Here is a 65,303-nt window from a genome sequence, read left to right as displayed (position 1 = left end):
AAGAACTTTTTATAATATAAGAGTTAATCCATCAGGAAGACATATTAGTTATAAGTATACATGCACCTAACAACACAGCCCCCCCCAAAAATGAAGCGAAAGCTTACAGAATTGAAGGGAGAAATACTTATAATAATAGTAGGAGACTTCAATATCTCATGTTCAATAATGGATAGAACAACCAGAAAGAAGATCAACAAGGAAGTATAAGATTCGAAGAACATGGTAACCCCCCCGAGACCTCACAGTCACCTATGCCCAGCCCACCCAACAATGCACACACAGATGCTCTCAAGTTCACATGAAGCATTCTCCAGGACAGGCCATATGTTAGGCCAGAAAGCATCCTCAATAAAAAGAATCAAAATCATACAAAGTATGTGCTCCAGCCACAAGGGAATAACAGAAGAACATTTGGGAAAGTCACAAATATGTAAACATTAAACCACACCCCCCCCCAAATAAATAATGAGTCAAAGAAGAAATCACAAGAAAAAGTAGAAAATATTTTTTTGAAAATATTTTAAAGTGAATGAAAAATGAAAAACAAAAATACCAAAGCTTATGAGATGCAGATAAAGCAATGCTTAGAGAAAAAGTTTATAATTTTAAATGCCTATATTTAAAAAGAAAGATCTCAAATCAATAAACTAAAACTGAAGAGCTAAAAATGAAGAGCCAACTAAACCCAAAGCAAGCAGAAGGAGGAAAATAATAAAGATTAGAATGAAAATAAATGAAATAGAGACTAAGAAGAACAACAGAAAAACAGCAAAACCAAGTTTATTCTTTGAAATGATCAACAAGGTTGACAAACCTCTAGCCAGAGTGACCAAGAGAAAAAGAAAGAGCATACTTAAGCTACTAAAATATGGAATAAAAAAGGCAACATTACTACTAACCTTAAAGAGATAAAAATTATTGTAAGGGGATACTAGGAACAATTGTGTGGCAGCATCTTAGACAACCTAGATAAACTGGACATATTCCTAGAAAGACATAAATATCAAAACTCATACAAGAATAAACAGAAAATCTAAATAGAACTATAACAAGCAAAGAGAATCTATTGATAATACAAAACAAAACACTACATAGTAAAACCAAGGTCCAGATGGCTTCTCTGGTGAATTCTAAAGACGTTACTCCATTTTCATTTTCTTACGGCTTGCATATTTTTTTTGATGAGATGGGAATTTTGCTGCAATTCTTCTCAGTGAGCTTTCTCACCCTCTGGGGCCCATAAGACCCCCTAATAATGACTTTCCTTCTGCCAAGGGTAGAGGTTTTTGTTTTGTTTTGTGTTCTTTTCCCCCAATTTTGATTTTTTTTTTAAACCAGTGCTGTATGGTTGCCCTCAAAACACTGATAAACAGCGTTTGCTGCCCTTCCCAGAGCTGTAAGGATTTTTTTCTATTTGGGAGAAGGATTCTGGCAGGGTTTTGTGCCTCTCTCACACTGGCTACCATCCTCCTCATCCCAGCCTACATCGTGAAGGATGCTTTCTCAAGATTGTCATCTGCGTACTCCATACTTTTTGTGAGCAACTGGTGAGGTTCGTGAAGAACTTGGATGTTGGTGTGAATGTCTCTTTTGTCTGTGGCTCCCAGGAGTTCTATATTTTCTTTCTAGCTTACACTTGCTATTAGCAATTCTTTTTTCTTTTTAATAAATAAATTTACTTATTTTACTTATTTTTGGCTGCCTTGGGTCTTCATTGCTGTGTGTGTGCTTTCTATAGCTGCGGAGAGAATGGGGCTACTCTTTGTTGAGGTGCGCGGGCTTCTCATTGCAGTGGCTTCTCTTGTGGCAAAGCATGGGCTCTAGGCACGAGGGCTTCAGTAGTTGTGGCACATGGGCTCAGTAGTTGCGACTCATGGGCTCTAGAGTGCAGGCTCAGTAGTTGTAGCACAGGACTTAGTAACTTAGTACTTAAGGCTTAGCTGCTCCAAGGCATGTGGGATCTTCCTGGACCAGGGATCGAATCCGCGTCCCCTGCATTGGCAGGCGGATTCTTAACCACTGCGGCAGCCCAGCAATTCTTTATAGACTTGCCTGAACTACCAGCATCTGGTAGAAGCTGCTTTAGGTAAGCAAGTGCTCATGGCCTGTCTTTCTTGGAGGGTCCTGTCTCATCTTAGATTTGGGGATAGGTGGTTGCCCTGTAGCCTCAGCTTTCTGAAGAGTTCAAGAAACTGTGAATATTTGCAGCTCCACTTGCATTTTGGTGTGTGTCTGGTTGCTGTGGGAAGATGACCTTTCCACCTTTCTACATTCTAAACAGAAGCCATCTTTTGCTTAATAATAATAATAAAAACAATGTCTTTAAGAGATATAGAGATACTGAAATTTTCTGCTAATTCTTGTGTCAATTTTGGTAAGTTGAACCTTTGAAGGAATTTTTCTATTTTATGTAAGTTGTTGAATGTTAGGCATACGGTAGTTGGTGATATTTTCTATTATTTTGCTGGAAATGGAAGTCTCACATGTGCAGTCTTTTGACCTCTACTCAGCAATGTGAAATAGGTTCAAGGCTTGGAACACTTCCTTACCAGAGACAAAAAGCCCACACAGCCTGTACTGGGCTTGGAACCTTGCGTGGGAATCTCTATCCCTCTTTCAGCCTCCAGAATGCTCTCCTGTCTTTGCCTGAAGCATGTACATGACACAGCACCTGGCCAACCCCACCGTTACATCTGCCCTCTGATGGGAGGGGACAGGGTCTCTCTGTTCTGGTACAAGTAAGGTGCATGTGGGCAAACTGCCCTGCATTGGCCACTGGGAGAGACCCACAGGCCATGGAGGGACCCACAGACCCACACCCACTGCTGAAGCTGGCCTGACAGCAAGATGCAGTCGGCAGAGTGTTTAGCGTTCTCTCCCAGGACTGGAAGCCAGCGCACAGGACTCTGCTCTTCATGGGTGCACAGTAGCCTGCTCTGACAATTCTCACGTCTGTAGGCTCTGCAGAGTCATTCCTTCCACATACTTGGATGTACCTTGCCCTTATTTTTTCTTAAAGAGGAATTTTAAGTCATGGATGCATACATTTCTCCTTCTCTAAAATAAACACGAGGATCTAAGGTTCTAAGTGCTTCTTTTACTGGATCCCACGGAATTCGGCATATTCCTTTTTCTTTGTATTCAATTTGAAATGTTTTCTAGCTACCCTTATCATTTGTTCTTTGATGCATACACAATCTAGAGTTATGCTGCTTAATTTCCAAATATTTGGAAATTTCCTAAATATCTTATTATTCATAATTTCTAATTTAATCCTCTTGTGGTGATAAACCTGCTTTGTTAAATTTAAATGTTTTGTTTTTTTAAATAAATTTATTTACTTATTTTATTGGCTGTGTTGGGTCTTTTTTGCTGTGTGCAGGCTTTCTTTTAGTTGCGGTGAGTGGGGGCTACTCTTCGTTGCGGTGCACGGGCTCCACATTGCCGTGGCTTCTCCTGCTGTGGAGCACGGGCTCTAGGAGCGTGGGCTTCAGTAGTTACAGCACATGAGTTCAATAGCTGTGGCTCATGGGCTCTAAAGCACAGGCTCAATAGTTGTGGCGCACAGGCTTAGTTGTTCCGTGGCATGTGGGATCTTTCTGCAGCAGGGATCGAACCCGTGTCCCCTGCATTGGCAGGCGGAGTCCCAACCACTGCGCCACCTAGGAAGCCAAAATTTAAATGTTTTTAAGTACATCAATAATTGCTTTATGGTCTAGCATGTGAAGAATGTATCCTATGTACTTTAAAAGAAGGTGTGTTTTGCAATTGTTTTACGTTGTATTCTATAAATATCAATTTATAGACACATGGTGATAGGGTTGTTTACATCATCCATGTTGTCACTATTTGTGTCCTACTGTCTTATCAACTGCTGAGAGAATAGTGTAAAAATCGTCTACTATGATTGTGAAACTATTTCTCCGTCAATTCAACCAGCACATGAACATGTTAATAATTTCTATGTCTTTTTTAAATGAATTAGCTCTATTTTCCTTATGCAACATCCCACCGTCTATCTGATAATACTCTATTTTATCTGAGATTGCCACTCCAGCTTTCTTATTCTTGATATTTTCAGGTTTTTTCCCACCCATTTACTTTCAACCTCTGTGTCTTAATATTTTAAAAGCTTTCCTTAGAATTGTGGTCTAGTTCATTTTCTCATGCCAATTTGTCTTCTTGCTTTGATAATGCACAATTATGGATGACGTCATCATCGGAGTAGGCTCAGTGATGGGTACACAAGACCTCTCTGTACCAGTTTTGCAATTTATTGTGAGTTTATAACTATTCAAAAGAAAAAAATTGCTTGGAGAAACGCTTCCTTTGGACACAGCACATCATTTTGTCTTCCTGCTTAATCCACCTAACCATGAATGCTGCCTTTCGTGAGGCTGTTGGGTCCATTAACAGTTTTACATAATTAATGAACTGTTAGATTTCTGTCAATCAATTTATTACTTTCGGTGTGTTCATCCTCTCTGATTTTACTCCTCTGTTCCCCCCTTCTTCAAATTATTTAAATATTTGTCAAGAACTCCATTATAATTTATGTATGCCCTTCACAACTACCACTGTTTGTACTATAATTACTGTTTTCATAGGAGATGTCAATATACATCTGTAACTTCTTATACCTACTTAGAGTTGGTAGTAACCTACTTTATTTGAAATTTAGAAATCTTGTAGACAGAAATATTTATGGGTGGAAATACTTCTCCCCACTCTCACTGTTCTTTATACTATATTTTTGTGTGTATTACATGTACGTACGTTATAGTTTTTCTTCAAGAAGTATAAATTTCAAATAAAGTAAAAGACAAAGTATTTTTTATAGTTACTCAGATATTTATCATTTCTACTTGAAAATCTGTTTCCATCTGTTTCCTTCTGGCATTTCCCTTCAGCCTTAGAATTTTCTTGAATCTAAAATGTCTTTATTCTATCTTCCTTCTTGAAGGAGGTTTTCCCTGCATATTGAATCTGGGGCTGGCAGTTCTCCATTTGTTCCATTGCTGTTTTGCTTGAGCACTTCAAGGTGCTGCCCCACTGTCTTTAGTTTCTGATGTGAAATCACTGTTGACTCAGTTGTTTCCCTGAACTGAATGTGTTACTTTTCTTTGGATGCTTTCAAGATGTTCTCCCCTGGGGGGATTTCAGAAGTTTGAGTATGATGTGCCTGAGGGTGGTATTTATGCTTTTTTGCAGGTTGCTAAGCTTGCTGGTTTTGTAAACTTGTCTTTTTCACCAAATTTCAGAGTTTTCAGCCACTATTTCCTTGAATTACTTTTTACCCCATATCTTCCTGGAAATGCAATCACTTCTCTACTACAGCTTTTGATGTTGTCCCACAGCCCTTGAATGCCTACTGTTTCTAAGCTTTTTTCTCTCTGGTCTTCAGATAGCATAATTTTTATTGCTGCACTGGCTCTTTACCCTGTCATATTCACTATTCTATCAAATCCATTCAGTTAATTTTTTCAGATATTGTATTTTTTAGTTTCAATATTTCTTTACATTTTCTATTTTTACGGTATGACTTTGCAGTTTGAAATTTTATTTTGAGTATATTTCCTTCACCACTTGGAGCACCTCACAATGGATGCATTCAAGTGCTCATCTGAGCATTTCAACATCTAAGTTAAGTCCTGGACACTATAAATGTTATGCTGAGAATCTGGATTATGTTCTGCTCTATGAAGAATTTAGTTTTTTGCTTTTTTGTTTTTTAACAGGAAAGTAACTGTTAAATTGCAAATATTATCTTGTCTGTGATGGGCAGCAACTCAAATCTCAGTTCCATTTGTTTTTTTGTTTTTTGTGTTTCATTTTTAACCTAAACTAGGCTGCTCTGAGTTAGCCCTGTGCATGTGTGGGTCAGGGATTAGCAAGAGTCACGGCAGACTTCACACACAGAACCTGGCTCCCCTTCTCTGGCTTTTGAATTTCCAGTATTTTCCATAAAATATAAAATATGGCATATGTAATAATAACATTATTGTCCATAATAATAATACCTTACATATGTAAAAACTTTGAACATTTAATAACAGTTCTCATATTAATTGATTATTCATGGATTCCTTAAACTGGACAGCTATCAATTAATAAATCAAATACATACATTTTGAGCCCCTACTGTCACAAAGCACTGTTGTACAGAATGAATGGAAAGAAAAAGATGAGAAGTTATTTTCCTTTATGGAGTTTACAATATAAATGGGGAGATAAAATTGTTTTCATACAGTATAATTTTTTTAAAAAACAACAAATATACCAGGTGCCAATCAGTAATGGCTGAGTGAATCTTTTTTCTTTTTTTAACTTTTTACTTTTGGCCATGCCTCACAGCATGTAGGACCTTAGTTTCCCGACCAGGGATTGAACCAGCACCCCCTGCATTGGAAACACAGAGTCAACCGCTGGACCGCCAGGGAAGTCCCTGAGTGAATCTTATAAAAGTAAGTTCCATATAAACTCTTAGATAAGAAGAAGAGGAATGGTGGTTATGGACCGTATGGAAGGGGCTTGAGATGGGGCTTAGGAAAGACAGGAGAAGTCTAGACAGAGATGCAGAATAGAGCATTCCAGGTAGGAAGACAGAGGAAGACAAGGTACTCTCTCATAAATGTTTATTTAGGTAAAATCTGATCCGTCAGCCCACAGATTACTCAGTGGAGCATGGAAAATAGTTCACTCTTAATGAACATTACAAACCAAAATTGACTTCCCGCTTTCTCAGAGCCTTAGAACTTGTTTTCATCAATTTCCCTTGATAAAAGAGCAAGATTCCTGCTACCTCCTTCATCCTCTGTCCACTGATGCCTGGAGCCATGAAAATCTTTTCCTTAATGTTTGCTGCCATCACTCTTCTTGCTCAGATTTTCTCAGGTAAGAGACAGTCTGTTAACAGACATAAAAGTTCTTAACAGTCTATTTTTTCATGTCTCACTAGCTGGTGCAAATCTGCTAACCTTAGATTATCTTGGACTTTCTTTCTGGCTCTTACGCACTGATGGAAAATTACAGTATTTACAACACTGACGTCTGGATTAGTTTGCTTTGAGTCCCTGAGTCCTTTGAAATGGATTCCCTTTGCTCAACACAGCCAAGACTTCATCCCTGATAAGCTTTTACGTCCATGCCCTCCTCAACTAGCCGTCATTCCTTCTGTTAAGAAGCCTTTCCTCATGGGGTTCTCCATGCATCATGAAGCATCCTGTCTATTCCTTCCTCATGGCTTCTGAATGTCTACACTTATTTACTGCACAATCGGGCCTCAGTAGGGCTAGCTAATCAATAGCTATTGAATGTGTGCTTACCACGTATGAGAAATTGTTCTAGGAACTACAATAAAAGGATGTAAAGTGCAGGTGAACATTAGAGCGTGCTCTTTGCTCTTAATTTACTTACAGTTTATCAGTCTATCATTTCTGGGCTGGTCAAAAATAGGTTGCCCATAATAATAAATAAGCATGCAATAGATTTAAAAGGTATAAAGTGAATGGATGAAACAGGAAGATGCACAAATATCTATGATACAAAACCGTTCTCGTAAGTGCCATAAAGATGACAAGTACAAGAGAAGCCACAGAAGCAGAGCTTGTTTCTAACTGGGGGGATCAGGAAAGGCTTGCTGGGAGGTAGTTATTTACATTGCCCTGTTGAAAACAGGAGGGACTAGAAATAAAGAACAGAGCTGAGGAACATCGCCCTCATGTTTCAGAGCTCCTCTTGTAAAGTCAGTTACTTAACGTCTGCCCTCAGTCTCTTTCCTGTTGGGGTCGGGGGTGGGGGGGGGGGGTCAGCCAATGGATCCAGGCTAAGGAAACACATTTCAGGCTGTCCTCTCCATCTCCTCCCATCAGGACTCTCCAGCGAATTCGAATCAATTGTAGAAGGAGATGCGTAAGCGCTCCTTGTCCCCTAAACTCAGCTCAGATACATTCGATTCTCACTAAGGAGCACAGTTTGGGCACAAATCAGGACCACCACCATCACCACAATCACAGAACCTCAGCGTCCAAGGTGAGGTTAATGATCAACACAGGAGGTGATGAGCACAGACTATTACGCCAAAATACTTGAGACTGATCTCAGTTCCAAACCTCGTAAGACTTATGAACTCTGTTTCAATTTATTTCCTACAAATAGAAATAATAATAGCGCTTTTTTTTAAAGAGTAAGATGTTTATTGTATTAATTAGCGTAGAGGCTAACTGGTTTTTAATTTTAAAAAAACAGAAACAAAAAACTTAAACTAGAGTAACAGAAAAAAGAGAGTTTATTTCTCTCTCCTGTAAAAGTCCCAAAATAGGTAAGTTGAGTAGGTTGGGTAGAAGGCTCTTCTCCATCAAGTAAGTGATGCTGGGACCGGGTGGAAGGTCAACCTAGCCATCCAAACATGTGACTATGTCATTGATTCTAAGATGCTCTAAAAGGAAGGGATAAAAATTGAGTAAAAGACATGATTTAAAAGATTACATAGAAACAGCTCATTTCTCTCAAGTCCTACTTTATTGGTCCAAACTCATTCATGTGGCCATATGGAAACAGAAAGCCAGGAACAGTCGTCTTTAGCTAAGAACCCATGCAGCCAGCTAAAACGCGGAGGTTCTACTGCTAAAAGACTGAAGGGGGAAATGACTGCTCTGAGACAGTCTCTCTTTCTATAAGCTGCTTAAAAGGTGCCAGACACTCGACAGAGTTACTACTGTTGTTTTGTTGTCACTGTCCTTATCATTATTATTGTTCTTCTCTGCCCCAGTTCAGCGTGAACATATAACATGTCAACTGACCGCCCTGACGCCAGATAAATTTCAGCGATCTATCACTCACAACATCCCAAGCTTCGGACTATTGAAAGTGTTTCCCTCTATTTTGAGCAGAAGTCTCGATTTTTTTTCCATTGGCTAGGCCTATCTTGGGCATTAACAAGCCTTCAACAGAGTAACGTCTGAGATGTATGACAGCTTATACGCACGCTTCCCCTCCCCACCCCGAGTTGTTCTTCCCAAGAATAAGCATTATGCCTTTTGAGAATAACTGTCCGTCCTTTCAACTATTTCTCCAGAGAATATAAATCACCTTTTTTTTTTTTCAATCATTCCTCTCTTAAAATATCTTACTCCCTTCAGCTTGGCCTCTTTGTCCTGAATGAACACTCAATGCCTAGGCCACCCTAACCTTGCTGCAGAGCTAAAGACAGTATTCTCTGATGTATTTACAGAGCAGGCTAGTACCATTTTTCTTTTAATCTTTATACCCAAACTGTGAAATTCCACAGCCATATGCCAAAACATATGGTCTGTCACTGGCCCGCCTATAATGTAAATAGCACAATCTTTACCTTTTGTTATTTATCAGAGGCTATTATTTTGGAGACAAGAAAAAATCCTTTATTGGAAAAGACTGTTTATTGGAATTAGAAAGTATATTGTCTCCTCCCAGGAAGAAACATTCTGTTTCTATATGTTCAACAAAGATCATAGCCGAGGGAACTCTTTTTTTGTTTTTCCTAATTGAATACAAAAGAAGAACACTGTTTGTACTGAACCAGGGATTTGAGCTCAGACACAGCTGTTCAGGTCGCATCTGCTTTATCTGATACCTAGATTCACACTCTGTGTCTCCATGAGATATGGTAACGGGGAATTCTAAGTTGGCCTGGATGGTGAAATTTTGCCTTCCAGTAATTAAGCACTGGATAACTGAAGAGTAACTGCTTTCTTCACTTTCTAGCCAGGGGAGGACTTCAAAGACAACTACGCTGTCTGAGGATGGATGGTCGCTGTGAAGTCGAATGCCTCTCCTTTGAAGATAAGATTGGGGGCTGCAGAGCTGAATTGACACCATTTTGTTGCAAAAAAAGAATTAATAATTAAAAGCTAAACAGCAGCTACACAAATGAAAGAGGTGAAGATACTCTGCCTGTGATCTCAGTGCTTTGGACTTTTCTCTGGACTTTCTCTCCTGAACCTCCACATTCTGGACTCTCCCAAGTGGTCAGTCCAGTTTCTGATGCTGCAGGAAATACCCTTTCTAGGTGATGAGCTTCCGGGGGGTGGGGGGGAGACTCTTAGGTCTTGTTTACTTTGCATCCCCTGTTCCTCCTATGGGGCTATTAATTACTTTACCAATGGATAAAGTGAATGAATTAATAAATAAAACAGAAGGGAAAGGTTGGAGTGCGAGTCTGATGAACTGAGCTCTAAGGTTATAGTCCTGGCTTCTAGCAGACGTGTGACCTGGGGCCGTCTCTACCAAGATTCTGCTATCTGTGATGTGAGGAGATTCAACTGTGTAGTAAACGGACCCCCTGCTGGACACCAACTGTGACCTCCTCAGCAGTACCACCATCACACACTCCTCCTCTCTATCTTTTATAGGTCGGAATTGTTCAGAATGTTTCCTGTTCCCTGTCTGATCTAGAACATTGAGATCCACAGAGCTCTGGACCTTGTCCAAATGTCAGTTGGCCACAGACTGAGTAGCATCTTCATTCTGAAGTGAGGATTTGTCAAATCATGGCCTATTCTAGTAGCAAGTTCCTTAGAGATCATCTAACTCAACACCCTCATTACAGATGAGGCAATCCAAGTCCAAGATCATACAGTTACAGGCTATACAGTTACACCTCTATGCAGACTGTTTTGGTCTTGTGTTCTCAGCACATCCACAGAAAACTGTGTTGGATGAGCACAGAACAACAAAGCCAGCCCTAAAGATGGAACGTTTTCTAGCAGCTCAAGAGCAAATCAGATTGAACAAGAAGTTGAAACCAGCTGCAAAAACGTGGACACTTTCCAAAATCCCTCCTGGGATCCCGGGATCCCTGTTCTTTGGAGCAATCTGAGACTTGCCTTTGTCCTGCCTTGCCTAACTCTGCAGCCCAAGCTTTCAGGCAGAGCAAAATGTATCTCCTAGGGCGTTTTCATCCTGGAAGATTGACCTAACACCCTTTTAGAAGAGAAGAAGCAAAATCCCTCAGCTCTGCTCTAGAGAATTTGCTACCCACTGGGTTAAGCTTGCTTCCTATAAAGATGTAAATAAGAAAGAACAATAAAACAAACTTTCCTGGAGCAAGACAGTTTGTAAAAGGCTTTAAAATAAGAAATAAACTTTTTTTTGGAAAATGTTCTGGTATTACTGCGGATCTTTATGGCTCATTTTTTAATATTGAAAACAGCAACGGGTTGAGGAAGTTACCTTTGCAATCAGAGGAACCGCCTCAGGTTCTGTTACCCTAATAACGGCTACTCTATACACCGAGGCCTAATAGAAATACGGAGAGAGATTTTGGAGGAGGAGAGAGATGGCTTTAGTTTTCTTTGCCAGGCAAAGGGAAGACACAGCAGGCTAGCACCTCAAGAACTGTGCCCTCTTCCTTGGGAGTCAGGGAAGATACGTGGGGCTGGCAGTCTGGGGTATGTGATAAGGATCAGGCTGGTGGAGGTCTTGCAATCTTTTTCCTTCGCATTATTCTAAAACAGTCATAGCTGGCATCAGGTCCGCCCCTCCCGGTAACTGGGGTCTGGCAGTTTGTTGATTGTTTGCCTTTGGTTTGTCAGCTGGGGACCTCCTTTCTGAGATGCAAAACAAAGTATAGGAATGATTTTGTTACAATAGCCATATAGGGTCCCAGGAAGTAATAGGGCTAGGGAGTGAGAGACAGGATGTAATTCACACAGTTAAGTATCTGGCAGTTAAGTAAAAATCTAGCAACTACAGATTAGTGACAGCTAAAGTAAAACAAGGAATGATTAACTCTTTCAGGCCAAGTTATCTTCCTCCTCTAGCCTGTTTGACATTCTCTTTGTTTTCCTTGCTCTCAAGAGGAAAAAGAACAATCACTTCTATTTGCATGGCAACAGTTCTGGCTTTCCCAGCAATTCCTCATTAACAGCCTCAGATAAAACTAACTGCCTTTGAAAATCTAAATTTACTTAGACCTTCTCTTTCCCTTTTCTTTCTTTCTCTTTTCTCCCTTTCCTTGCCGAGTGACTTGGTATGTACTGTATGTTTTCTGTCACCCTAGCTGCTTCTCAACCTATAGAAATGTCTTCCGCCTTCACCATACCCCTGGAACTTGTCCATTAAGAGACTAGTGATCTCTTAGACGCTTCTTAGTCACTGTTCTCTTTATAAAGATACCAGGGTTAGGAACTCCCTGGTGGCCTAGTGGTTGGGACCTGGCGCTTTCACTGCAAGGGCACGGGTTCAATCCCTGGTCGGGGAACTAAGATCCCACAAGCCGTGTGGCATGGCCAGAGAGGGAGAGAGAGAGAGAGAGATACCAGGGTCAACTCCAAAGACCTATGACCAGTATTCATGCTGGAGGCCATCTCTGAAGCTCTGTACAACGTGCTGCATCTCCTACTGCATTTCTCTCTCCTTCACCCACAAAGACTTAGGCCTGCTGGCTACTTTTCCTCCTCTTTTTCACTGATTCTCAGCCTCCTTTGTTCCCTCTTTGCTGGGATTGCTCTCACCATGGTTTCTCCCGCTTTCTTATCACATTCGTCATCTCTGAACAATCCTGCCCACTTCCAGGGCTTCAACTGTCATGTGCTGACGTGACAGCACCTATTTTCCAGCTTTTCTGGGCTCCAGGCCCCGCTGTGTACCCCTCTCTGTGATGCCGTGAGGAGTCTGCACACCGCATCTGCCAGACCCCTCAGCTGCCCAGCTTCCTGTTAGTGGCTGTAAGAAAGGGACCCACAGAGGACTAGGAGTCCTCCCAGTGGAGGACAGCCAGTGAGGACAGCTGTTTCCATGGCCAGATCCTGTCCACAGTGCCCGGTAGCAGCAGGTGGTTTGTTCCAGGCTCCAGTTTCTTTGGACTTTCTCAGCAGCCTCTCGAGGATCCCACAAAGGAACCAGCTACATCCAGGCTCTACTCCCTTCGTGGTAAAAGGACCAGATGGGCTGGGACCTGCTAGCGGTGTACCCTGGCCGCCCACACACCTGTCTGGCCACATCTCCTCTCAGAAGTCTGAACAGGAGGCCTCCACCTGACTTGTCTGAGCCCCAGTCAGAGGGCACTCCTTCCTTAAAATGCTAAGCTTCACTCCTGTGGGATGCGCCCAGCACAGGGGGCGGAGCACCAGCTGTGTGGTGTCCACACTCTCAGGTCCAGCCTCGAGCGGCACACAGCCAACCCCAGGACGTCTGGCATTGGCCCCCTGACAGCCCGTCTTCCCTTCTGTTCCTCCAGGCCTGGAGGTGGTAACTGTCCTCTGGTTAGTAGTCTCTGTGTCCTTCCACCTTCTAATTCCTGGGTAACGAATTACTTGCATTAAACCCCCTCCTTTTCAAACACCCAGTGTGGTATCTGTTCACCTGATGGAGCCTGTCTGATAACAGCTCTACACTATGTTTCCAACGCTAACTTCTCGCTACAGTTTATTAGGCTACTGGTCTTCTCTAGATGGATTTCTGATGGGCTCCTCAAAAGTAACTTGCCTTTATTTCAATGTATTACTTTCTTTCCAAAACTGATCTTCATTTAATATTCTAGACCTTGGTCCATACTGTCATCCTTTGCTTAGACACACAGGCTTACTCAGGGGTGCTTACTCTGCCTCGAGCCTCACACTTGGCTCCTCGCATCAATCTGCACAAACTGCTCGTCAGTACCTCAAAACGGTGCTGCAGTCACTGTCCTCCCCTCTCTGCTCACTGGCCTCGTAGTTCAAGGCCTCATCATCTTCAGCCTCCACAGTTTCCTCTGTCAAACTAGCTAATCCTAATTGCCAGTTACCTAAGGTTTTCTTATAAATTTGGGATTGGATTTTGTATGGAATAAGGCATGGTTTCACCTTTCCATGCTGCATGTGTGTGTATGTAAGTACACACAGACACACACCCCATGTGAGTTGTTCAATCACAGAAACTAAGTATAAGATTCACAGTCAGATTGATAAGAATACTTGGAACACTACAACAGTAGCCTTGGAGATCATCTAGGTCAGCGTTTCCAGAACTAAGTTGATTCTAATCACCTAGAATGTGTATAAAATCAAGGCTCTGTGCCCACTCTAATGCTTTCATACTGGGAACTCCTGAGCTAAGATAATGAATTTTTAGAACACGTTTTCCAATCAAGTCTCCTGCCTGATAGTGTCTGAAACGGGTCACCGAACACAGGAGCACCTGAGATGCAAGATGCTCACTGGTCCTGCCCCTCACCCCCAGCGGGTCCCAGAATCAAGATGCACAGCTCAGACCCAGAGTCTTGGCTTCACAGCCACTGGGATCTCACTGTCCTGCACTTTTCCGTTTGAAAAGGAGATGCCGAGAGGAAATGAACGGCTCACCCTCCTGCACAGCTTCAGGGATGGAAGCTCCACGGTGGTGGGAGAGACAGACCCGCATCCAGCAAACTAATATACGTGGTGGCAAGTTCCACAAGCTGACGGGAGACCCGTGGGAGCTCAGAACAGGAGGGGGCTGACGAAGAGTGGAGTTACTGGAATCTCGAGAGCATGCGTAGACAGAAGACCCTGTTACTCCTTATACCAATGGGTTTACCAAACTAGCCAAAATCACTATAACTGAGACTGAGGACTGTTGTGGACAATCCTCCATTCTACTAAATATAACGGCAGCTTATGTTCCCATCTGACAATCATTTCCATTCCAACTGCCCACTCCCATCACTCTGGGGAACAGAGCATCCAAAATAACAAAGACTCTCTGTCCTCCCTTGAAGCCCATTCTGCTCTTTTGGGACACCTGTGTCCCTGGGTATCCTTAACGAGGTATTAAAATGGCTCGTGGTCCAAACAAAGCCATTCCACTGGCCCCAGTGTGCTGCTGACAGACACAAAGCCATCTCTACAAACACCTGCACCGGTGGGAACTTCTCTCATTCCCCTCTGCCATTTTATTCTTATTTGAACCGTGTCTCACCAGATAACAAAACAAATTTATAAAAGCCTTGGTGAGTTCAGAGAGCACGAGAGCTTGAGAGAATCCTGCACCCAAGACAAAATCCCCAAGACCTACACACCGAGCAGGGGCCCCATGGACAGTCACCTGACCCCTGAATCAATGCTTCTGATCCTGTGACCCACATCCCAGTCAGGTAAAGGCTGACTTAGGTGAAGTGCAGTCGGAGGCTTTCCAGGTGTCTGGAAGTCTCTGTCCCATCAATGAAAATGAACGGGATCTGAGTAATAGAAAATGGGACATTTTCCTAATAGTTGTCTCTAAAACTCCTCTGCTTCTGTTCTCCAAGAACTAGTGATTCCAGGATACTGGCAAGAGAGTGTCAAGACAAAGCTCTGTGGCCCCAGGTAAAAGGAAACAATGGGCTTATTGTGAGTCTAAGAAACCGAGCCCAGTACTAATCATCTTTAGGGCTTGACTCTGTCCCTATGGCCTATTGCAGAATTTGCCTCCCTTTTAACCCCTGCTCTTCCAAAATAGAACCTACACACAGGGATTCAAGCTGACCCCAAAACTAAGTGCGCCCTTCTACGTTCAGGGTAGTACCAGGAACTAGAGGTATTAACCACTCTGCCCAGACATGCCTCGCAGCAGCTTACATCAGACTCCCTGCTTTTGGCCTAGGAATGGCAAGAAACATGAAAGAGGAGAGGCCACTATCCAAGACTCCTGGCCAAGTATGTGCCAGGAGGAGTTAGTGATGTTACTGCACTCAGAGCAGGGTATCTGTCTGTCGTCCCGAGGAGCTCATGTCTGCTCATTTCCTTGGTTCAGGGAGTTTGCTGGGCTATGCCTGATTCTCCCCTCTTGGAACCCATCCCAGAACCTCTCCCTGGACAGCAAGCTGGGGCAATTTCAAGGCATCCTTAGTCCACCAGAACCAACATAAAGTTTTCTAAGCATACTTCGCAGCCCAGGTACCACTCTTGCCTCCTGGGAAATGATGGAGAAAGAGTGACCCACTGCTCAAGTGTCCTCAGGAGTTCCTACCTCGGCTCAGACCCTGAGAAGCAACACTGCCAAAAACTGAGATGCAAGCAGGATTCCAGGGACCTGACTCGGCCTCTAATGAAGTTACAAGCCCCCTTTTAGGCCCACATCACTCTTGTGGCGAGCTGGAAGACATAGGGAGTACATCCTTGGATGGCCACAGTCACCAAGATATTTTCTAAGTCTATTTGGGCGCAAGGAACAGCTCTTGTTTTCATGATGAGGTTGGAGAAAAAGCTACTGCCTGCCCGACTGTCCTTAGAATTTTCTACCACGACCCAGAGCCGGGGAACCACCACTGGGCACTTTAGCCAGCCCGAGTCCCTGGAAAGGTTTAAAGGCCCCTTCTTATCCCAGGAAAGGCTGGTGCTGCACAGGAAGACGCGGGATGGCAACCACCAAGTACCCCAGGCACCTCGGCACTTTCTAGGTTCCCCCAAAAGCAGAGAAGGGCTCCTGTGCTATCCTGTGTCGCCCCCTGCTGGTCTGGAGGGGCAAAGGCTGCCTCGTGCCAACAGCCCACCCCTGATGTCCCAGCGAAGATACCTGACCCCCGGGGGTCTGATGGCAGAAGCGCCACCAGGTGCTGAGGGCTGAGCGAATGCTGGGGTGGAGTGGACGTGGCAGGCGAGGCTTCTGAATACACCTTCCTTCACAGCCTGGACCCAGGCCCAACAGTCAGCTGACCAAACTTGTGAAATCCCACAGGTGCTTTGTGATTGGCGGCCCCCATCAGGGTCCTCCTGCCTCCATCCCTCAGCCTCCCCTCCACAAGGGCGTGTGTCTGTGTGTCTGGGTGTGTGTGTGTCTACATGTATGTATCTGTCTGTGTGTGTGTCTGTTTGCATGTGTCTCTGTGTGTCTCTGTGTGTGTCTCTGTGATTGTGTGTCTGTGTGTGTGTGTCTCTGTATGTGTCTTTGTGTGTGCGTCTCTGTGCATCTGTGTATGTCGGTGTGTGCGTGTGCATGTCTGTCTGTGTGTATGTCTGTCTGTGTGTCTGCATGTGTGTGTCTGTGTGTGTGTGTATGTGTCTGTCTGTGTGTGTGTCTGTCTGCGTGTGTCTCTGTGTGTGTCTCTGTCTGCGTGTCTCTGTGTGTGTGTGTCTGTCTGTGTGTCTGTGTGTGTGTCTGCGTGTGTGTCTGTGTGTGTGTCTCTGTGTGTCTGTGTGTGTGTCTGCATGTCTGTCTGTGTGTGTGTCTGCGTGTGTGTCTCCGTGTGTCTCTGTGTGTATGTGTCTGTGTGACTCTGTGTGTGTGTGTGTTAAGGCAGATGTAAATACAAGAGGAAAATGTTGGACAGCAACGTTTCCATGGGTGGACCTATGTAAGTTGGATTTACTGTAGCTTTTCCCTTTATAGCTCCTGCACACGTACATTATTTGCATCTTATCTAAGATTCTGCGAAATTTAGGAAATCACTTCAGAGTCTAAAATCAATTTGATTTAATCAACTGAAAATCTTTCGATTAAAAACTGAAAGATGTCATAAAGGGCATCTTACTTAGGACATTTCAGTTGATTTCCTAAGGTTGCCATAACAAACTACCACAAACTTGGTGATTCAGAAGGAGAGCAGTTTATCCTCTCGCAGTCAGGGAACCAGGGCTCCTCTGCTAGGTTGCTCAGAGGAAAAAGAGGAGTAGCATTTAAAATCTGGCAAAATAGAACACTGGATTTGGGATATGTACGTACTGGGGTGAAATCTTAAGAAACAAAAGTTTTACAAACAAATGCAAAACCAGACACAGGACTTATATTGTTAAAATTTTTAACACTTTGGTTATTATAGGTCATTGTAAATTTGTGTTTTTAAAACTTCTTTCAATGTTAATAAAACTCTCCCACATGTGACATATCCTACAGGCATTTTGATTTATAAACATCTCTGATCTTTATTTTTTTTAATTACTTTCATGGATCCAAGTTTATTCACCAGAGAGGAAAGAGGAGCCTAGTCAGACCTGCAGCCTGTTAGAAACGCAGAGTCTCAGGCACTCCCAGCTCCACTGCAGCAGTCTATGCCTGGTAACTATGTGCCCAACTGACTCGTGCACACGCTGAAGGACGATGAGCCTGGCATAGAGGCGGGGTCTCATTTGGCTCATACTGGGGTCATCTGATGAGTTTCAAAGAAACCTGACATCTAGGTCCTTCTTGCAGATACGAGTTAGTGGGTCTTGTGTGAGGTCAGGCGTAGGGATTGTGAAACACCCTCCAGATAATTCTAATTCTAATGCACAGCAAGGGCTGCGGTGCCAGGCCCCACCCCAACTAACGGACATATTCTCTGGGGTGATGGCATTTCTTTAAACTACCAGGTCACCCCAGTGAGAAGCCAGAATCATTTAGCTAAATACTGCTTCTCAGAATGTAATATACACACAGGTCTCTCAGAGGGCCCAGGCCCAACTCCAGGGAAATGATGATTCTGCAAGTTTGGGTGGGCCTATAATTTTGCATGTTTAACAAGACCCCTGGTGATGCTGATGGTGGTTTCTCCAGATCCCATTTCCAGTAGCACTAAACTTGGGAAAACAAGCCCAGCACACACAGCCCCTGACACCCAACCATCACATCTCAATGCGAGCACAGTTGGTTTCAGTGAAGATCACCCATTATCTCTCCTAAAGATCACATGATCTGTCAACCTTTAGTAAACTGAGGGAAGCACAGAGAAGGCATAGGTCTGAACAAGACAGCACTTTGGAAACAACACGCATTTATTCACTTAAGCAAATTTTAGTGAGCACCTGCTATGGGCTCACACATTTATGAGTGCGTGCTGTGTACGAGGCAGGGTGCTGCAGACTGTAGTGTTTTCTGTGACTTCAGTCTTATCTACTCTGCCGGTCACCAATATGACAGACATCCCACGCAAAGCAAGGGGAGGCGGAAATGGGGGGAGGGGCAAGCGAGGACACAGAGGGGACACGGCAGAGCTGGAGGAATAATGGTTTTATGCTACAAATTCTGCTTGGGAGAGGCTATACTCTGATCTGACTGTTCTTTAGAGAAACAGAACCGATAGGTTCTCTCTATATCTGTATCTACCTTTCTATTTATCTGTCTGTCTGTCTGTCTGTCTGTCTGCCTGTATCAACACCTATGTATCTAAAGAAATGTACTGTGGGAAACTGGCTCATGTGATTATGGAGGCTGCAGAGTCCAGAGACCCCACGGTGGAAACTCCAGTCCAAATCCGAAGGCAGGAGAATACAGATGTCCCAGCTTGAAGACAGAGAGAGAGCAAATGCCTTCTGGCTCAGCCTTTTCTTCTATGCAGGCTTTGATGAGGCCCACCCACAGGGGGTAGGCAAGCTGCTTCCCTCAGTTTACTAATGCAAATGTTAATCTCACCCAGAAATACCCTCACAGACACACCCAGAACAATATTTAACAAAATATCTGAGTACCCTGTGGCCCAAGAATGGTAGGTGACTATTTTAATAAGTAAGGTAACTTACATATGAGGTGTGTCTTGCGTGGCCGCAAGGAGAGTAGATCTCTGCATCCGTCTGCCAGAATCTTAGGCATTTATAGAGAGACCTTAACGGGCCTCAGTCACATACACCATCCAGATGGTCTCAACGTTGGGCTGCTCTCTCAAGGCTGCCTCCTAGAAATGACTCCTAGTGCAGAAACAGGGTAGAGCATACATTTCAAGGACGGGGAGGGGTGAGGAACCTCCGATTGCCTGGGCCAGTTCTTGGCTCAACCAGCGGTTACAACCCATCTCAGTGACCTCCTCCAACACCCCCACAACATCATATTATTCTAATTACCTTCCAGAGACCCCCGTCTCCAAATCCAGCACATTGGGGGGGGATAGAGCTTTAACATATGAAAACTGGGGGAGGGGGGCACAGTGCAGTTCCACTCATGTCACTGGTTGAGTGAAAATTAGTGAAAAACTCATATTGCTGCTGAAGATTCTGGAACTGGGAGAGGAGGGGCTCTCTTTGGAAACCTTTGGGCACATGTGCAGGATTTGAGCTGGAAACGCGAGTCACACAGGTGCTGTTGGGGGTCGGAGTTTGGTTCTGTGAGGCGCACAGGCCAGCTGGTGTCCTGTGCCTGTGCACAGCCAGGTGCCACTGGGCATCACTGGGAGCCTACAAGTCACGTGACGACTTAACCATCAGGCCTTGTTCCTCAGCCATCCCCCCTGCTTCCCACTGCCCCAGGCCAAATCCAGTCTTCACTGCCCACCGGGACCAGAGGAGGTATCAAGGCGTCTTATGAGGAAGTGCAGTGTGACATGAGTGTTTGGGGGAACGGAACCTCCCGTTGACCAGAAAACTGACAGACACGCCAGTAGGTACCATAAAGCTTGACTACATTCTTTAGAATCCTGACCCTCTTGAGACAATTCCAAAGCCAACTAGCATTCCTTCTTCCATCTGCCAAACTCAGACTTCCTCCCTGAATGCTGGACTGAATGATCCCTGACTGAACAGGAAGCACCCTGGCACGGAGGAGTCAACTTCAAGGACTGACTGTGAACTTCCCTCAGGAGTACGCGGACACTCTTATCCCTTATCCAAGGACCCTGATCCCAGATGCGGGCCTCGGGGGCCTCTAAAGCTTGCACCTCAGTCTGGACATCAGGGTTGTCGGCAGTGGATTTGCATCACAAGTTCACCGTGTTTGTGTCCCTCACCCACACCCCAACTTTCTACATGTGGACCGTTGTGTTTTCTTCACTTCCCACACGGCATGCTTGTAGTATTAACATATACATCCAAACATAAGCATATTTTCATCATGGGGAAAAAAATGAGGTACGTGTTGGTGCATGACCATCCTGATGATCCCAACAGAATCCCAGGACAAAAGCCTAACAAACGGTTCGACACTAGGGGACACCATATTCACAGACTTCACGCTTTACCCCCCCTCACATGGTCAACTCCCCACGTAGGGCGATCAGAACCTCCAAGCGCAAGCTCCTTCATTCCTCCATCCTGACCCAAGCACATGCACGAATGGCTTCACTCCACAGGCTTCCCCAGTGTGACTCACAGCAGAGATCTCAGCACATCGCTGCCCTCAGCTGGAGGCTCCCTGAGATGGCAGGACACTCAGGCCAGTTGATGGTCACATGAGAGCATCATCATCCCAGGTTCCCTGTCACACACTGCGTTTCATTCTAGAGGGGCCCCTACCCATCAGGCCACCTGGGGGACCCTCATCAAACCCTCATCCTCCAGCCACTGTGCTTACGTCAGGCTGTGTTTTCTCCTGAAAAAGGACTCAATCTGTAGTGAGGGAGCTCTTCTAAGGGACGCTTGGAAAATATTTTTTCACTGAAATAATGATGATCATAATAACATAATAACGTAAATAGAAGAAATTATAGTTCAATGTGCTCTCACTCCTTTTCACTCAGTTTTCATCAGATCTAATTTCCAGCGGGGTAAACAGAGAGTCCGAGACAAGGAGGACAGATCTCAGTTTACTCAGACCCCATCTTAGCGACTTAGCTTTTCATATGGAACTTCCAAACAATACGCATCCCTTGTGCACCCGAAAGGATCGTTTCCATCGACTTTTCGCCGCCCCAAGCACACACTAGGTATAAGCAGAACACAGACGATTTGATGGAGAAGGTGGGTTGGAGGCTAGATGGTTTACACAAGCAGAACCATATCGCTTGACTCCTAAGTAAAGGGGGGGTGGGGGGTAAAGGAGGAAAACTAAATGCGGGAGGTGCTAAGATACCTGGATTCCTTGACCCCAAATCCTATACAGTCCTGGCTCCTTAAACTGTGTCCAGATCACACAGCCCTGAGAGGATCTCAGGTGATCTCAGTCCAGGAGATTTGGAGGAGCAGTGGGTGGGCGGGGCGCCCCCCCCCCATATGAACCCCAAGGTGTTTACTGTTCCGCTGGCTAAGGAACGTTATCTTCTAGAATTTAAACCCATGAGTCCATACATCTCATATTTTTTTAAAAAACATATTTTTTAAAAGTTGGAGAAACTTGTATTAGTCACGGGGAAATCAGACGGGCTCTTCTAGGGAAATAATCTTTTGAGACATTGCTGCAGCGTGAAGAACCAGAATTCAGTTTTGCCAAATTCCCTCTAGCGCGTGAACTTCATCATTTACAAAGAAGATAGAAGAGATGTAACTCACACACTTCACACTGAAAATATTAACGGTGTAAGCGAGGCAACTGAAATTTGAAAATAGAGTTTTACTATGCTTCCTAACGTGCGTGTGAGAGAAGAGACATTCCAATCAAAGGTACCTGGAAGTAATAGAAAGATTTCTCACTAGTTAAAAGCAAAATCCACACATCTCCTGAAAAGCACATTTTTTACAAGCCTCATTATCCGCGCTTGACATAAAACATTCAGAAACCGAAAATGAACACGTAGATTAAAATCTCATTTTTCAAATTAAAAACACTTTCAGGGCTTCCTAGGTGGCGCAGCGGTTAAGAATCCGCCTGCCAATGCAGGGGACACGGGTTCCATCCCTGCTCCAGGAAGATGCCACATGCTGTGGAGCAACTAAGCCACAAGTCGCCACAACTATTGAGCCTGCGCTTTAGAGCCCGTGAGCCACAACTGCTGACCCCATGGGCGGCAACTCCTGAAGCCCACGCGCCTAGAGCACGTGCTCCACAACCAAGAGAAGCCCCCGCTCACCGCAACTAGAGAAAGCCCGCGCACAGCAACAAAGACCCAACACAGCCAACAAAATAACTAAATAAATTAATTTAAAAAAAAAACACTGTCAAAACAATAAATAAGGATACTTTCAGGTACCTGCGGTCATAAAGAAGAATGTGAACTTACAATATATTAAGACAAATCATTTTCTATTTCTAGAGAAGGAACGATCTCCGCGTCTAACACCAGCGGCCTCACAACTCTAAGCCGTTACCTTAAACCTCCGTCAGCATCTAACCTGAAGGGAGGCGCGCGCAGCGCCGCCCGCCGGACGCCGGACGCCCGACACGCTCCCGCGGGCGCGGAGCCTCAGCGGCCGACCGCAGCGCCCCGGACCGACCGGAAACGCCCTGGGGCGGGGCAGAGGGCACAGGCCACGCCCCCACACAAGCCCCTCCTCCGTGGCCCCGCCCCGGAGAGTGCCATTTCCTGCCGACCCGGAAGCAGATCTCCTGGATTGAAGGCCCGTTTCCTGGAGTGAGTGTCGCGCGTCGGTGTTGTCAGCGCCGCGTCCTCCTCACCCGGAGTCCGGGGCCCCGCGGCCGCCCCCGTCCCCGCCCGCGGGGAGCCCCGCCTAGTCGGGAGGCGCTCTGCCGCCGGGGCCGGACCGCCTCTGTTCCGGTAAAATCGCTGCGCGGCGGGTCCCCGCCCCGACCTTTCTGCCTCGGTTCTTTTCACCGTCTCCCCTCCGCACCCAGCGCCTTGTCAGGTCCCTCTCGGTGTGTTTTCTCCGGCCCTTGAGGGCGGCGTCGGGTCGTCACGCCTCCTCCCGACCCTGGATTCTGCAGACCCCGGTCCTCTCCTGGTCCCCTTCCGCATCCTCGCTGGGTTCTGGGGCCCGGCCCTGCTGCTCCCCGGGCGTCCGCTTCACGGTCCCTCTTCAGAGCGGTCCCTGAGCCCCGTGCTGGGGGCGTTCCCCCGCCCCTGTCCTGGGACACCCCGTGGTCTCGAATCCCATCCCACGGTCGTGCTTGTCGGGGTGCGTTTCCATTCCCGGGGCCCCCCTGGAAAGCGTGCTCTTCCTGTGAATGCGAAGGTGGGACAGGGGGATGACGGGGAAGGAGGGATCAAGGAAGAACCAGGGAGACAGAGTGAGGTAGAAAAATCAGGGGTAAGTCGAGGCTGGGGGAGTGGGTCCCATGGGCTTGGAAAGACACAGTAAGTGAAGGAGAGTGACCTGGGCAGCAGGGGGTTACATAGAAGTAGACAAAAAGAGGATCAGCAGAGAGATGGAAGAGGACAGAATAGGAGGGGGGAGTTATGACCAGCAGTAGCAGCGGGGGCAAAAGCAAGGTAGACCCCAGATGCATCTTCTTCCTCTTGGATGAGCTGTTAACTTGGCTGTGAGCTGAAGTTTCCGGCCAAGTATATATTCCCTTTGCCGTGTCTCTGAAGGTGATCGAGAGTGAGCTGGATGGTCCTCAAGGTTAGCTGGAAGAGAGCCCTTCTGTTCGTGGTGAATAAACTGCTGGGCAGTTTCCACTGCTGACCATTCATGTTCTCCAGGGCTACTGATTAGGTCTTCTTAATATCATATCTTTTGATAGTTTTAATGTGATGTTCTGGAAAAGAGGAGTTAAATACTTGAGATTATTGTGATTCAAATCATGAAAGGAAGCAGCTCTCGCTCAGGAATAGGAAATGTGATTTTTAGGGGCAGGCAGGAGTGAGAAGGGCAGACCCTGCACTCTGTCATCCAGGCCAGGTCACTGCTGGAGGCCAGTGCTGCTTCCTCTGCGCCGGCCTCCCGCTGACCCGCTTGCCTGCTCCAGCACAGGCAGGGAGTCCCAAGGCTGCTCAATAAGGGAGGGCCCAGACTTTTTAAACTAAGTATAGATCAGAAGTCTCTCTCCAGTGAGGAGGGAGAAGGGGGCACTTAACTCTGCAGGGAGCTGGAAGAAAGAACAAGAATGAAGGTCAAGGAACAGGAGGGAGACTGAGACGCTCAGGAGCAGAAGGAGGGGGAACCTCCTCCCACCCTCACCTGCGGTGACCCTGCGCTCAGCAGATACAGGAGGAGACCGTGGGGATCTGTGACCGAGAAGGAAGGTCACCCAGCTCACACACCGCCTGCTGCCACGAACCTGTGGGCTTCTGTAGGATGGGAGGGCATGCTGCAGAAATGGGCAGAAAAACCCACCTGTTAACCTCCTGTTTAATGCTTCAGAACCCCTGTGGTTTCATTGGGCAGCAGGGGACTGTCTTTGCCACTTAGTGAATTCCTTCCCTTGTGTGCTGGTGGCATAGAAGGGGGTATGTTGACTCAAAGCCCTGAAAGGCATGTTCTCCACACTGAGGAGTGATCTCAGGACTGATCTTGCCTGAGGAATAAGCTTTTCATGTGTCTTTTTTAATTCCTTGATTTGACTGTCAAAATGTTTATTTAGTTGATTTCTCTCAAATAATCTGTTTCTTCATTTTATTCTTTAATCTTTTGTGTTTCTTTTAACTTTTACTAATATCTTCTTAATTTGTAACAATTTGACATGTCAGTTTACTCTTGTTTCCTTTTATAAGGATTGGTCTATAAGGTTGAACAACTGGTTTGTTCATTTTCAAGTCCTCTCTGTTTCTATTAAGTGTGTTTAAAGTTAAACATTTTTTCCAGACAACAACCATGGCCCTATTCCAGGTGTTGGTATGTTCATTCTTCATGGTCATGGTGACTGATTGGCAGTGGCCATTCGATTATATTGTAACCCTATTGTTTAAACTATCATTGTCTTTCAGATTGTTTTGTTTGTACTGTCTGATTATTGTTTATTTTCATTTTTATCTTACTGTGGTAAGCATATGCGGCCTATCTGATATATTCTCTTTTGCATTTAGCTAAAATTTTCTCTGAGGCTAATTATAAAGTCAGATTTGATGGTTGCAGTGGGGGTAGTGAAGTCTCAACATTGGGATAAATGGGGATAAAGTCTCTACATTTTGGACGTACACACATATACACACATGTTCGTTTAAGTATGCATGTATGTGTCTTCCAGGGAATCTGGCCTCCGCGGAAGAAGGCCCGACTCAGGGACCATGCCCTGCCCCCCAGCCCTCTGGAGCTCCACCTATTCTGAACACTAAAACAAGAGCACTTTCTCAGCCCAGACTGTCTTGCTGCACTTTTGGCCATCTCCTCCACCCTACAGCCTGGAGGTATGTATCAACACTTTGAGATGTTGCCTCTGATCCTGGGGCTGTTGGTGGGCACCTGAATGGTCCCTCCTTGACCTCCTCTGTGCTTGCAGGACTGTAGAGCAGTGTGAGCAGTTGCCTGGTTCTGGGCACACTTAGAAAATACTGCAAAGCCTACAGGCGGCAGGGACCTTCTCTGTAGCTTTCCACACTTGTTCTCTTGTGTCTATTCCAGGGCCTCTGAGGGGTCTTAGGAAAGTTGTCTTTGGGCCAGGCCCCCATGGACTCCCTCCCCAGGCCTTGCAGGCAGGCTTAAATGGTTGCTGGTCCCCAGGATGACTTAGAATGTTTTCCAGAGGCTCAGGCAGGCCAGAATGTCCTCATCCAATCTCTCCTGTCAAAATGGCCACTCCAGGCCTCCTGAGAGAAACTTGGGAAGTTTGTGGACACTCGTTTCTGGAAAGGGCACTGGGAGTGACTTGAAAGCATCTGTGTATGTATGTATTTTGTGGAACCCTCTGTAGTCCCCTTCAGTAAACTCGATAACCTGCATGGATAGAAAAAGCTGATTCAGTGTTTTTTAACAACAGTAGTAAATCATAATTGTTGTAATAAGTACAGTGATGGTGATTAACATCAATAATAAAGGTCTTTATGATGCGAGCAATAGCAACAGGAAACTGAAGGAGGTGGGAGAATGGACTATAGACCTCAGTGAATGAGTGACCAGATACCCAGGTGGGACTTGGGGGGGATTGAATCAGAATCCTAGATCTGCTCCTTGAGACCTGTCCCCTGAAGGGAAAGAACAAACAGCAAGAGAGAAAAAGAAACACGGGAAGTGGGGCACAGGTGAAAGCGAGGACTCCTAGGAGATCATCTGCAGGCAAGACTTTCCAGGAAGAGAGGAGCCCAGGTCCGGGGCCTCCCTGCTGCTCCGTCCCCATCCCTGGATGTCTGCAGGAGCGGGGCCTCCCAGGAAGGCAGGCCAGGCCCTTGATCCAATCCCTGCTCCCCTACCAGGAACACTAAGCCCAGGCGCTCTCAGCCCTAAGTACTGGCTGCCATCTGCTTCTCCTGGGACCTTCAGCATCTGTCACCCCTGTTCCAGTACCTCTCCCTGGGGCTGCTGGAGGTGTTATCCCCCTCCTCTGGCTGGCGGGAAGCCTGGGGATAAAATACCAGATGAAAAGCGGGCAATAATTATGAACAAATCAGAGGATGGGAAAGATGTTTAATTGTATGAGTGTTTGTAAACTGTAGATACTCAAAAACAGCAATTCAGAGCCAGAGCTGGATCCCATTCTACCTAGAATAGACTTTGTGAAGAATTCTGTGAGATCCTCCATGGTGTAAGGGAAGATGCAGTAACATGTAGCACTCCGTGGACAAGAAAATAAAGCTGAGCCAGAAACTCTTCTTAAAACTGCCATGATGTTTGGTATAACTACATAAAGCAGGAAATTCATAGTAACTTGCTGTAAAAACTCCTCCAAAACAGGCATAGCATATGGACACTCATCACACAAAAGTGCTCAAAGAAATGGATATACCTGTATAGACATGGGAAGGTGCACAGAGACATAGGTATGGATATAGGGGAACAGCTCTCTATATGACATGGGAAGGCAAAGTATTGAAACAACGATATAATAACATAGGAATCCCTTGCTTAATCTCCTCTGATTAACTGGTAAGATTAACCAAAGTGAAAAATCCTGCTTCCTATGATGAAAGAAAAGCGCATTCTCATACGTTGCAGATAGAACAACATATGAGAATATGCTGGGGGTTAGCAACCAGGCAATCTCTGTTCACTTTTAAAATACACATGAGCTCACAACTAGAATGCATCTTCTGCGAATCTCCCTCAGTAATAAACTCGTTGTTAATTAAGAATGCCAGGTAAAGATGTTCAGGTTGACATCACTGTAAGAGGCAGGAGAAACCAACCTCAAATCAAGCAGTGAGCGAATGGTTGATTAATTTGAGGTTCACTTCTGTATTGGAACAATAGAGAAATGTAAGGAACTTGGAGAGCGTTCCAGCTTTTTTTTTTTTTTTCAGTTTTTTTTATTGTGATAAAATACACATAACATAACATTTACCCTCTTAACCATTTTACTATTGTCCAAACTACCACCACCATCTATCTCTAGAACTCTTCATTTTACAAAACTGAAACTAAAACCATGAAACAGTAAATAGCTCCCGGTTCCCTCCTTCCCCGTCTCCTGTCAACCGTCATTCTACGTTCTGTGTCTGCTCTACTACATTGTTTTATGTATTCCTTTTTTTTCTTCTTTTTTGAATTAAATCATAACATTATTTTTGTCACATCATTTCCTTTGTTCTCTTTACCATGTACATGGATTTTATAGGTTGCGGACTTGTCTTTCACAGCTTTCTATTTGTCTCTAGTCCTTTCAGTAGTTTTTACTTAATCCTTACTTACTTAAGTCTTTTATCTTTTGCTCATTTTAAAGCCTGTCATCCACATAAATGATTGACTTTTTAGCACTTGTCTGTTTTCCTCTCTCAGATCTCCCAGTGTGGTCTCTTCTCTTCAATTACTTATTTATTTTTAAATAAATCTTTATTTATTTTACTTTAGGAGTTTTGGAGCTCTGTCAAGTCAGTTTTCCTTCCTCTGTTGTCTTATAACCTCTTACTTTAATTCCTGTAATTATGCTTTGAATTCCTATTAATTAAGGTTTTTAATAGTTTGTAGTCTATCCATCACTAAAATTATTGGATAATTTTTAAATGATGTTCTGCTCCAAGGCAAAGAATATTCTGCTCCTTGAATATTAATTTTCAGTTTCTTTTTCACTCCAACCTCTCTTATGCTTTAGCCTTTTTAATAGTAAGTTTGGTTATTTTTTCCAAGTTGTTTTCATTGAGTTGAGTTCTTCTTAAGCCACATGAATTCATGGTGATAGTTTGGAGAAAAATAGCAGGAACTCTTCTTGGCTCAAAGAAATGACTGCTTAACACAGGACATTTGGAAAGTTTGTGGGACCTAGTTGAGGTTTTCCATAATCTAAGAAAGATCAGCTCCCGAGGGGCTGCTTTTATTTACAGTTCTCATCCTCTCATGACCTTGGATGCCTCCATTTGGAAGCGTGCGCAGAGCACAGTGATGCCCAGGTGCATTCCTTCCCACTCACAGGCTGTTCTGCTTCATGTGCAGAGAGGCTCCCTGGAGATCCCTGTATGTCCTTAGAAGAAAAATCCTAAAGGTAAAAAAATTATTTTACATTTCAATTTAAATCTGCCTTGAAGTCAAAACCTAACATAACCCCATGGACAATGCCTTGTTAGTCTTCTAGATCTGGCTTTCTTCTCCTTGGATTCTCCCACATGCTCTTGATAAGTCAGTAGGTAAACCATGTTCATGGAGTATCCTTGGACATTGTGAACCATCATAGATATTGACTACCTTTCCCCCGTTATCAGATCCTTGCATTAATCTGGGGCTTTTCTTTCAGATCTGATTGAAAGTACTGTCCTCCCTGCTGGGTGACTCACAGAGGAAAAGAAGTGGAAACAGTACCCAGAATCCAGCTATCACCCTCCACCCCCAGACATTTAAATAACCCTGCAGATCCTCAGTCCCCTCAACTCACCCTAGAAGATTCCAGTTCCTCATCAGAGTACAGGCACACAGCAGGCAGAGAGCAAAGCTTGAGAACCACCCTGGCACTACTTGTCTCTGTGATGCTGAAGATATTCTCCTTCCTGTGTGTTACAGAGAAGATTCAAATTTCCAGGTATGGACCAATGTCTGGGGGAGGGGTGTCCTCACTATCCTGAAGAGCAGCTGCCTCAAAGCTTGGGGTAGAGGCAGGTGTTTGAGGGGTGTAGAACATAGGACCCAGTCCAAGTGCACTAAAAGGGAGAATATTGGGATAAGAGCTTAGAGCACAGCTAGAGCAGGGCAGCAACTGCTTTCTGACCTTGTGGTCTCAGAGGAGGACAGCAGGGGCTCGGAGGTGAAACCACAGCCTCACCTCAGTTCCAGAGATGAATGTCCGTTTTCTCCGTCTGCAGAGTCTGTAAGCTTTGGAAGATGCTAGTTGAACATTCCGCATTATGGAGACACGTACTTGACACCTTACAGGGTATGTATGGACTCTATTTGGGAAAATGCTTGCAGGTCTCTGCTGTAAACCTGGCTTGGCAGTTCTTACCCAGAACCATGCTGGGCTCCTTGGAGTGGGTGTATATGGTGACCCATTGGAACTCTGATGTTATCCAGGCGCTTGAATCTCAGTCGTTCCACTCCCTGATTCACGTTGAAGGCAGTTGATTTTGGTCCTTGGATCGTCGGAATGTCGGGGTGTTGCAGGGAGAGGCCCAGTTTTGAGGCGTCTCTTCCAGAGACACATGGGGTCACGGTTCTAGTCACTGAGTGTGGGGCTCTATGTGATCCGAAGCAGAAAGCCTTCTGAATCATTCCAGCTTTAATTAAGGAAGCTGGGAAGAGGTGCCCTCACCAAACTAAACTCTAGTTGCATGTTCTATGCTCGAGGCAATTCCCAATCACCAAACATCCCCAGTCCCCGCAAGTCTGGAACTACACAACTGTGAGATTTCAGAGTCATGGATCTTCGAGGAAAGTGACTTCTCTCCACTACTCTCCCAACACAACCTTGTCCTGGACCCTCTTCTTACCTTCTGTGGCAGGCAGGTGATGAACTTGTCCAGGCTGCAGGCACCAGGGTAGGACTCCAGGTAAAACCTGGATGTGGTGTGTAATTTGTAAGGAATTTGAGCGTTGGAGACAGGCAGAACAAAGTTAAAATTATAGATGTGTCATTTCTAGCTGTGGCTTTGTTATATGATTAAATTTTTTGAACCTCTTCTGTGTGTGTCATTTGTTATATTGGTAAACAAACAAATCGCCAGGTTTATTATAAGGACTAAATGAGTGAATATATGTAAATATCCAAGCACTGAGTCGTGTTTGATACAAGCATATTATCTTCTTTTTCTGGCCCTCAGGTACAAATGGGTAAGTTAATCCTACTTTTGTTTACGATGCGTTATCATCATCTTTCCATGAAATATATTTAGTTACTGTTGGTATTTTAGGGGAGAATTTACACTTTATAAATGCTTTCTCTGTGTGTCTCACACACATTTGTGTGCATATATATGTATATACATGTACATATCCATGTGTGTTGTGTATAATGAAATGCAAGGATATTGCAGCTAATTAAGATTAATGCAGAACAGGATTTCAAGGATTTCAGCTACCCCTTTAGTAAGAAAACAGATGGAGGTAACTAGATTTCCTCCTAAACCCCAGCCATCCTTGACACACAGAATTGAGACATCCTTGACGACAGTAGCTCTATGACTTGTGCACTCCTGCTGCTTTCTTGTGCAGGGGATGTTGAGGACTAGGCTGGCAGGGTGGGTGCCAGGGTTCCTGCAAATGGAGTAAGTTCTTAAATTAACTCCATCCTAAAATTAGACTCCTAGCTTGACTAGAAGGTCTGTGGGGGACAGAACTGAAAGAGTTACGGGAGATCTGGAAGGGCGTGAGGTTCCAGAGGGCTGCCATGAGTGCTGGAGAACCACTGCTTAGTGCCTGAGGATTTCCACAGGGCTTACCTACAGGGGGAAACCAAAGTCCACATGTGCACGAGTCGGGTCACTGTGGTTTGGAGTCAGGGAGAGAATTGGATAACTCTGGATACCAGCGACTAATTAACATAGCAAGTGCAATACTTTTGATGTTCTTGCCCATAAGTTATCTGTATTTCTATGTTTTTTAATTAACAGCTATGAATTCTTCTTACTTTTGGCTCTAGGAGAGGTGTAGAGTCCTCTGTGTTTCCAATAGAGTGTGTACTGCAACAAACTTCCCATAGAGTTTGTTGGTTACACTGGGAGTCACACCCAGGCGAAGGTTTGGGCTTCATGAAAGTGCACACAGGACTGGAGTCTCACAGCCTCTTTCTCCACTCTCAGCTTCGCCTGCTTAGTGCCTGAACTGTCTGTGAGTGAAAACGCAGAGAAAGACTGCTGGCGGCAGAGCTATTGACAATGCAGCCACTGGTGAGTAGGGAATGCCTCTTTCTACTGAAGTTGCACACACTGCTGCTGACAACAGATGGACAGGCCTCTCTTACTTGCATGGATGCTCTAAGTGCAGTAAAGACATACTCAGGGGTCTGAGCTCTGGTGAGATCTTCCCAGGACTATGGCATGGCTGTCATGGGTCAGGAACTCCTCAATAACGAGTATCCTCCCTAACATCACACTCATTTATTCCACCCTCCATTAAGCTTGTGTATTTACAGAAGAGGTGAGAGAAGTTTTCTTTCTCTAATCCGTCCATGGTCTCGTTGGGGAATAGTTCACACGTTAATCATGTTATTGGCTATCATGGTCTAAGGTTGTGGTGAAGAGAGCTGAGGGAGGAGTCCAGCAGGGAGGCCAAGGTCTCATCAGTGCGTTCTTCAGTCCAGCCTTCACAGGTCCTGTGAGGGCTGTGAGCTGTGAAGGCAGCATGAGAGAAGCCAAGGCCGGAGGAGGCGTGAGGAGTCATTCTTTTTTTTTCCAATTTATAAGTTTTGGCAGAATATATTTGTTCTTTTAGGAACTTCTTAAAAAGAAAATTAACCCCTTTTTTTCATATTTGGTAACTGGAACTAATGTATAGGGAGTATTATTTCCTTAACTGTGGCTCTACATTCAGGAGGATTGGGGTAGAGTAAAGTGTAAGACCATGTGGAAAGCTTTGAGGAACTAGATAGACCAAAACCAATCAACAGGCTTCTGTTGCCCTTTAGCAGAGACAAGCTAAAGAAAGGAGACAGGGATGACTGGTGTTTGAGGTGCCAGAGGAAATTGAGAGCGGGGGGTCCTCCAACCAAGGGATGGTCAGGCTGGGTCTGTCCTTCAGGACAGCCACCCCCGAGCCCCCGGCTTGTGCTGCTGAGCCATCTGACCCCACACCTTACTATGAACCCCAAATGCCGCAGCACTCAGCAACGCCACGCCTGTTGATACCAAGTTCTGTATGAAACCTGTTCATTTCTGAAGAATGCTGGAGATGGTTTCAAGGTTCGCAGACATTTTAGTAAGTAATAGGCTAAGGCTTGTATTTAATACACGTTTACTTAAATAGGAAGAACTTCTTCCATTACTTCATTGGCTCTTTGAATACTCTAACAGGTTATTAAACCACTTAATAGATGAAGAGTCTGAAGTTCATTTAGGGGAATGATATAAACATAGTTATGGCTTAAAAGTGGCAAATCATAGTTATTGTTTGTCTTGGGTGTGTCTATAAGTTTTTGGTTTTTTTTTTTTTTTGTGGAAATTAATCAGGAAGAGAGTGCTTTGAATTTTCGAGTGCAACTTTTAATCACATGTCTGAACGCGTAATTACCAGTTTTTTGTTACACGACACTTCATGTGATATTCCTTGATAATAAAGTTTTATTAATTCAGACTGTGTATATCTCTGTGCTGTATTGAAAAGCAGATGCCAGCTCAGCACTGAGAATGAACTGATAGGAACCCCAAACTCTGTTTGATATTTCTGTACACCCAGCTTCTCCGCCCCTTTCCTGGTGCTGCCGTATCCACCCTCCTGCTCTGGACAGTAGTAGGGACAGCTCTGTCTAAACCCCATGTCCATGTTTAGGAATCAGTGACATTCGATGATGTAGCAATAGACTTCACCCAGGAAGAGTGGGCCCTGCTGGACATGTCCCAGAGGACGCTGTTTAGAGACGTGATGCTGGAGAACATGAGTCATCTGGTCTCCGTGGGTGAGTCTGGCGACATGTATGTGTGTGGACAGGCAGGCAGGTATTCATTGATGCAATCAGTAAGTAGAACAGCTTCTGCATCCTCCCTCCACTCTGTCCTGATTCTTCCATAGACCTACATGAAAGAGAGTCGTTTCTTTAATATATTCCTTACATCTAGTTTGTCACCCCACTAAAAAACATAATCTTGACCACATTTTAATGTGTCTTGCTACTCAACCTCTAACACTCAGAACAGACCTGGGAACTCAATGAATATTTTTGAATGCAAAAATAAAGTCAGTAAATATTTTCTAAATATTCTGCTCTAGCCACTATGCTGAGGCTTGACAGCAGACTAGAGAAAACAGCAAAACCTTGATTATTCTTGTGGAACTTATGTTTATTGGCGTCTGTTTGAAAATAATATTCAACCACTGTGGAGACGTTTCATTTCTCCATTCTTGTAAAGAATGAAGAGTCTGTGCTCTGTCTTCAAACGTGGCCATGGACATCACCATCCAGAGGTCTTCACTATTTTGGTTACATGATCTGTACTTCAGTGTTTTCTCTGTTCATGGTTTTGTTGCCTGGGCTGAACTTCAGTGGTCTCCTTATTCTTTCTCAGTAGCCTGTCCTGAACTTGATGATACTGCACTTTTATTAATACAGAACTCAAAGTCCACCTTTTTTCCATGAACAGGGTGTCAGCATTGCAAATCAGATGTGATTTTCCAGTTGCAGCAAGGTGAAGAGCTGTGGATTGAAGGAAGAGGATTTTTCCAAAGCCACAGTCCAGGTATGCAGTGGGGCCCAGTGCTTCAATATGAGGAGGTGCCTAGTCAGTGAGTATGTACTTGGAAACATCAACTGAAGATTTTGTTGGGTGAGTGATATTTTCTGAAATGTAGGTGAAGGACATTGGGGCAAAATTCTTCAGATATTATTACTTACGTATTTCAGTTACATTCATGTGTCCTCTTGCCATTATCTTTTTTTGGCTTTGGGGAGAGTTAAGCTTTCACATAATAACTCTTGTTCTTATCCTCCCCTTTGAAGGTTTTCCCTCTCTCTACCTAGCCAAAATCTCATCTCCATTTTAATATTTTCATATTTCAGTCCTGAAAATCTTTACTAATTGTCAGTGCCCTATAATGTGTTTCTATTTCCTAGCGCATTCCCCATTGAAGTCCCAATTTTTGAAACATACTCATAAAGGTCTTGGACCTTTTCAACATTTTCATTCCCCTAATGCCATTCTAATTTTTTTTTTTCAATTATTTGAGGCAGGGAAAGTGCCCTTAAAGAAGAAATGTTGGCCACACAGCATATCAGCAGGAAGGACACATCTACACTCATCCCAGTGGTAAGTTCCCTGAGTGTTAACCCTGGTCATCCAAACTAAGGACCTAGCAGTGGGATGTTAGCAGTCAAGCACAGTATTAAGCTATTTCTGAGCAGAAAGTTATGGATGGTTTGAATTTAGTGAAGAAATTAACCTGAGCTCAAAACCATAACCTCAGATCTTAAAAAGGGGGGCAACTGCATAAATATTGCTTATATGCTGAGTCTCTGAAGCATATTGCTATCTTCAAAATTAACCTGTAAGCTTGCAGCTGGGATGCTATAAAGAAAAAGTCTTGTGTATGCAGGGAGTAATACATTGTGTGTATGCAGGTAATGTTGGAAAGTTTTTTGTTTTTTGTTTTTTGTTTTTTAAGAGCATAGGCTCAGTAGTTGTGGCGCACAGGCTTAGTTGCTCCGTGGCATGTGGGATCTTCCTGGAGCAGGGATCGAACCCGTGTTCCCTGCATTGGCAGGTGGATTCTCAACCACTGCGCCACCTAGGAAGCCCCTGTTGGAAAGATTTTAAATGGAGACTCTCACTGAATGATTTGTTTTAGATTTGTATGTAGAGAAGGGAATGTATGAATGTATGTGGACGAACCGTTAACAGCCTTCCCTCTCCTTCCCAAAAGCAGACATCATCTCACACTCCAGAGGATCCCTGTGAATGTAATGATTTGGGAGAAGATTTCATTCATAGGTCCACTTTGAGTCAACATTTGTTAACTCACACGGAAAAGACACCCTATATCGGCAAACAGTGTCAGAAATCCCTTAGTGACCAATCGGACCTTAATCAACATAAGCAGATCCACAGTAGAGGTAAATCATGTGAGTGCCACCTGTGTGGGAAAGCCTTTAGTAATTGCTCTAGCCTTAGGAGACATGAGATGACGCACACTGGAGAGAAACCGTATGAATGCCATATCTGTGGGAATGCCTTTATTCAAAGCTCTGACCTTAGAAAACACAATCTAACTCACACTGGAGAGAAACCGTATACATGTCATCTCTGTGGGAAAGCCTTTAGTCAGTCCTCTAACCTCAGACAGCATGAGAGGACGCACACTGGAGAGCAGCCATATGAGTGTCCACTCTGTGGGAAAGCCTTTAGTAAGTGTTCTGCTCTTAGACGACACGAGAGAACTCACACTGGAGAGAAACCGTATGAATGTCACCTCTGTGGTAAATCCTTCAGTCAGTGTTCTGCCCTTAGACGACATGAGGGAACCCACAATGGAGAGAAAATTATGGATGCCTTCAGTAAGTATTCTGACCTTAGATGACGTGGTATTATAAATGTAACGAACGTGGGTGAGACTTCAACCATAGCTTTAACTTTTAAACACACCAGAGGACTCACATCAAAGAAAACCCTGTAATCAATGGGGAAGATCCTTCAGTTTTCCTTACTCAGCTTGACGTGTGCAAATGTATATGGAAGAGTCCATATGTGTGGCATTTATGTGGCAAAACCTTCAGTCAGTGGTATGAACCATAGATGACGTGAGAACTCATGCTGTAAGTGATAACAACAGCTCTAAACTGTAAACACACTAGAGGACTTGCACCAGGGAGAATCCAGGCCTGCAATCAATGTGAAAATGCCTTCATTTGTAATTCATGGTTACGTAACATGAGCAAACTTCACTTGGGAGAGCCCCTAGATCTAATCACTGTGAACAGACATTCAGCCAAGCACAGTCTTGATGTGCATGAGAAAACTCAGTGAAGGAATAACTACTACATCAGGAAGTACGAGGATGAAGGCTCTTGATGAATACCAAGTAATTCATCCTGGAGAAATGATTCAGTGAAAAATCATGAGAAATCCTTTACTCACAGAGCCACAGTTGTGGTACACGTGTGGATCAGACTGTACAGAACACTCTCAGTGTCAGGAAAGAAGGAATGTCTTCAGTAATCTCATTTCATAGTCAACATTAAGGTTCCCACACTGAGGAGACAGCGATCCTACAATCAAAGTGGAGAAAACTTCGTCTATATTTCACATTAGAAAACTAAGTTTAGGGGGTGAAAAACCCTTTAAAAGAGCCTTTTACCTACAATTTAGCAAATAATTCCAGACTTTGAGAGAACTATGGAGAAAAATCTGATATATAAATGCAAGATATTGATAGTAAAGTGATCTGGGAATACTGAATGCACAATTTTGTAAGAAATCAAACTTTTTTTCAATAGATGATTATTTGTAAATATTTAAACAATAAAGTCTGTTGCTGAGAAGTGTAGTCTGTTGGTGAAGCTGCCATGTTCTTCATGCAGCTGCAGATACACAGCCCTGGGTGCATGGTGTGTTGGGGAGACTCAACCCCCCTCTCTGAGTCTCCCCTTCCCAACAGCTCCCTCCACACATCTCAGCTCTACTCATTCCAGCTTCCCAGCAACATGAGCCATCCCCATCCTTGCCCGGGTGGTGACTCAACAGGAACCTTCACCCCACTGGCTGGTTTCTCAGTGTGCCGTGACCCCGGCCTACGGTGCAGACAGAATTGTGGATATCTAGTGTAAACCACTGCGTAGTGCTAGCGTGTCTCTGCCCCTGGGCAGCTCTGTGGGGCCAGAGAGACAGGCAGCTCTGCTGTCCCAGACCAAGAAGACTCCTTGCATTTTTCCAGGAAGCCTCTGATTTGAACTAACTGGGTGCAGGAGTTCATTGTATGGCCCCATCCCACATCATATTCAGGCGCATCCTGAGTTATGCAGCTACTTGCTTCCCAAGCAGAGCCACTGCTTTGCCCTCCACCACCCCTGCCCCTGCCCCCACAGCAGTCTTGAAAAGAAGACCCCAGCGATATAGTATCCCCTAACCTATCAGACACTACATAAGCCCATCTTATCATTAACTTCATGTTCTTTTCTGCAAGCAAAATAAAAGTTGTCTCAAAGGAGGTCTCCCCTGCTTTGCTCCCAGGGCTTGGGAATGTATTGTCCATCAGCGAACTCCAATACTGAACCTAAACCTCAAGGGGAAGTGCTCTCAAGAGATAACTCAGCTGATCTGTGCTCTTTCCAAACTGGCACAAGCCCCAAATCACAGCTGGACAGGCACATCTTGGGGTGAAACTGACACATCATAACTTAAAAACACAAAACAACAGCAACAACAACAAAAACCCTCAACAAGTGATGATTCCATTCAGCTAGGGTGGAAACAGTTGAGTCGTGTACGAGGATGATGAGCCACTAGAACTCAACATCTTGGTGCTCTGGCTGGAGGGGGGTCAGCTGTGATCAGGCAGGGACACGTGGAAGTGTGACCAAGCGGTAAAGGGAACAAACTAGTGAGCAGAAGTTCAGATCTTGGAGACAGACAGACCCCATGGGTTCTTATTGCCACTGTCACAGCCCATGAGACCTTGTTTCTGAACTTTTCTGTGGCTGGTTCCTCAATTCTGAGGTGGAAGTAAGCTTAGTGCCTTTATCTTAAAGTTATAATGAATGCTACTAATGAGTTGATAGTGTATACACCACATTGTTACTGTAGGTAGTAGGCACTTTGTGTTTGCAAATAGAGAATATTTTTTATAAACTGAGATCTGAGTACACCAGTCTTCCTTATCTCATTTTTGTATTGAAATATTTCATATCACTTAAAAATATAATAGATCTGTATTATTACTACACATGGCTAGAGTCTACGACAGCCTGCACAGCAGACAGGCTCTACATGGTTAAAAACCTACTAATTTGAGCTGTGTTTAAAACAATTCAGTATATAAAAATTTAAATTTAGCACTGGTGGACCTTTGAGCTAATGGGCCCGGTCTCCTGTGAAGATGTAAATAACAAGCGCAGTATTCAAGGGCCATCTCTGACTCATTTATAAAACACTGCTTGATCATCTCAACTGCTTTTTTCCCTCATAGTCACTGATTGTTCTGCCTGCTCAGATCTGATGTCGGAACCCCCTATTAGTATTTTATATCACCTAGAGCATATAGATGAAAGCCCATAGTAACTTTTAACTCCAGAATTTCTATTTGACTCCATTTTATAATTTCTCTCTATTGGAAGTCTTGATTTGGTGAAGCAACATTTGCCTGGTTTCCTTTAGTTCTCTGAGCATCACTGCGACACTTGTTTAAAGCCTTTGCCTAGAAAGTCCAATGTCTGCGCTCCGTCAGGGACAGTATCTGTTAATTTTCTTTTTCTTCTCCCTGAGGATAGGGTGTACTTTCTTGTTTCTTTGCATGACTCATAATTTTTTTGTTGAATACTGGATATTTTGAATATTATAGTGTGTCTAGAAATCAGATTCTCCTGCCTTCCTGGGATCTGTTGTTGGCACTTTATGTGGTTTGGGCTTATTTGTTTGTTCACTGATTTTCTGAACCCTTCCCGTAAAAGGTCTTGTCATGAATGCCACTGACGTCTCTGTTCTGTTAGCTTAGTGGTCATCTTGTGATTTGAAAGGTATCTCCTTACAAACTGCAGCCAAAAAAGCCAAAACCAAAAACAAAAACCCCACACACATAAAATACTTTGCCAGTCTTAGCAAATCTTCTCTGCGTTGGTGTTTTCCTTAAAGCTTCGCCAGGAAGTTGACAGCTCTGTCTGACCCCTCACTGGCTGCTTGCTCTTACTGTCTTGCACCACTTACTGTGCTGTATTTGACACGATTTGTGGATAAGTATTGATATGTTATGAACTAGGGTCCACACTTTATTCAGATTTCCCTAGGTCTGCCCTTCCTATTTCAGAATCTATCCTGTATACCACATTGAGTCACTCAGCATGGCTCCCAAAGCTTCTCTTGGCTGTGATATTTCCTCAGACTTTTTTATTTGTGATGACTCGGACGGTCTTCAGAAGTACCAGTCAGCTTTGTCTGACATGAAGATGCTGAAACACAGGCGTACTCATTTTATTACACTTCACTTTATTCGCTTCGCACATACTGAGTTTTTCACAAATTGAAGGTGTGTGACAACCGTGCACTGATCAAGTCTATCAGTGCCATTCTTCCCTCTGTGTCACATTTTGGTAATTCTTGCAATATTTTGAAATGTTTCATTATTGTATTGGTTATTGTGATCTGTGATCAGTGATCAGTGATGTTACTACAAGACTTACTAAAGTCTCAGATGATGTTTAGCATTTTTTAGCAATAAAGCATTTTTAACTAAGGTCTGTACATTTTTTAGACATGATGCTATTGCATAGTTAAGAGGCTACAGCATAGTGTAAACATCACTTTTATATGCACTGGGAAACCAAAAATTTCACGTGACTTGCTTTATTGCAATGTCACTTCTTGCTGTTGTCTGCAGCTGAACCCACAATATCTCCAAGGCAAGCTTGTATCATCTTAAAACATTTTTGAGAGGTAGCAGTTCATGTAACAGCAATAAAACAAATGTCTATCACGATGAATTTGTATGAAGCACTTTATTTCTACGTTTCTGGTCATGTTACTGGGGAGGCCTCTCACTGCTGTTCTCCACACAGGAAATGAAAACCAATACCTCTGTCACCTACCTCTGTGTCCTCAGATGGTGCATGGGAACCAGGATTTTCTACACTCCAATTACACATGAACAATACCTCCCAAATAAGCAAGCAGGTCCTCAACAACTCTGAGAAGTTCCGCCATAAGACATGTGTTAAGACCTGGAGATTCCTAAATTTAAATATGTGAGATATTTAATAAGATGTAGACTGTCTCTAAAACTGGTTCTAGTGTTGCCAAAGCAGAGAAAAGCCATTTGAATACATGGGTCCCCCTTATCCACTGCTCTGTGGTCCTCCTCATCACAGAACCCAGAGCCCCGCCAGTCCTATGAGTAAATCAGCCATAACTACAGCAAGGAGAACTATCACCTGGTTTCTAGTCTTTTCCATATGGGAAAGCAACCCCTGGGTGATAACTGTGCTGTACTTGGAAGATTAATATCACCACTACATTTAATATTCAAAGGTCCCCCTTACTCAGTTTATTAGTTCCTGCAGACAAACTGTACAGCTGTCCTTTGGGGAAAACTAGCCCAGAGAGAAGTGACCAACACACGCATGTGAAGCATTCTGAAAAGCATCTTGGAATTGAATAAGAACTATAGTTAAATTCAAGTTCCACTGCACTTGATAAGGAGAATATTCTTACAGGTTTTCACATTTTAAAACTTGCTTTAATTAAAATGGTTTAGGAATCACATTTGAGGTGAAAACAAAGTTATATTTCTTCCCGCAGCCGCCAGGCAGTGAGAGCCCTCAGAGTTTAGAACAGCAGGATTCGCTGATAGGTGGACTGCAGTCATGTCTGGAATTCAAAAGAAAAACCAATGAGAAGATGTTCAGCAGAAGGGTGAATTTAAATAATAATAATTGCAATACTGACGATATGGTAATTAACAAAAACATGAAGTTATAATGGAATATTTTAATGGTAAACATAAATTTCAATTTCACTAACATTATATAATCTGTGCTTATACTATTAATACTGAATTATGGAGTAATTAAAAGTAATGATACTTTACTATCAAATTATGAAGTACTATTAATATATTCTACTTTACGTTACTAATATGTTAGAATTTGAAAGATATGTGATGTTAATAAAATTTTAATGAAATGCTTTCTAAGAGTCTCAGTAATATTTATATAAAAGTTGTGTGAGGTATTGTTTAGTCAACAAATTAAGTGATGTTTCTCAAAGTGTTGGCGTCTTCTGGTTAACTTTTTATTTTAAGAGAATTTTTTAGAGCAGTTTTAGGTTTACAACAAAATTGAGAAGAAGATACAGAGATGTCCCACTTCCCCCTGCCCCACCCATGCACGGCCTCCTCCTTAGCAACACCACCACCAGAGGGTACCTTTGTTACTAAGGATGAGCCAGAATAGCACATCACCCTCACCCGCTGTCCACAGTTTACACTGGGGTTCACTCTGGGAACTGCACATTCTGTGGGTTTGGACAAACGGATAATGACATGTATCCATCACTATAATGTCACACAGAGTATTTTCACTGCCCTATAAATCCTCTGTGCTGATTAACTTTTTAAAAAGTGTATATTTGCAAAAGAATGGGTTATCTGAAGTTAACAGTTTGTCTCTTAATTTTCCACATAATAAAATTATTATTACCACCTTATATCTATGAAGAATTCCTAGTACTGGTTAATGTTCTCATTTGAAATGTTAAGAGATTCACACTCTAGTATACTTTAAATATATCATTTCCTGGTAAAGAGCACTTTATTTGAATGTTCGTATTACTATTAACTAGACTATCTTAATCTACAATATTTGACACGTACCATAAAAATATTTGTTGGGTTAATACTATTGATTTTAAATTTCATAATAGTTGGTTATATTTCAATGTACATTTTTCACTTTACATAATTTTTTTATTTCGATTGTTTTGGAAGAGTTTCCTCTGTACGTCGATAGTCTGCAGTGTGTGAATGAGCCTAGCAGGAAACGTCGGTAGATGACAGACCCTAAGACAGAATTTAAAAGACATATTTTATCCTTTATATGCCTGGAACATAAAAATCCACATATTATCACACAAATCAGTAATGTAAATCATGCATAAATTTTTAAATAACATATTTATTTTTCCATTCTGCTGGTTCGTTAAAAAACGAGCTGTGATACATTTCTAAAATCAACTTTTGAAGTTTCCTGGTGGTCCAATGGTCAAGACTTGGCGCTTTCACTGCTGTGGCCCAAGTTCAATCCCTGGTCAGGGAATCAAGATCCCGCAAGCTGCGTGGTGCACCCAATAAATAAACTTTTAATATATATTCTAAATATGATATTGCAGATTTAATAGTGACAATAACAAAATAGCATCATGTTCCTGTACTATGTTAGAGAAATCATTCAATAGCATTTAGTAATTATATCTTTCCTTGTTATTCTTCTCCTTAATCAAATTAAAAAGCTAGACATGTTTGGGAAATAGAAAGTGAGTTCACATTCCTGGAAGAGAAAATGACCATTGATCCCCAAAAAGTAGGAGTCAAAGTAGTTCGTGAGGTCAACTGTGAACGCTTGAGGCCAGTTTCCTCCAGGGATTCAGCCCCCTGGGCCCAGGTGAGTGAGTGACACGGCGCCCAGCGTGTGTGGCGTGAACGGGCCCCCGGCACACCTCGCACGTCCACTGCATCCACGTGCAGTGCCATTTCACGGTTCCCTCACGTACAGTTTACACAATAATTTTCAAAGTAAAAGCCAAAGGGGTTTTTTGGTTTGTTTTGTTTTTATTTCAACTAGTTCTTCACTGTCATGAGTACTCCATACAGAATGATTTTTGTGGCAGACATTTCTGTTCCGTACAGGAAGCCACTGTGGCACAGGAATGCAGGTCACTGATCAGCCTCTGCACATCTCATCTGCTCCAGGCTGGCCTCTGGCAGTGAGGGAGGCTCGGCTCTTACCAGCCCCGAATCCTACAGGGCCGGCATTTAAGCCGCTTCCGGGACTGAGCTGGGTGCAGTGGGTATGGGAGTGGGTAGAGCAGAGCTGGGGGGCAGGGAGAAAATTGACATCTGTTCCCGACTCCAGGGAAGGCGAGGGACCAACACCAGGAGAGCCTGGGGAGGGATCAGCCCTGTGGGGAATGAACCAGGGCTCACTGGCCGCCTGGACCCTGGCTCAGCCCTTTGCTGAAGGTCGTTGCCACCACCAGCCCATTCCCTTCCTCCTCCAGTCAGGCTCATTATGGCTCCAATGTTTTCCATCAGGTTTCTACTCCACTTCTGTTTTTTCCTGGACCTAGAGTCCAGAGCAGACGCCCTGAAGGCTCCAGCTCACCTTCTGCCCTAGTCTTCTTTGAACTGTCTGAGGAGAAAGCAGACTTTGTCAGCCATAAGCCAGCCTGGTACCCTCAGCTGGGCCATGGTTGTCCCGGTGAACATACCAAATTCCACACAACGTCAGCATCACTCAAGGCCATTATGTGACAATGATGGATCAAGACAAAAGCAATTCCACCCAGCTGTCATGTCTGGACAAAGACAAAACACCGACATCATCCAAGCCACAAAATAACCACTATTCCCCTCTCTCAGCATATACAAGTGACTGCTGCTTCTTTACAAATTACAGCTGTAGTCTTGCTCTGTTCAGACCTCCCTAGAGAGATTTCATAAGACATTAGTCATAGAATTATCCCTTGTGTGGGTTGTCTTTCAACTTTCATTTTCATTTTGATGAAGTCCAATCTATCAGTTTTTCTTTGGTTGCACGTGGTTTTTGGTGTCATACCTGAGAAACCATCGCCTAATTCAAGGGCACAAATATTTGCGTCTTTGTTTTCAACTATGAGGTTTGTGATGTTAACTCTTGTATTTAGGTATTTTATCTATTTTAGGTTTTTAAAAATATTCTTAGACATGGGTGCAATTTCTTTCCTTTGCATGTAGACGTCCACATAAAAAGACTATTATATCTCCCATTGAACGTTCTTGGCACCACTGTCAAAAATAACCATAAATGTGAGGATTTATTTCTGAACTCTCAATTCTATTCCATTGATCTATACGTCTATTCTTAAGCCAGTATCACAGAGTCTTAATTAAGGAACCTTTGTGGTAAGAACTGACACTGGGAAGTGTGAGGACTCAATTTATTTTTCCGTTTGAGTTTGTTGTGTCTATTCTGGGTCCTTGAATTTCCATGTGGATTTTATGGTCAGCTTGTCAATCTCCTCAAAAATGCCAACTGCGGATCTCGATAAAGATTACATTTAATCTGTAGATCAATTCAGGACTATTGCCATCTAGTACGGAGTCACCCAATCCATAATCACTTTTATTTAGGGCATTTGGGTATTTCCTTTTTTAGGATATCTTAAATGTCTTTCAAAACATTTTGTAGTTTTCGGTGTACAAATCTATTATGATAAACATATTCTTAAGTATTTTGTTATTTTTGGTGCCGGTGTAAATGCTATTTGTTAATTCTCCACTCTCCGGGCTCTAATCCTACATCACACCCTGCTTTCTGCGTGTGCCTGCCCCTAAGGTCACCAAACGCTCCCTTCCATCCATGCTGCTCCAGTGAGCCTCAGATGCCAGCTGTGCAACTTGTGCACCACTGCCCCTCACCCACTTGTACGTTCTCCTTCTGACTGTTTTTTTTTTTTCTTCCTACTCCAACTTGGCCCAACTTGGCCCTGGTCTCCTGTCCTCCCATCCCCTCTCGCTTCTCCTCTGATCTGTTCAAGACAGGAATGATTGTGGCAGGACAGGTGGGAAATGCAGAAAGGTTTGACATTTCAAGAAGAGAAGTATTATATTAACATCAAATTTTATTCACAAACTATGTATATTCTTCCATGTAAGAAAATTTATTCTTAATTTTTACCACATAATACACTTTTAAACACTGATATAATAGTTAAGTTACATTATTTTGTATTATATTTTTCAGTTTACTTAGGTTATTTTATGACTCAACCAAGTCTCTGTAATTACGTTGAAAGCTGCATAAAAATATAAACTGAACAACATACCAAATTTTTGAGGACACTTTTCCTGTGTATATATGATTACAAGTACTATTCCATTACAATAATTTACCCTAATTTTTTATTGCTACAAATTCTTCATTAAACTTTCCCAGATCACAGCACAAGCCTACATTTTCATCTTACGTTGTTTATGAAAGGTCATGTGCCAAAACTCTAAATACTTGGATGAAATGTAGGTTAAAGGATTCTCGACAGATTTTTTTTTTCTGCAGTCTCTGCTCTAGAATTCACCCATGTTGCTTAAAGGATAGATTATAAAGGCATTTCCACATTAACTGCAGACACACAATTTGGCTCTGTGTAAGTTCTCTGGTATATGTAAACATTAACGTTGAGGATGAAGACAGCTCTTCGTTACATTTCTAGTGTGGGTTCTTTCACATCAGCTAAGGTTAGAGGACTATTTGAAGGCTTTTCCATTACACGATTATTTTCTTTAAGGTTAGGACATACACCTGGAATTTTGGCCACATTCATTCCATATATAGGGTTCCTCTCTAGTGTGAACTCTCTCATGCTGTCTAAGGTGACAGTTTTGACCAAAGGATTCCTATGGTTTTTCTCCAGTGTGAATTCTCTTTTGTTGACTAAAGGATGAAGGATGACAAAAAGCTTTTCCACATTTATTATACACAAAGGAATTCTCTCCCATGCGACCCCTTTCATGCGAATCTGAGTTAGCCTTTTGACTGAAGTGTTTCCCACATGCATGACATTTATAGGGTTTCTCTCCAGTGTGTGTTCTTTGGTGTATACAAAGCTGAGTGCTCCGATAGAATTCTTTCCCACATTCCTTACATTTACATGGTTTCTCTCCCATGTGAATCCTTCAGTGTGAGTAAACATGTGCCTTATGTGTTTTTGTTTTTGTTTTTGTTTTTCATGGTGGCCAGAGACACATTTACAGTGTGCATGGGAGGCCCGGCCTGGGCCGCATCCTCAGGCAGGGTCTGACCCGTAATGCCGGGGTCCAGGGGTCCCGATGCCGCTCTGCAGTCAGCCCCGTTGTCTCAGTGTTTGATCTCGAGGCTTCCCAGAACAATATATTTAAACATAATAAAAAGCGCATTAAACTATTAAAAAAGAAAAAGGCCAAAGCGTTCCCACATTCCTTATGTTTATAGGGTTTTTCTCCAGTGTGTGTCTTTTTGTGTATAGAAAGCTGAGTGCTCTGGTGGAATTCTTTCCCACATTCATTACTTCATAGGTTTTTCCCCCACGTGAGTTAGCACATGCTGCATCACTGGGGATCTGTTAGTGGAAACTTCCCCATACTCATTACAGGCATGCTCTCCAGTGTGAAATCTCTGCTCTTCGAAGATGAGAGGTTGTTAAAGAATTTCTCACAGACATCATTAATTCTTTTCTCTACATGACTTCTCGTTTGACCATGCCGTGAATGTCTCCTGTTGAAATCTTCCCCATGTTAATTATATATGCCTTGTGTGTTATTTTCTACAACACAAAGAGATTTCCTGTTCCATAACAACTCAACTGCAGAGCTATCAAATTTGTTAAAGATTTCCTTAGTTTCAAAGACTTCAAGTGTGAACCACATTTATGCAACTGCTCTTTTGTAAGAACTCAGGTTATGGTTTTGAGCACACACTAATTTTTCCCTAAATTGAAGCCACCCAAAACTTTCTGCTGGGACAGCATTTATATCCAACTCAAATAACCATCGTGTCCTGCATTCTAAAGCCTTTCAGTTCCCAAGTCTATAATGTGGAGGAAAGGGTTCACCCCCCTGAAACTTACCACTGACGTGCAATTAGACGGGTCCTTCCTGCAGATATCTTGTATGGATATTATTTCTTGTCTCATAAGGCCACTTTTCCTGTCTAAAATAATGTTAAAAAAAGTTAGTGTGGCAATGGAGGAAGAAAACTGTGGAAAGAATGCAAGGCCTGCATAAGTAGGTTTCAAATACTGACCCTGACACGGAGCAAGAATGTGAAAAGGAGGTAGAGAGTTGAAACATATTTCAGAAAACTGAAAATTAGAAAGTATTTTCAGGATTGAAATATGAGAAAAAATAAAAATAAAAAATACTGGTTGTTGATAAGGTAAAGAGAAGGAAAACTGTCAAAGGGAAGGGAACAGGGCAAAGAACACCATGTGAAACTTTAAGAGGACATGAACAGTCCCTTTCTGAGGCCAAAAAGAAAGTGCAAAAGAGAGTACAGACCCCAGGGGCTCCACCACTTTCCTGAAAACATAATTCACTCAAGAAAATCCACAGGGGACATTTCCTAGCTTCTGCTCTCCCAGGATCAGGATCTTGCTGGTAATGAGCACACCTGATCCTGGAACTCACCTGGACTCAGGCACTGGGGAAATCCTTTTCCTTCCCTCCACAACTCCACTCCCTGCTCCAGCTGGGAAGTCACATCTGATCTGCAGAGTTGACACCCTGTGTGTAGGGGAAAGAAAGATACATTGGTTTCAGATTTGCACTAAGGACCATTCACATTCTTTAATTTCAGGGCAGGATACCAAGGAAGGACAAGATAAATGCTGGAGCAGAGCCCAGGGAAGAGCACCCGTAACACTGAATAACACTGAAAATACTGAGGGTCCTTCACCAGAGCAGGAACAATATCCTGCCACTGTGCCAACACAGGGAGCTCTTCTTGTTGCTGCTGTGCAGGCCCAAGGTCAAAGCCAGGGTGAAGAATCCTCAGTGTTTTCAACAGAGAAATCAAATGTTCCCACAGTAGGATGAACTTTACTTTTTAAAAAAGAATCCGAAACAGAAGCTCCACTGAACAATCTAATTTCTCTTTGGAAATAGATCACTGGCATCACTTTCAACAATGAATTTTTAACCATTAGGTGAGTATATAGAGCAGGATAGTTATTTCATAAATATTTAACACTTTCATTCATTTAAAAATATTCAGTGAATTCCTGATTGTTAAAGACAAAGAAGTGAGAAAGACAGGGAAAAGTGGTCAGGAAAACTATATTCTTTGGAGCTGACAAAACAGGTGTAAGCAAATAAATAAATGAATTAACTTCAAGTAGTTTTGAGAACCATGAAAGAGTGTGAACGAGGGCTGAGAAGGGGGAGGGACGTGTGGAAGCTGTTCTGGATACGTGTTAAAAAAATCTATCAGTGTTGGGCTTCCCTGGTGGCGCAGTGGTTAAGAATGCAAGGGACATGGGGTCGATCCCCAGGCCAGGAAGATCCCACATGCCTCAGAGCAACTAAGCCCGTGCACCACAATTACTGAGCCTGCGCTCTAGAGCCTGTGAGCCACAACTACTGAGCCCACATGCCTAGAGCTCGAGCTCCACAACAAAAGAAGCCACCACAATGAGTAGCCCTCACTCTCCACAACTAGAGAAAGCACACGCACAGCAACAAAGACACAATGCAGCCAATAAATAAAGTAAATAAATTTATTAAATATATATATATATATATATATATATATATCAGTGTTGACAGACTCACCCATGGAGACCAGATGACTGATGCTCTCCAGCATCACATCTCTGAACAGCTTCCTCTGCGAGGCATCCAGCAGGGCCCACTCTTCCTGGGTGAAGTCTATAGCTATATCCTTGAAGGTCACTGATTCCTAAAACATCATGGACACTTTGTGCAGCCAGGGCCCTCCCTACAAAGGGCCACGGGAGGATACTGGACGTGGTAGTGCTGTGGCTGGGTTGCTGCATGAGAGAAAGCTCAACCGTGCCTGGGGTTCCAGTCAAATGTGTCTCTGTGCTGACACATCATGTGTCTTTCACACATACAGAAATATACCCCCACTTTGAAAACGTAACATCATTCTAAACAATTATCTCACGAGTGACATAACTGTGGTGGAAATAACCTAGGCACAGCAATGGCCAAACTCTTGCAGGACTGAACATCCTCCTAGAGGATGTGGACGATCAGGGTGGCCTCTCTTATCTCTACACAACTCACATGTTCACGACAGGGAATAAGACGTACAGTTCAGAAGCAAACCTCAAGGGGCCCTAAGACTGCCATGCAGAAGGCACGTCCTGGCCTGACCCTCTGCGGTGAGGCCTTTGAGCACGTGTTGTCATCATCCTTCCTCCCCGTCACCACCTGTCTATATGCTCACGGGGAACAGAGGCCTCTCAGTTGATCCTGATCTTCCCAGTTCTTCAAAAATTGCTACAGGACTCTAGGTTTATTCTGTTACAATCCTTCTTCTCAACTCACAGCCCAAATTAAGAAAATGATACCAGACATTACTTTCTGTTTTCAAATTTGAACAAAATTTAATTACAAAGAACGAAACTGGGTTGTTGGGGGCAAAAGGGGTAAGGAGAATTTTTTCCCTTTGTAAGTTATTTACATGTTCAAGTATATTCTATAAAAACTTGGATAAATTTAAAATTGGGGTGGGATGAATTGGGAGATTGGAGTTGACATATATACACTAATATGTATAAAATAGGTGACTAATTAAAAAAATATCAAATTGTACACTTTACATATATGCAGTTTATTGTATGTCAATTGTAACTCAATAAAACTCTTTTTTAAAAGAAAAAACAAAATAAAATTGGGGACAATAAATGAATGATTCCTCATTGCTCTCTACCCCAATCTCAATGCTGCACAGCACTCCTCTGCAGTATCTGAATCACTGGGTGAACTGAACTCACCCAAAGAAACACGTGCCTCCCTGTAGGACTATAAACTTTTGCTCTTACTCATTTCTATCACCTGTGTTCACCACACGCCTAAGCCCACTGCAGACACTAACGTGGATAGTGAGTGAGTTATTTCTCATCCAAGGCCATGGGATAAATTGGAAGAAACAAGTTTTCACCTTTCCTTCTAGGACATCCTTAAGGGGGTGGGGAATGGAATAAAGCAGTGTAAATATTGGGTAGGGGATTATTTCTCGATCAGTCCCTGACCTGCCATAAGCCTCCCAGAGTTCTGAGGAAATGTGCCTGACAAAATAATTTAATTTTGTGGGGGCACACACAGGAGACCCAAGCCAAGAAGAGAAGCCCACTCATCCCCTGGAAAAACAGGTATCAATTCACAAGAAAGAGCAAGTCCTACTCACCTGGGGTTGCACTGTCTAGAACTCAGTCACCCTGTCTTCCTGTGTATTCTCACCAAAGGACAGTTCAACAGCTAAGCAGACAAAGCTGAGGAAAGAGAAAGAACCTAAAAGACTCCAGTCTTTTCTAACATTCCCAGATATGCCCACCATCTTGCACCTGCAAACCTTCACGTGGTGGTGACTCCTCACCATAGTCCAACCCACACGTACCTGCAAAGGGAACAAGGACAAACGGGGAGGGGGTCTCCTCTCCAAGGGTCAACAATAAGTCTTTGGCTCTTGATGCACATAAAGAAGATATTAACATCCTCATTACAGAGATAACAAAACAGATGTATGTGGCTTTATAGTTTAATTAGACATGGTATTCAGACATATTATTTAATTCCATCCCTAGCACCAAATCCTAAGAGAACCTGACTCCTGCCATATGGAGATTCTCGTATCCATAACCCAGGATGCCATTCTGGAGTTTCTGATTTTATAACTCTTGGTGAGGTCCACTAGCACTTTTTCCAACACCCATCTCAGTTCATCGGTGCCCCGTACTCTCGCTCAAGATAACTTGCCTTTAGCCCTCTGGGCTCCTCCACATACGGAATTCAGGCAATATCACTGTCTCACCCCTACCTGTATACCTCAGGGCCTTGGATATGTCACCAAGCAACTTCGGAATCTCTTTAATGTTGGGCTGAAACAATTCTGAGACCAATCCCTTGCTCAAGTGCTCAATGATTCTCATCATGCAAGTCTAGCACATAAAACCCCTTGCACAGAAAGAAGCAGGAGTACAGATGTTATAATACTACAGTTATGTTGACAGTCCCCATGAGGCAGAAAGCTCATAAAATATAGTGAAGGGGTTTAGCTCTGGAGGAAATTTATTGACTCCTTGGGATATCTCATTGAAATGCTGTCTGGAATTCTAGTTATTTTTATCAACAAGATTATCTCTTCATTTTATAATTTAAGGATATGAAAGAATTTGTCAGCTCTCAAGTACTACCTAAAACAATGTTTACAATTAAATGTACCACGTGAACAAATACTGATATTGAGTCAACAGAATATGATTAAAACCCTTCGATGCTGAGGACCTGGAAAGTGGAAACAAAATTTGCGAGTACTACGTGAGACTCTGAGTGGAGTTCCCATGTATTTGCTTACATACCTACATTCTTGCATTTAATACTCACAATAACCCTGCCTTTATGGGTTAGTCACACGTTTAACAAGTAATGTGCACTAGGGTCAGAAAGCTTTATTTATGTGACAAAATTGCGTGGCTAGAAACTGACAGAACCAGAATTTAAAATGAGCTCTGCCCATCTCTGAACGTCAAATAACTAAACATTCTAATCTTGTGGGTGGACACCAAAACCAGGTTTTACCTGTGTATGTCGCCAGTCAGATCCATGCCCAGAGACCTCTCCCTCACAGACCTCCTCCTTTCAGCCTGTTCACACAAATACTGCCCATGCCCAGGTTCTCCTACTACATGGGAACCTCCAGTTCCCTGACCTCAATTTCCAAAATCAGCCTCCACCTCTCCTCCTTTTTACGGATCAGTGTAACACACAATTACTCGTTTCAACATATATACACCAAGACCAACAATTCTAATACCCCTTAGTCCCTCCCCACATCCACTGACTGAGACCTCAGTCCCAGATGACTCCAAATATCTCCTCATCCCATGGCTGCATCTGTCACAGTTCAGGTTTAGGTACTGATCTGGTCTAATTACAGTGTCACACATCTCCCAAACGCTTTTTCTGGCATCTTACCATGGCTTACTAATCACTCTGCCGTGCTTCATTAATATGCCAATACTCTCTGTACCTTTCAAATCTCACCAATTCTCATCTTTTCCTCACTTTTCAAAAATGGCTTCACTTCCTACCGCAGAGATGAATTAGATAACCTGAAGACATACTTCTGTTCTCGCGTGAAATCTATACTTATTCCTGAGTTCCAACTCATCGGCATGTCCTCTCATGTAAAAACTAAACAGTCATCTCTATTCCTAACTAAATCCAACTTATCCAGTTGCATCCCTTTTTCACCTACTCCCTCAGATATTTTATATTATTGATTATAAACTGAATTTACTGTACCAGCAACCTCTTCATCACTTTCCCAACCATCTCCTTAAATTCATTTTGTCTCTACATTCTTGAAACAAAAACCAGCTCTAAGCCGATTTCTAGCTAGCCCCTGCCACATGACCTCTTCCCATTCAAACAAAATAAAACTGAAAAACAGTACATATTTGGTTACAATTTCCTCACACTCGCTCACTCTTTGGTTTATGAAAATCAACAATGATCTAGTTAATACATCTTGAGAAGAGTACAGTTATTCCCCCATAATTAAATCCAATGAGTTTCTCAAAATGAACTGTCATTTTGAGTATAAGCTTTTGTTTCAAGTTCAGTATTTTCCCTACATGTCTTTTTATGAAAACTTTATAAATTTGGCAGCGTCCTAGGTTTATTTCAGCAATTCCTATCACACTGGGGTCCTGCAAAAGACCTGTCATAAGATGAAGTTAATTCAAAAGTACCTAAGACTGTCATTGGGTCACAAAAAAAGTAAATCATGGTAATAATTCAACTTGAAAATGAAGCTGAGCATTATTTTAAATATATGAGAGAAGGCAATTTCCTTTAAAGCCTGGAAAGTAAAATTCTAACACATTCTGATCTGGATGTGAATAAAATACCCACACTTAAATATGGTTGGGAGCTTTTATACACCTACTCTTCAATTTTTCAATGTTTCGTCAACTACATTGACTCTATAGGGAAAATTACTCTCTAAAAATTAATAGAAGCGTGTAGCGCTGAAAACACGTCCCTTTCGCCCAGGGACCGGGCGCGTGTAGACCAGGCCCTTCCCGAGTCCCCATCACTCGTCGTGGCGCTTCCACCCCCGGCCACACGGTTCCCTTCCTCCGGAATCGTAGCGGGATTTCTCCTCAGAAACGATCTCGAACCCGTAAAAAATACTAGAGTGTGCTGTGATGTTCCCCCCAAATCCGTCTTGTTAAAGTAGCGCACAAGAAAGTGAAGAATAAAACACTTGGAAAAGTCCAGAAAATGAAAAGCACGTTCCCGCGATTTGAGGAAAATAACTTACCTCGCAGTCTTGTCAGTCCGGAGGGAACGAAGCGCTGGTTCTCGCCGAGAGGCGGCGTCGAGGGCGGCGGGCAGAACGCGCATGCGCCCTATGTGCGGCGCGGGACGGGATGCTCAGAGCTTGCTGTTCCCTGGAGCCCGCCACAGGCACCGCCGCAGGTGCAGTGGGGGTAACAGACATGTGAGGGGAGGCGGCTGGACTAGCCCGGCTGCTCATGGCTGACAGGGGAGAGCGTCCGTGTCAACTAGTAAAGGTATGTTTACCTTAATATAAACGATTATTCCTTACAGATGTGCATCTGTGTCTATATGCACATGTGGATCCGTGAATCGATAGATACAACTTAGGTGGACACACACAGGTCGGGACACACAAACATTTCCTCACACTGTCAGCTGGGAAGCCAAGAAACAAGCACTCCCCTCTAGCAATGAACACATTCAGATCTACGTTGTTGTTGCTGTTGCTGTTGAAGTCACATTTGCCAATAAAAAGAAACCGTGTTCCTGAGAGAAATCGTTCATTTCAGGAGATGTACAAGCTGAACCTGGAGATTCTTATAGTTCCAGACAGTGAGGTAGTGTTGATTCAACAAAACAGCAACAACACACACACACACACACACACACGCACAGGCACAGGCACAGGCACAGATGGGGTTATGTCAAAGCAAAACAGAAATCAACTAAAAGAGTTCCCAAGGGCCAAAACTGGAACATTTTGAGCAACAAATAAAGTAGTGTTCACTATAGCCCAGGGTACAAAGTAAATACCAGAGAGTTCATATACATTTACGTAAGAGTAACTATATAAGTAAATCGGAGGAGGGTACAAATCTCCCATGGGGAGGAGTTCCTGATCATTCAGGCGGATGTCAGCACCCCAGGAGGTGGAGTACAGCTCTCCAGTCTGTAAGGGCTGGGCGTAGCGAAATCCTTCCCAAGAGTGCATTTTTGGACATGACAGAAGCGTGGTTCTGGCACAGAAGCCCCACTTAGTACAGACATGTAGCTCCGGGTGCTGCCACCCCGCAGATGGGGCTGCATTCCCGCCATCTGCCCCGGCCGGGCTCACAGGACTCAGACATCTAGACCCACCCACTCTGGCCAGAGTTCCTGTAGGACGTCGTCATCTAACCCTCTGATCTGCGGGGTGTCGGGAACTGTGGGATCCACCCTTGGGCTCCCCGGAGGACATTAACTGTCAGCACAGGCAGGGGTGACTCAACTGCAAAGAGCCGCCTGCCTCAAGGTGACCTCCTCCCCAGAGTGGCTGACAGGCAGCAGTGAAGACTGTTAGGGGAGGTACAGCCCTGGACACTTTGGTCCAGTTTGGGACAAATACGAAAGGCCGTGTCGGCGCAGTGGCCACATGTGTGCTCGGCTGACTCCTGCTGTCAGGCTGAGGTGCAGCTGGGCTTCCCGTCTGCATGCATTTCTTCTCCTCATCATTTCCAAAGACATTCATCTCGAGATCTCTCCCTAATAAATATCCAGCACACAAAACTCCATCTCCTCTGCCCTCTGGTATCCAAACTGTGACAAAAGTGATAAGATTCCACGGAAAATCGGGCTCACAATAGAAGGAATCAAATTCTGCTGAGGATGGAAATAAAGACTGATGACATCTCATGAGATTTGTTTTTTGATTAGATATTAGTTTTACCAGCAAGAATAATATCCATGACCTACTGGGGACAAAACACAAGATTGTTTGAGGTTGGGAGAAATGTTCGTTAATGAGCTCTACTCTCAACCTGGATTAAAAAGGAGATGAGAGGAAACCTCTTAAAAATAGAAGTTCAGATTGTTTGCATATCTTTTTTTGTTTGTTTCATTTCAAATTTCAGGTTCGGTGATGCTATAACATATTTAAAGTCTCAGAGGAGGGTTCCGAGAGAGGGAGCACTTTAAAATAAACTATATAAGGCGGGTTTCCAACAAAATTAAAAATTGAGCAGAGGTCTGAACAGACATTTTTACAAAGAAGAAATACACTTGGCCACAGGCACATGAAAAGATGCTCAACAATGCTAATCACAGAAAACGAAGTCCAATCCACAATGAGATACCACCTCACACCTGTCAGAGTGGCTATCATCAAAATTCTACAAATAGCAAATGTTGGCTAGAATATGGAGAAAAGGGAACCCTCCTGCACTGTTGGTGGGAATGTAAGTTGGTGCAGCCACTATGGAGAACATTATGGAGGTGCCTCAAAAAGCTAAAAATAGAACTACTGTACAATCCAACAATTCCATTCCTGGGTATAAATCTGAGAAAAGGAAAACACGAATTCAAATAGATACATGCACCTCTCATATTCACAGCAGTATTTATTATAAAATAAATAAGCTACAACAATATATGGTAAAACACAGGGAATACAAACAAAATTTTATAATAACATTAAGTGGAATATAATCTATAAAAAATACTGGATCACTGTGTTGTATATCTGAAACAAATATAATATTGTACATCAACTATACTTTAAAAATTAAATGAAAATAAAATAAGTGTATTTTATTTAAATTATAACTTACATTCTGACATGGCAGGAGAGAATAGGAAAGAACAAGAATGTAGAAATAAATTTTCCCAAGCTGAGAGGAAAGGCAATTCCTTTCCTTTTACGCGGGAGAGGGCATAAAATGAATGACAGTACAGAGTCCTCTACACCTTGTGGCGGAAAGTGTCTCCATCCAAAATATCTATTTCATTTGGGAAATACTTTACACATAATCTGATGAATGTAAGAGAGAAGGATGAGTCCTTGGAGACTGAGGAGTAATGGTGAAAGTTTGAAATACTCTTTCTTAAAAAATAATTGAACCACAGTGGACTTACCTTACTATACTAGTTTGAGGTGAAATACCCTCTAATGAGTGTGGGAGATGGACCTGAAATGCACGAGATAATAGGGCTGCCAGGCATTGTTTGAGGTACAAGCAAAATGTCCTCAGACACAGTGAAATACTCACCATGTCCCCTGCTTTAATTTTTTTCCATTTGGGAACCAGGAATTTTAAGCATAAAGAGCCAACTCCACACCTATAAGATTTCCACTCAAATGTATAAAGCAACTGCGGATGACACGGAAGGAAATTACTTACAGTGGTTTACTATGTAGGAACACTTGTATGCATTTTCCCACTCACCAAGAAATAAAGTATAAAATTGTCTTGCCATTGTCTTTGCATAGCTGATAGATTCCTAACATGCTCCTGAAAGTCCTGTGCGGCCAGTGCCTTGAGACTCACGTTCTGCATCCCAGCAATATATCCTGTTTGGTCACCTCATTATTTATATGTCACATGGTCACAGTTCCTCATCCTGCATTTTTATTTTTCATTCCATGCCTCTCCCAGGGAATCCCAGCTTCATGTCCACAGAATCCCAGTGTGTCTGATGCCCTGTTATTCTGAAGACAGACTGGTTCCCAGTGTAGAGAACGCACTCAACGGTGTTGACACATGAAGAAGGGAATGAATGGACCTTCTCACTGTCTCTGGACAACGTTCTTACATCTTTGCTTTCCCAAGCAGGATGAGGGTTACCATTTCCCATTAGTCTGGAGAATCCAATCAAATTGAACAGGGTGTGGCTCACAGACTGAAACCCTATTAGGGTCAGCAACTTTCTGACAGGGTACATCCCTGGAATGTAGCCCAGATGGGGTTATAAACTGGTACCCAGGTATAAAGGGAAGGAAAACACGCAAAGGAATACATTTGTCTGGAGGAGAAGAAGCTGGACAGTTTGGGATATTGGAGGAGGAGAAATTCGCTGCTTGCTGTGGAACCCTCCTTGGAATCCATTTGGCTTCACCAGCTCCTCCAGGTGGGGTTTTGGTGAGTCCTCCCGACTGTGCGAGGTGACTTGGCTTCATTGCATGAAAATGTTACAAGTCCTGTCTGTGTTTACACTTTTGTCCTATCAAAGCAGCCTCTTAGGGTCTCTGAATCCCACTGTGACAACACTTCTTGGCCTCTCATTTCCTACCTTTGACTGCTCACATTCTCTTTTTTCAGCTCCAGCACTGTTGTCTTGAATCTACTTATTTTATCTGCCTAACCTACGATCCTAATCTGTGCTCTCCAATATAGTAACGACCAGCCACACACAGCTACAACATTTAAATTAATGCAATTAAATAGCTAAACTTCGCATCCTTGGTAGTGCCAGCCAGATTTCAACTCTTCTGTCACCACAAGTGTGTGATAGTTTCTGTATCACACAACATACACTTAGAGCATGTCCTTCCTCTTGCAAAGTTGTATTGGCACGTTGATCGACATCTGATGTTTTTACTAATTTATTGCTAAATACTTCATTTTCTGCTTCTCTGAATTAATTTCCTTTTATGGGTTTCATCAAGTGATTTTCTTCATTTCATTTCTTACGTGTCTTGAGATAGATTTTTGTGTTGAAGTAATTACCTCAAGATAAATAAATCTCTTGAGATATTTATTTTCATTCTTCCCCCAAATTAATATACATTAGCCTCCTTTGACTCCCATAACTGTACTCTGGACATAGCCAGGGTTGCCTGGATGCCATCTTCTTTCTACTTGTAGGGCTGCTCTTCTGCACATGCCTGGGATTTCCCTGGATACCATTGGGATTCACATATTCCTATTATCAATAGAGGAAAAATTCTAAGAGTAAAAAGGAACATTTCATTTCATTCTGAAATTGTCTTGAAGTCAAAACCGAAGGTAATCTATGGTCAAGTCTTGATTGGTTTTCCTGGATAGTCCCTGCCACCCTGGATTTTCCCCGGTGCTCTGGGTAATCCAGTCACTAAACCCTTTTTCTTGATGTGTTTATGCACAGTTAGCAGATGCTGGCGTTAATCCAGGGCTTCTCTCTGATAGAAACTGATCACCGCACTTTCACTTTAATTGTGAAGGGAGGATAGGAGAGCAGGAACTTGAGAGCAAATATCTTTAGAAGAGATTTGTGTTTCAAGAAAGATGGGATAAAATGAGGGGATTGATTGTGGATATAAGGAGGGGTTCCCCCCAAACATGGGTAATCAAAATGAAGACATACATAACAGGGAGCAGCTTCTGATTATTAATGTCAGAGGTCGTATTACAGGGAAAACCTAGGTGATCTTTGTTACCCTAAAGGAATTTGATCACAGGACACAGACTGAGAAAAGCTAAATGACAGCTACTCCTTATTCTAGATGTGAAACTCTGTCATATATGAAATTTTTTGAAATCTCTGAGTGTAATTTTAAATTGGGAAATAAACCAATTTCCTCCTAAACCTCAGCCATTCCATATTTCTGAGCATCCTTGAGCTAGAGGACTGAGATGGTCCACGACAGTAGCTGTATGACTCGTGCACTCCCGCTGCTTTCTGGTGCAGGGGATGTTGAGGACTAGGCTGGCAGGGTGGGTGCCAGGGTTCCTCCAAGTGGAATAAGTCCTCGAGTTACCTCCATCCTAAAATAGGTCCCTGGTGGATGGATATCCACGTCCATGGGGGAGAGAACTGAAGTCAGGCTTGAGGGAGAGCTGGAAGGCAGTGAGCTTCCAGAGGGCCGCCGGGGTACTGGAGAGCCACTGTGGGTGCACAGGCAGGAGGATGACCTGGGGGTTCCAGAGGGTTACCTACAGGAGGAAACCACAGGAGGAAACCACAGACTACCTGTGGCATGAGTCAGGCTTCCCCAGGGCTAGAATCAAGGAGGACACTGAACAATTCTGGATGCTACAGGCTGATCACACAAGGTCGCTGCTCAGCATATTATTTGCAAACTCCCTGAACTCTGACTTTCTGTATTAGCAACCACAGCTCTAGCTTCTTACATGGCATCTGGGAGAGGAGAGACTGCATAGTTTTCCTAGGCTGCACCACTGCTTTCCAGTTGTTGGGCTGGGGTCCCACCCAGGGGAAGGTTGGTGGGTCTGGAAGTTGCACCGAGGACTGGCGTCTCATGGCTTCTTCTCCATCCTCAGCTCTGCCTGCTCAGGGCTTAGACTGGCTGTGCATGGAATCCCGAGGAAGAGTCCTAGAGACTGAGTTGTCGACAATGGAGCCTCTGGTGAGTAGGGACGCCTCCTTATCCTGAAGCTGCACCCCGAGGGCCGTCAGCAATCTCTCCCTCATTCACGCATCACACCTCTTAGTAATTAACACTACAGTAGGCAGAATAAAATTAGGTTCTCTTGTAGATTTTTGAAAAACCAGAGAAAACAAAACCACTAAGTAGGTTTCTTTCATCCTTTAGCACAGAGACGAGGTTAGATTACAAGACAATCGATGATAACTAAGGTCAAGGTCCCTGAGAATGTCGAGAGTGGGGGTCCTCCCACCACAGGGACGGTCAGACTGGGTCTATCCTTCAATCCAGAGTCCCCGGCCTGTGCTGCTGAGCCATTTGACCTCAGAGTCTGTTAGGAGCACCTGCCTCCTGCAGCATGAGGAGAGCACCTCCCGGTACCCAGTGCTGTGGGAATCTTGCTCGGTTCCGGGGATCGCGAGGCCCCCCTTCATGGTGCTCTGGCCTCTCATGGTGAGTGGGATAGGGTTGTGTATTTAATGTGGGTTTGCTAGACAGCAAACTCTTCATACAATAATACAGTCGAGGTTTCAACTCTCAGGACAAATAACGAAAGCAGTTTCTCTTTGGAGAATCCAAGGTTCCTCTAGGGACATAATTTCAACCAACAGTCATGTTTTCACAGGAGCCATCATGGTTGTTTGCCTGGTCCTGAGTCTGTAGAGTTCCTTGAGATTAAGAGGGAAGAGAGATTGAGTTATAAATTTTCAAGTGAATGCTTGATAATCACCAGTCTGGAAGTCCCAATTACCAGATTATTGGAAAAACTTCCACATTGTATTGATTATAACACAGTTCATGTGCTATTTCTGTGAAATAGATCTTCACGATGTCAGAGTGTGCAGGTGGCTGTGAATGTACCTGAAAAGCAGACACAGCCGAGCGCTGACAGAGAACTGGGGGAGCCCCACACAGAGCCTGGTCCTTCATTCACCCAGTCCCAGCACCTCCCCTGCTCAACCCTCCCACTCTGGACAGAGGAAGGGCTGCTCTGTCTAAACCAGAATATCCCTGATATTTTAGGAATCAGTGACCTTCAAGGATATAGCTGTAGACTTCACCCAGGAAGAGTGGGCCCTGCTGGATGCCTCCCAGAAAGCCCTGTTCAGAGACGTGATGCTGGAGAGCATCACCCACCTGGTCTCCATAGGTGAGTCTGTCAACACGGATGTATGTGCACCCGTGTCCATTCCATTCATGCAGTCACTGAACAGCTTCCCTGTGTCCCACTCCAACTGCTTCCTGACTCTTTGATGGTCCTCATAACTGCTTAGAAGGAAGATGTTCTTTGCATGGCCCTTTTCATCTCCACACAAACAGTGATCTTGGCCACATTTCATATCCTGTTGCTCCTCAGTCTCTACACTCTGAACAGAGCAGAGGATTCAGTGGATATTTTAATGCATAAATAAATGCATCAAATATTTTTAAAATGATCCTTCTGTTCTAGTCACTCCATGAAGGCTTGAGACCAGGGTCATGTGTATGACATAATTTTGATTACTCCTGTAAGGTGTATCCCTACTGGATCCTGTTTGAAAGTAATATTCAGTCCAGTGTCGAGTCTTTTCATCTTTCCCATTTGGGAAAGACCAAGGATTCTGCAATCTCTCTTTGAACATGTGCAGAGGCATCAGCCGCTAGAGGCCCACAGAGCTTTTGCGCTGCTCTGTGTTTCCTCCTGTTTGGTGAATGCCCTTCACTATTTTGTCTGTTGAAGATGTTGTTGTCTGCACAGACCTTCAATTATCTCATTATTTTCCTCATTCCCTTCCCCTGGACTTGAGCACAGCAAAAGGTAATTACCACAGGCTCAAAATCCACACTTTTTTTTTTTTCAAATCAAACAGGGTATCAGATCAGCAAATCAGATGTGATCTCCCAGCTGGAACCAGGAAAAGAGCTGTGGAGTGAAGCAATAGGATGCCTCCGAGGCCAGAGTCCAGGTAAGCATCAGGGGCCTGTGCTTCATTGCAAAGAGGTTCTGCTCAATGAGTGACTAAGTCCTTAGAAACAAAAGAGAAGTTTTCCCAAAGAGAGTGGTATATTCTAAAATGGAAGTTAGGACATTGGGGCATATTCCTCATGTTGTCCTCATTCTGTGCATACATCAATCACAATTAATGTGTCTTCTTGCCATTTTCTTTTCTTTAGGGAAAAGGGTACTTGTGGACTTACTGCAGTTAAACTTCCACATTGTAATTCTTGTCCTGGTCCTTCCATTTAATATGTTTTCCATCATTTGCTGACCTAGTGTCTCTTTACCACATTACATTTTTATATTTTAATCCCTTTTTTTTTCCTAATAGACTATGACATTTAAAGTATTTCCACTACCTTGAGTATTTATTATATACACAGCTTCCCCTTCTGAGTTCCAATTCTTGAAATGTGCTCAATGGACCTTAGTGTCTGTCTATATTTTTATTTCCTTAATGCCATTCTAAAGTCTATATTTTTTCCATTTCTTTAGGCAGTGAAAGTCCCCTTAGACAAGAAGAAATGATATCCATGCAGAGTGTCTACAGGAAGCACATGTCCCGCACCACGCTAATGGTACATTTCATGGGTGGGAGCACCAGTCACCCAAATGAAAGACATGGCAGTGAGATAAGTTGGTCATTGAGCACAATGGCCTGTATGTACATTGAGATTGAGCTCTTTCTGGGAAAATTTTTGGATGGGCTGAAATAAGTTAAGAAGTTAATATGAGCTCAAAACCATAATCTAAGAAAAATCTGTCAGTTGCACAAACATTACTCATCTCCTAGTCTTTAAAATCTTCAAAATTAATCTGATATATGGGGTTGGGAAACTATAAAAAAGAATGTTTGTGCCTGCAGGGGAGTAGCACCACATGTGTATACAGCTGACACTAAAAACACCGTAACAGAAGACTATTACTGCCTGATGCTCTAGGGTGTAAATGTAGAGGGATGAGTGCCTGCATGGACCTGGGCAAACCAGTAACAGTCTCATATCTCCTCTCCGAAGCAGGTTTCTCATACCCAAGGGGATTCCATTGGATGCACTGATCTGAGTGATGAATTCACTCCTCGATCTTCACCTCAACATCCATCAATTTGCTTAAGAAGGAAAAGTAATTTCAGCAAACAGTGTGGAGAATCACTTAGTCAAGGGTGCTTCCTTGACAGACAGGATCACATTCACACCAGAGGTAAATCATGTGAATGTCCTCTATGTGGGAAAGTCTTTAGTAACTGCTTTAGCCTCAGACGACACAAGATGATTCACACTGGAGAGAAACCATATAAATGTCATCTCTGTGGAAGTGGCTTTTTCCAAAGTTCTGACCTTAAAAACCACAATCGGATCCACACTGGAGAGAAACCATATGAATGTCATCTGTGTGGGAAAGTCTTTAGTCAAAGTTCCTACCTGAAAGGACATGAGAAAATTCACACAGGAGAGAAGCCCTATAAATGCTGTCTATGTGAGAAAGCTTTTAATCAAATCTCTTATCTTAGAAAACATAAGAAAATCCATTCCAGAGAGAAACATTATGAGTGCCATCAGTGTGGGAAAGCCTTTAGCCAGAGCTCTGGCCTTAGTCAGCACAAGAGAATCCACACGGGAGAGAAACCACACATATGCCTTGTGTGCAGGAAAGCCTTCAGTCAAAGTTCTGAATTGACTCGGCACAAAAGGACCCACACAGGAGAGAAACCCTATATATGTCAGTGGTGTGGGAATGCCTTCAATCAATATGCAAACCTGAGAAGACATGAGAGAACCCACACTAGAGAGCAGCGCTATGAATGTCAGCTCTGTGGGAAACACTACAGTCATGGCTCTTCCCTTAGACGACACCAGGGAACCCAGCACTGGAGGGAGTGTCAGGAGGGCCCTCAGTAGCAGTTCTGAGGTGCTCTCAGTAGACTTATGATGACACAATGACATGGAGTCATACACGTGAGGAATGTGGAAGATACACCAGCCACAGCTTTAGCATTTAACCACACCAAGGTTCACACCCACTAAAGAAACTCTGTCTGTAATCAATATGGAGGCTCCTTCAGGCATCACTCTCCTCAGTCCAGACAGGCCGCACCTGTGGACATGGATCTGTACGTGCCCTGACTCTGTGGCAGAGCCTTTAGTCATTGGCCTGACCTCAGGTAACTTAGCAGAACTCACTCTGTAAATACAGTACAGGTGTTTTCAGCAACAGCTCCCAGCTCTAAAGACCCTGCAGGACTTGAGCAGGGGATAACCAACCCCTAGTCCTTCTTTGATAATTGTTGGTCAACATGAGACAACTCCATGTGGAGAACCACTAGGACTGTTATAGCCATTAACAAACATTCAGCCAAGCCCCAGCTTGATGGGCACAAGAAACTCAGTGAAAAAGTAAAGAATAAAATAAGAACAAACATGACAACCCTTGAGAAATACCAAAGTATGCTGAGCGATGCCAAAGCATACTTATAAATAATTCATCCTGGAGAAGTTATTCAATGTAAAGTCAGGAGAAATCCTTTAGTCATAGAGCACCCACTCTGGTACACATGTGCATTCAGACTGTACAACACACCCTCAGTGTCATGAAGGAAGGGAAGTCCTCAGTGATCACATATTTCTTAGCCAACATTAAACTTTCACACTGAGGGTGTAGCCACCCTAAAAATCAAAGTGGAGCTATAGCTAGATTTCATATCAGAAAAAAAATGACTATGTGTGTGGGAGAGGGAGCCTCTAAAAGAATCCTTTAACACACAATCAGGCAAGTTGTGATTTGGGGAAATACCTTTTCATGAAAATGTGGCATAAAATGGAGAGTGAAGAGATCTAGCAATATATGATGTAGAGCTTGGAAGAAATTAAAATTTGTATATCGCATAATAGTTGCAAATATTCAAACAATAAAGTCTGTGGCTAAAGGAGCTAAGTGTCAGTGTCTAGTCTTCTTTGCGCCCATGTAAACACAGGGATTCAGGTCTGCACTCTTGGGATGTGGGCAGAGACTCAGCAGGCCCCCTCTCTGCGTCTCCTCTTTCTCCAGAGCTCTTTCCACACAACGCAGCTCCACTCATTCCAACGTCCCCCCAACCCCATCTCCCCCCCCAACCCCCCCTACCCCTTCAGACCCTGGTGGGGGCCCAGCTCTGATCTTCAACTCCACTGGCCAGGTTTCCCAGAATGTCAGGACCCCGGTCAGGCAAGGTCATGGGGAAGTCTCAAAGACATCTCGTACTACATCTTTTGAGGCCCCTCAGCCTATGTCTGCAGATGGAAAGCACCTGGGGCTAGAGAGACAGGCATCTCTGTCCTCCCAGACGGCAGAAATCTCTGTTATTTTGTCCCCAAACCTTTGAGCTAAGTGGATGACGAGTCCCTTCCGTGATGACACTCTCTATCTTACTCAGCTGAGTCCTGAATTATGCATCCAGCAGTCTCACTAAACAGGAACACAGCCTTGTTCCCCCCACAGAAGCTCAAGGAATAAACCTCCAGGAATATAAAATGCCCCGAAAAACTATGAGCCATCATGCAATCCAGTGTGTAGAAGAATTAGTGCAATGTACTTTGCCCCGAGAGAAAAATGAATGTTCTTACAAAGCAGACCTCCCCACTCTGTCTACGGGATTTGGAAAGCTGTATCTCATCCAGTG

General features: G+C 43.5%; 3 protein-coding genes across 5 annotated transcripts; all 3 read left to right on the top strand.

The window, feature by feature from the left end:
• The first annotated feature begins 6,827 nt into the window (after window positions 1–6,827).
• On the top strand, window positions 6,828–9,890 carry LOC130830318 (beta-defensin 107A-like). Its single transcript, XM_057697489.1, has 2 exons — window positions 6,828–6,897; window positions 9,748–9,890. Exons 1-2 carry the CDS (start codon window positions 6,828–6,830, stop codon window positions 9,888–9,890), a joined length of 213 nt encoding a protein of 70 aa, XP_057553472.1.
• Window positions 9,891–23,076: 13,186 nt separating this feature from the next.
• Window positions 23,077–41,203, top strand: LOC130830267 (zinc finger protein 705A-like). Of its 3 annotated transcripts, XM_057697399.1 has the most exons (10): window positions 23,077–23,248; window positions 25,618–25,777; window positions 29,248–29,529; window positions 29,810–29,880; window positions 31,742–31,828; window positions 33,426–33,552; window positions 34,235–34,330; window positions 34,818–34,897; window positions 35,511–35,700; window positions 41,090–41,203. In XM_057697399.1, exons 5-10 carry the CDS (start codon window positions 31,817–31,819, stop codon window positions 41,101–41,103), a joined length of 519 nt encoding a protein of 172 aa, XP_057553382.1. In that variant the 5' UTR covers window positions 23,077–23,248; window positions 25,618–25,777; window positions 29,248–29,529; window positions 29,810–29,880; window positions 31,742–31,816; the 3' UTR covers window positions 41,104–41,203. The 3 variants fall into 3 exon arrangements, with proteins under 3 accessions (XP_057553382.1, XP_057553381.1, XP_057553380.1); XM_057697398.1 differs by lacking the exon at window positions 41,090–41,203 and having other exon boundaries at window positions 35,514–37,125; XM_057697397.1 differs by lacking the exon at window positions 41,090–41,203 and having other exon boundaries at window positions 35,511–37,125.
• Window positions 41,204–59,870: 18,667 nt separating this feature from the next.
• LOC130830501 (zinc finger protein 705A-like) lies at window positions 59,871–63,546 on the top strand. The gene is made up of 7 exons (XM_057697754.1): window positions 59,871–59,933; window positions 60,028–60,123; window positions 60,694–60,820; window positions 61,521–61,616; window positions 62,144–62,226; window positions 62,830–63,061; window positions 63,134–63,546. Exons 1-7 carry the CDS (start codon window positions 59,871–59,873, stop codon window positions 63,544–63,546), a joined length of 1,110 nt encoding a protein of 369 aa, XP_057553737.1.
• Window positions 63,547–65,303: the final 1,757 nt, after the last annotated feature.

The sequence above is a fragment of the Hippopotamus amphibius genome, chromosome 10 (genome assembly GCF_030028045.1).
Source record: "Hippopotamus amphibius kiboko isolate mHipAmp2 chromosome 10, mHipAmp2.hap2, whole genome shotgun sequence".
Taxonomy (NCBI): Eukaryota; Metazoa; Chordata; class Mammalia; order Artiodactyla; family Hippopotamidae; genus Hippopotamus; species Hippopotamus amphibius.
The sequence above is the reverse complement of the archived record's forward strand: the minus strand, read 5'-3'. Positions and strand labels throughout refer to the sequence as shown.

Excerpts from the sequence above, each read along its gene's own strand:
- LOC130830318 (XM_057697489.1), top strand. The coding sequence starts at position 6,828 with ATGCCTGGAGCCATGAAAATCTTTTCCTTAATGTTTGCTGCCATCACT. Across the intron at positions 6,898-9,747 it reads TCTTGCTCAGATTTTCTCAG|CCAGGGGAGGACTTCAAAGA; the intron begins GTAAGAGACAGT and ends TTCACTTTCTAG.
- LOC130830267 (XM_057697397.1), top strand. Across the intron at positions 34,331-34,817 it reads TTTCCAAAGCCACAGTCCAG|GCAGGGAAAGTGCCCTTAAA; the intron begins GTATGCAGTGGG and ends CAATTATTTGAG. Across the intron at positions 34,898-35,510 it reads CATCTACACTCATCCCAGTG|CAGACATCATCTCACACTCC; the intron begins GTAAGTTCCCTG and ends CCTTCCCAAAAG.
- LOC130830501 (XM_057697754.1), top strand. The coding sequence starts at position 59,871 with ATGATAACTAAGGTCAAGGTCCCTGAGAATGTCGAGAGTGGGGGTCCT. Across the intron at positions 60,821-61,520 it reads CACCCACCTGGTCTCCATAG|GGTATCAGATCAGCAAATCA; the intron begins GTGAGTCTGTCA and ends CAAATCAAACAG. Across the intron at positions 61,617-62,143 it reads CCTCCGAGGCCAGAGTCCAG|GCAGTGAAAGTCCCCTTAGA; the intron begins GTAAGCATCAGG and ends CCATTTCTTTAG.